This window comes from Dermacentor andersoni, chromosome 10, assembly GCF_023375885.2.
Source record: "Dermacentor andersoni chromosome 10, qqDerAnde1_hic_scaffold, whole genome shotgun sequence".
Classification (NCBI taxonomy): domain Eukaryota; kingdom Metazoa; phylum Arthropoda; class Arachnida; order Ixodida; family Ixodidae; genus Dermacentor; species Dermacentor andersoni.
The window spans coordinates 28,473,806-28,545,894 of NC_092823.1; the positions used below are offsets into that span (position 1 = coordinate 28,473,806).

Here is a 72,089-nt window from a genome sequence, read left to right on the forward strand (position 1 = left end):
GCACACCAAATATCACGAATAGCGGTGGTGGCCTGTGAATAAAAATTTGTTAGCTGCTCGCATCCTTGTCTGCTTTGTCTCTTGCTTGACTGTCCACGCCATTGCATTAAATTATCATTGTCAGTACGAGAAACATGACTAAGTTGGACAAATGCACACCGCGAAATGCCTCACTCAGTTTAAGCTTGTCTCACTCAAACAGCACAGACTTGGCTCTCCGAAACCGGCGTCTATCACAGACGCCGCGCAACAATCCAATCCAAACTATTCGTGATCGCATTTTTGTCTCAAACTATTTATTCGCACGCGTGCACGTACACGGTTCTAGTCTGTTGCGCTCTAATCACTGCGTATAGGTTCTGTCCCACACCGCCTTTACTAGCAAGTATACATCCACTTTCTGGGACATCCTTCACTGCGTAGCGACGCTGGTCTGCTCCGCGTTTCGGGAACAAGTACTCACCTCGCTTCCCGACACGATAGCGCAACGTCAGCAGCACGTAACAAGAAACTGAAGACCGCGTCAACGACAGTATCAAGGTGCAATATATTGGAGGCTCGCGCTACATAGAGGTACTAATATTTGGGCGTTTGGAAGCGGTTTAGTGCTTACTATGATACTTGGCAGTAGGCTTCTGTTTAATCAATAAAGCCAGCACCCGCAACGTTTGCGAAAGAGGCAAGAAAAGGAAAAGGTTAGCGATGGGTGTATATTGCAATGTTTCGTATAATAATAGAATATTGCCTTATTTTATTCGTCCCTCGATTTGAATAGTAGAACATTTCATTCGTTATTCAATGGTTTCTAATATTTCCTGAATATTCTCAAACTGAATAGTTTTCGGATACTTCACCTTATCAACTGCATACAGTCAGACATGCAAGTGAACGAAATTACAATAATCCTCTTTCGGGTTTACTGAAATTAGCGTATATTAGAATGTGCTAGGCCATACGCGGAATACTGTGTTGCAACACGTACATAATTTCTAACTGTTGCTCGATACGTGTCGTACTTTTGTGTGCACACACCTACCATAACTATTCTTCCTTTGACAAGCATCAGAAATCGCCTTCGTCGTGGTGACGTCGCTGCGTCCACGTCTGACACTGTGCACCCGCTTCATTTGGAATATGCGTTTTGGCATACCTTCTGAGCGATGTAATGCACAAACATAAAAACTGCGCGACAATAGAGTCGTCACCTATGGTGTGTACAAATGTAAGCATTACATTAGATTTCACTTTGCATAGGATGAAAGTGAGCAAAATTGTACTCATAGCCGTTAGCTTTATAGTATTGCTTACGCCATCTAGTGAAGTTTCGCATCGCCTGCATTCCAAAATGTGGGTTGAATTTTAATTATTTTCTTCATTTATTTGTTTTCAAATTCGTATTGACGCTTAGCATACCTCCAGTTCTATTTAGCTTTAAGGGGACTTCGCTCCTAACAGAAGAGGTGGGTTATACATGACCATATAATAGTACGTACATAGAGGTGTAAATGGAGCGCCTTTTTCTTTTAAAGATACGACAAGAAAAGGAGCGAATAAAAATTTATTGCGAGCTCGTTTCGTACAAATAGGCTCTTGGCTTTCTCTATTTCCCTAGTCATAGGGAGCCTTCGAAGTGAAGCACCAATGGCCATTATAAGCAACGCGCAACGCGGCACTTAGCTCTCGTCATCACTTAGCTATAAATTGGCGACTTTCAGGCTGGTGTCGTTGATGGGCTCAGGTTTTCGCGTGGAAAGTGTTGAACTCTTTCTTCCTGTGAAATGAGAGCCCACAGGCTCGTTCCCGCGTTCATTTGTGTCCAGCTCAGACTGGAACAGCGCGTCTGTTTCCGGAACGGTAGGCGTCGTCCGCTCAACGATGTCAGAGCGTCTGGAGACAAAAGAAAACGAAAGAATAAAAAAAAATTATGTATGCTCATCATCCAGCAACGTTTCTCTGTCATCGTCACCGTCATCATGGTCAGCCATTTATTTTACTACCGGTCGTCGCCACATTTAGCTAGGCGTGCACTTCGGCGCGTTCAATTATTAAGAATTAATATTAAGTCAAAATAATTATTAAGCCAAACGTTGCATCGAGGGAGGAATTTGGGTTTCACAGAGGGCGGCTTCACCCCCGCAGGTTCCAGTTCTTAGTTGCCCCGAGATGGGCTGGAGCCACTGCGGCCAACAGAATGGAGGTACTGTTGCGGCTAAGGAGCACAGTACCTAGGAGGCAGTGATCGCGACTGCCCTCACTGTGGAGCCGAAAGGTGATTTTGTCCTGCCGGGTATGCCTCAATTTCTTGAAGGCAGTCGTCATAGCTAGGGCTACGCGCATCTGAGTGAAAGCCACGGAGACCCAATTGCCGGAACGTACCGTCTTGGAAAAAGTGACGAGCTTTACTACAGTAGTAACATATTGGACTATTTTCAGCCGTGCGTCACGCATTTGCCTTCATCTGTCGAGGGTCACTCTATGTAGCCGTACTCTGAGTTGCAGCACTCAGAAACAGCGGTGCTGTCTGTCTCTTCGGGTACCAGATACCGACTGTAGTTGGCGATGGCGCACACACCGCTTCGGCACAAGCGACCAAGGTGGGTGCGAAAGGTTGTACTACTTGCCGGATCTCGTCAGCAACCACGTCTGTAATTGCCGTCACATTCGGTTGGAGCATTGTTGCTTGCAACTTTTGGAGTTTTTTCCTCACCACACGCCGTACGAGGTATGCGAGGCTTTCATTCTCGGTTCCTGTCGTGAGGGAGCAGGCAGTGGCTGTGAGACGCTCATATTGCGACGACCGCTGCCGAAGCACCCTTTCCATGGATGTTGCCTTGGGAAGGAGCTCTGCTACTGTAACAGGAGGATTACGCACAAGGCCGGCAAAGAGTTGCTCTTGGACTCCACACATAAAGAGCCGCAACTTATCCTCGGACATGGAGGGTCCAGTGAAAGAACCGAGGCATTTCATCGCGACCATAGCAACGCTCTCGTTTGACCTCTGCTATCGTGACACGTGGGCTTGCACGGCTAGTTCTTTCCTTTGAATGCTACCGTAGGTGTCGCGAAGCTACCACCGAAATTCCTGCCAACTCGTCAGAGAGGACTCCTGGCTCACGAACCGTTGCGCACTTAATCCTCGAGTGCAAAGTAAATTTGCGGGTCTTCTTAGTGTCATCCAAATCATTGAAGCGGGCGACTCATTCGAGGTCACCCAACCAATCTTCAACGTCCTCAACTCAGTCGCTGTGGAACGATCCTGCAGTTTGTGGCGCATGAACAATCAACAAGAAAGGAGCAGCTTAGGACTCTCGTGTCTGGCCTGCTGTAGTGGTGGACATTCTTCTCATTGGGCTTGCCAGCAGATTGAACTCAGGCGGCAGTCCTTGCAGGCGGCGGTTTCTTCGGGCTACTTGGGTTCAGAAAGCTAGTGGAGTCTCCAACTCCTCGCCCAGATGGCCTTAGATGTCAGGCTACTCCACACCTCCATCAATTTGTCGTGAGAGGAAAGACGAGAGAAGTCTACTGCCAGCGAACGGCTTTACTGAAGTGGCAACAACCACCAACGTCGTTCGCGTCGTCCTCTACATCTAGCCAATCCGCAAATTGGCACCCGGGCTGATGATGACGATTATATAATTAGACTGCGTAAGACGCGTGACAATAGGCAGCAAAAAAGTTGCAGTTGACTCAGGTTGAAGTAGACAGAAAATGGGTTATATACCGGGAGAACAAGTTTACGGTCCAAATACTGATTCAAGAAAGGATTAAAGGCGAAAATGAACGTTGGTAATCAAAAGTACAAGAAAAAAAGAAGGCCGCACTTAGCATATTTTGGAACCACATAGTCAGGCAGAATGTCTGAAACAATACAACGCCTTTACTTAGAAGATGGAAACAAACTGGAAGGGGAGGCAGCAATACATTATTAGCGAAAAATAACCGCCAAATCGCTTCAAGACACTGGCGAGGTCGAATAGGAGAAAGGAATACCATGAACTCGAACCAGATGCAAAAGGAGCCGGCACTGACAAATTTCGATTGGAAAAAAGCCGAGAAGAAAGTCGCTAAGCAGATAGTCACAGGGTTAGATGATGTTCCCTTTAGGCTGGTTAATGAACTGGGAACAAAAAGTATGAAAGTTGTCTTGCATGCAGTAGAAAAACGCGTATAAGATACGCGAATACTAGAAAATTGGCGACAAATTAAAATGAATTTATTATTGTAAAGGCAAGGGTGGAAAGTGCAATTAACTCATGTATACTGTTGACAATTACATCGATAATATACTAGTAATGTATGCAAATAAATTCAAACTCCAGGCATGGGTAGACAATACTGGTATATTGGGGAAACTTGAGAATATCTTCAGGACTTATAGTCGTCAGAATGGTAACCCGCTTTTTCTTATGTATTCAAGCATACAGAGAATAAAGGAGGCCATTCTGTGGGGTATATTTCTACATCACAGGAGCGTATGCCTACGTAGGCCCAATATATTGTGGGATGTTGTGGAAGGAGAAAGCTTAGGCAACAAATGTATAGAGCTTTCGAGGCAGATTTACCTATAAAATATCGTTTGAGTTGAATGGGAAGTGATGACAAAGGAGAAGAAGTTGATGTCACTAAGGGACCGAGACAAGGGTGTTGTTTACGGTAAACATTATAAGGATAGCAAGGGCACTAGAAGGAACCATTATCGGTTTTACCTTCTCATACAAACAAGCGGGTGCAATTGTAGAGGAGCAGTTTCCAGGTTTGATTTATGCGGACAACAATGCGCTGCTTGCCAAGAAGCTAACTGCTATGCAACGTCTCACTATATCTGTGGACAGAAAGGAGAGAAGTTGAGAATGAAATTTAGCGTAGGAAAATCAGGTTTTATGGAATTTAATGAAAAACAGTGAACAGTCAGTGTAAATAAAAAGCCAGGAAATGCATCGGGAAAGAACGCAAATACCTTGGTGAATGAATGAACTAAAGAATTATATATATATAGAAACAGGGAAAACAATAATAATAAAGGGGCAGAGAAAGTGGCCACAGTGAAACACTGTGTGCTGTGTGAATATAATAGGTGCGAGGTGCTCTGGGGCATGTGGAAAGGTATAATGGTTCCTGGACTGACATTTGGAAATACGTTGGTGGAAATACGGCGAAATAAAGCGCCAAAGGGTGATATGGGCTGGGCGAGTATTGATGGGAAAGAAGGTCGGAGTTAAATTAATTTCGAAAGACGGCTCTTAAGTATGAAAGATTGTAAGTGGGCTGCCATTGTGCTCAAATATTTTTACAGGCAAGATATTGACTCACATTGGAGGAAAATAACAAGGAAGATTACCAGCAATTATGTGACCAGTTCAGTAAGCAACATCGCAACGAAGAACGTTAAGCGCAGTCAGAGATCTCCTTGGTGACGGCAATAGAAAGAAAACCTGCTATGTAACTACCTAAACGTAAAGAGGAAATCAGCAAAGAAACAATTGATAATAACTCAAAGGCAATCGCTTTCCTTTTCGAAAAAATATAATGACGCCTTAGTACACATGGTTTTAAAGCGAAGTACACCAATGAATAAGCTTCTGCTTGCGGCGGAAAAGCAAGGGAAACGAATGAACATGTTTTAGGCTGTCGGTTTAGATTTAGCTAGCCTCCTTAAGGCCCTTAAGTTCGGAGATAGAAGGTGTAAACATATCCGCAATAGAGATTAGTAAAATGGAATTGGTGTTTGGTGGCAGAAAAGTAGAGACCACAAACAACAGAGGCGTAGAAAAACAGTATTCTAAGTAGTGGTTCATTAAGTTTGATAACCCGCCGTGGTTGCTTAGTGTCTATGGTGTTCAGTTGCCGAGCACAAAATAGCGGGATCGGGTCCCGGCGACGGCAGCAGTGTATCGGTGGGCGTGAAACGCGAAAACAGCCGTGGTACTTACATTAAGGTGCTCATTAAAGAATCCCTGGTGTCCAAATGATTGCAGCGTCCCACAGTACGGTGTGTCTCATTTTCAATTGTGGTTTTGGCACGTACTACAGCAGAATTTAAAATTTTATTAAGCTTTATACTGCGAATTCATCATGTTCCCAGTTAAAAAGATTAGTAGGACATTAAGCAAACTAAGTACATGAGGTTGGTGGCACAACGCACCATCCCGTTTCGAACGGAATGGTCATAGCATTCATCCATGCAGGGAAATCTCGCAGATGCAGCGAAGGTTTGTCCGCATCTTAACATTGTGCACATAGAGTCCAGCCACTGTAAGCTCATATGTATAAAATAGCATGTTATTTCGTCATATGACGCAAAGAAAAAGATATTTCTCCTCTTACTGGTATTTCTGGTACAGGAAGTACTTAAGAAATAGAAACCTATACATAATATAGTGTCAAACCGTGATACCTGTTACTAGATACCATGCTCCTGCTGCACCACTCTCTTTGTTTTGCCTAGACAAACATCCCCTACTTTATAGAGTGAAACTGTATTTTTGAAGGTGTCATTATAATCAAAGAAATCGCCACTAAAGACGACGTCAACGCAGTAACACGATCGTCGCAGTGATGCAGCACTTGGCAATGGAGTTGCTACTTTGTATAGCTCCCCAGATAATGAAACTGTGACTGCCTTTCACATCATATTGGCGGATAACGGTGCATTGATCATTAAGATCAGATGACGTTATTCACTTCCAAGCAAAAGAGCAAAGCGAATCACGCGTGCAACGACGCCTTTAGGCTTACTCGTCAGTGGATAAAGCCAGCCTTTCGTGGATGCCAGGAGGCGGCGCTTCAACCACCAGAAGCAAGCAAAAGGCGGCCACCAGGGAGGCGAGGAGCACCGCCAGCGCCAGGTATACGGCCATCGTATTCTGACTGGTGCGACCAGCTGAAGCACCGTTCTCGCCGTAGTCCGCCAACTTGCCGCTCTCTTGGTCTTTCGCTCCGTCTTTTGTTCTAACAGTACCACGTGAATCGGGTTCCGCAGCATGCTGTGCCGGAGCCAAGCCAGCCGTCGTAAAGGTCGCCAGAGCCCCTGGCAGCGTCACCCCACCAACATTAACGTTCCCTTCGTAGCCGGGGACTTCTTCTGCAGGCCCGCTCGAATTCACTTTTCCCAATACTGCCGCTCTTCCCGCGTTGTCAGTCCCAGCCGCAAACCCAGTGATGTCCTTTGCTAGGTTCATCTGCACCTTGATTTGGGTAGGTTTCGTCTCACCGCCACTGGCGGCGAAGTTTTCTTCGTTCGGTGTCCTGTGACTAGATGCAGTGCTTTGTCCAGGCTGGGCTCCACTTGCAGGGGCTCCATGTACTCTACAATGCTGAGGCTTTCCTGCGGCGACAACACACGGTTACTGGAAATCAGGTATTTGCTAAGTCAAGAAATACCTTACATATGATGCCGACTGTCAAAGAAAGACATCAAAAGTTATAAGCCAGAAGAGCCGCTTATTGAAAATTGATTCAAATTCAATTGTCATTGAGCACGAACATTAAAGCCAAATGCACTAACAGCGAAACTGCTCACAGAACTGACTAAAAAGCATTTTTTTTCTTTGTAGACCCACTGAGACTCTTCAGTTTATCAAAACGAAGATCGTACACGGCATGCGTGAACGCAAGCACCAATCTTTCTCTGGCATAGCGCTTCCGGTGAAATATCTCGCTGTATCAACTCAGTCATTCACGCTGATTGACACTAAGGTATGGTAGCCGTAATGCGAGCAATGTTGCGTTCTCTTATCAGTGATAATATGTAAAATAAATATCCGCGAGAAAGAAGTGTTGTTCCGACACCGAAGTCTTCGCATTTTGAAGCCAGAACCATTCTCCTTTCTACCTGGAATTTTCTCTTTATAACCAAAAGAAGGTACTGTTAGGAAAGCACTCGCCAGCAATATTTTGGGCAGGGCATCTATACTAGCAAATAGTTCGCTAATCGATCGGCTCAGCCTCAAGGCGCACACAGCATGTCAGGAAAAAAAACACAGTCGTTTGTGCCGGTACACAATGAGAACCTTTCGCTAGTTGCCGTCCGAAAAGATATGCAGAGAGCACACCACATATCTTAATACGTTTCAACAAGTTCCTGTGACTGCAGCTTCCCCAATTGGAAACGCGCACAATAATCGCACTCTTTGCAGTTTTTGTACAATAAGCCCTGAACAGTGTAGCTTATGTAATGTACCGATACGATATTACTACCCACACGCCCCCAAATCAACATTGCCAATTGTCGCCCTGTTAAAAACAGACACATTGCACAAATTTTGTTACAGTATTTAGTAGATGAAATTCATGCGCGGCGATAGTTCTGCCACCTTGGGAATGATGGCAAGTACATGGATTTGTCTGGTCTTCGTACTTCTGGATTCAGACGTTCTTGTGTCCTTGCTGTCTTATCTGTCTTAATTTTCCTAAATTTCAAGACGATCTATACATTTATATGTACAGAATAACCTGCTAACGCACACAATCGCTACTAGTTGCAGCGGTTCAACCTGTCGAGGTGGCCAAATTGAAACGCGCCAAGCGTCTCAACAGGCTGGCTTTCCCGCAAAAATATAAGGGCATTCTATGCCTGTTGTCGATCCATGTGTCAGTGGCATAGGTCTGCAGCACGCTTCTTTTGGGGCGGCAACTTTCTTCTCCTGTTTTTGTTTCTTCGGCGGAATAGCTTAACTGCTTCTGTTGACTATGATGAATTCGTCAAAAATGGCATTTGTGAAGTACTTCCTCTTTGCCTTCTATGCCAGATTTGTTCCCTGTGGCATTCCCTTGATAGCCGCCACTGCAATGCACAGCACTAAATCCACAGAAGCCTTTCCATGAGGGCTACCTGCGTGCACCCATGGCCATTGTGACCTTGGTGGCCTCCGTCTTTGTGCTTGCTTTCCTAGGATGCTGTGGTACCACCCGGGAGAACTACCATATGATCGTGGCGTTCAGATGTGCTGCTGACCATTATTTTGATCTGTGAACTGGGACCTTCCACATATGCCTGCCGATCAATAATTGAGCATTCCATAAGGAACGAAGCCACTAAGTCGACCGAAGAATACCACGACAACACTGATATGAAGCATCTCTGGGATGACACCCAGAACAGCTTGTTGCTGTGGTGCTAACAGCACTGCGGACTACGGAGATAAGCTCCCTCAGTCCTGCTGCCCGGACAAGCCTAAAAACTGCAACGTGTCGAAGGCATACAAAAGAAACTATTGATGCAAGTGCTTCTGGAGATGTTTAATAAGAAGATTATTTATGTCTGAGTGACTGCCATCATCATCTGCTTCATTGAGGTTGTCGGCATTGGTTTTCGGTGTTGCTTGGCCAAAGCTATTAGAAAATACGAGGTGGTGTAGGACGACATTCTCCAACCGCTCTGTTCTGGTGACGTCTTATTCTGCCAGTCTGTCGTTAGGTTCTGCGCTTTCCTTGTTAAGGTTATCTGCACGCTTCAAATTTTAAAATATGCTGTGGGAAGCTAGTGCCAAAATGAAGCGTAGTTGTCCACTAGTGCAGCGAAGATTAATTTATCAGTTCTAAAAAAAATAAGCTTGGATGCATTCAGTGCCTTACGATCAGGGGAGAAATATTAAAAAAAAAACCTGTGCAGAGCACACATAAAATCACTGTTGGCATATGGCCTGAATATAACCACCAGAGGCAAAGGTTAGCTTCATAGGTGCCTGTTAACTACGATCAATGTTCATTGCTAAAACTTTAGCAGCCACACTAAATTGGCAGGTTTGATCTTAGCATTTCCTTAATAGGCTTAATGTAGCTTTTTTTGGTTTCTTCTCTTGCGATAGTTAGAGTGTGATGCTTCTCTATGGATATTTATGCTTTCTACCTGGAATTTCAAGTGCCCCTCCATTGTTGTGTTCCACCCCTACCGGTGGCTGGATAGTTAGGTAGCATTTCAATTCCATCTACCGCTGTTTGTCAAGTGCTGTGTACTTATGACATATAATGCAATCTGTACAGAAAATGTTTACTTTAGTGAGCTACTTCACATTTTGTAAGAGAATATGTTCTCTTCATGTGGTTACCAGTATGATTTGATTTTCTTTTTTCAATATCGTGGTGGCTTTGGCATTTTTTCTGTGCAGTTGCCTTTCAAGTTACTTGTACCTAGCCGTAGTTGAATTATTATGTATTACTGCTGTACCACAGGTTATTTAATTGTGTCTAATAAAGCAGTGTAATAACTGATCTTTGCGCTTTCAAGTGGAGTAAAACCAATAAATGTTTGTGATAAAAAAAACCACCGCGTCGTAATGGTTTCAATATCAGGCTTCTGTCGTAGAGGTCCTGCGCTTGTATCTTGCCGTCGGACAATTTTAATAATGTTTGTTTATTTATTTAATGCACAGTGCTCAGTTCAAAATGACGAATTTAGAGTCAAGAAGCCTTTCAAAGCCGGAAGGACAATGTTTCGGCAAATTTATACACTTGCCATTATTACCATGCTGGTACAATAACCGCCCTGACTGCAGCTTTCGTAGACACTAGTGCCAGAGTCCCTCTTGCAGACATTGTACGAAACACTATGAAATTGCATGCCTGTTTAGCACGTATACGTCCTGTCAAGTGTTCTTTCTCATTTTCTGCTTCCAAAACTAAATATTACCTTTACAAAATGGAATCGCATGATACTTTTCACGTGTTCTCATCCACTTGACACTGGCGAAACTATCTGGGGGCCAAGGCCTTTCATCGTCCCACAACTCAAGGTACTTTCCCCAGTTTAGAAGGCTTCCTGTAGCTTCACGATAATGTTGCACTATACCAAACTGGTTCTTTTTCACTTTATCAATGCAAAGCAATATGACATCACCCGCCCAGAGTATTACACTTGAAACGTTTAATCTAAAGCCACGAAAACCTTCATTTTCCATAACTGGCACACTTACTGTCAGCGCACGGTTACGGGTATAGGTAATTGAGACACGGGAGCTGCGTGGCGAACTACGTTGCAGCGCTCTCTGGTAGCCCCGTGAGTATCGAACAATTGTATCACACCGGCGTGGTGTCGCTCTCATAGTGAGTTAACTCTGCTCTCTTTGTTTGCCCGGTGATCGGGCATCGTTCGCCGCTTCGGCGGCTGAACACTCGCTTGCGTGATGTCGCTGACATCACAGCTAGCTTGCCTTTGTCTCGAAGGCATGTCTATGGCGCGTGTGAAACACGGAGTTTCATACAATTACGAGTGGCAACTGCGGTGCTGTGCCGTAGGGAGCTTGCAAGCAGGGCAGTCCATCCAAGATGGGTATGATGGGTGGTAGATGGATTTGGCTAAACTTCGTCCTTCTGGATTTGAACTGTTTTGTGACTTTACGAAATATAATTTCTCATTAAGCATCGCGGTATAGAAATTTAAAGAAACATTATTCATATTGTCTGACTGCAGGATTCGAACATGGGACATCTAGCTCAGAAGCCCAATATGGCAACCATTAAGCCACGGAGGCTTTTTTTTTTTTTTTTTTGCTGTACTGCCTGTCTTTGACGAAGAAGAGCAATACACAAAATATAAATTGCGGAATACACTGAGCAAGCGATGTTGACATGATCAGCCTGGCGGGGGGCTGGACAAGGATTTGTGTGACGTTGTTCTGCCGGAGCCCATGTACAGAGCCTTGTACAGTGGAGGCCTTGGATGGGATGTGTTAAAGAGAGTAACGAAAATGCAAGTTGCGCCAGGGGTTAATACCTTTTTTTTCATTCACACACTGGAACGTTGCCAGTAAAACTAATTTTGCAGGAAAAGGGCTCATTTGTTCCATGGGGATCTCATTGCCTTATTTTCAAACAACTAGAAACGATAGATTCTGTTTTCCTTCATTGTTGGAGAGGGGTATTTTTTGTGACATACTGCAAAGAACCATAAAGAAACAATGTCCACTTGGCCCTCATGGAATACGGTATCTACCTAGTACTAACGAGGATGGGTTTCAACTTGATTTAATAATGTTCATAGGCCTCCGCAGTATTTGGCGCTCTCGAATGGCAGGATACTACTGTGATCCCGACGCACAACCTGCGCGAATATATTTCCACGAAACTGTGCATCTGTTTCATTAAAATCTTGAAGGCCGCTGGCGATACTCCCGAGTCGCTGTCAAGGCTATCAAACCTCTAAATGAATTTTAATGTGATTAAGCCACGAAGGCATGGAGAAGCGTAACGACTGGAATTAGCCGCGATTGTGCGTGCGTCCAGAGTCCTGTTACCTCCCAAATTGGACATAGTATAAATTTCTTTGAGATTTACGCCAATTCAGGCCCTAAAAAAGCTTAATAGACCAAATCACAAGAACGCCTCAAACCCAAAACACAAAGGTAAGACAAATACATGTTCTACTTATCATTCGTAGGGTGGCTGAACGATCGCAGCGCCAATATTTCCTCTAGTAATTGTACCAAATCCTATGGATGAACTACATACACAGCTTAGATTGTGTCAATCCACTCCTGTTCCCCACTAAGATGCGGGGAGCGAGGGAACACATTTAGGCACCCTAAATCTACTATGCTACGGCCGCCATCATTCCATAGCTGAGTGTTCAGGGACAGAAGCTGCGGACGACAATCCGATTCACGGGTAAAGGAACAGATCGAGATGTTTGAACTGCCTACGAGCGCAGGCCTACGCGCAAGCGGTATCTAATTTGTATCATCTCGACAAGGCCGCTGGGGGGGCAATGCAAGACAGGCACACAACTCCCGGGTTTGGAATTAATCATGTGCGCAATTGTATGTACAAAGGGATTGCGGCAGGTTGAGGGAGATGCCCCGACCCATACAGAAGTATTTGAGGGGAGGGATCGGGCAAGGCCGCCACAGCGCGCGAGAATGGTGCGTTTAAGTTACGGTCGGGCGAGGAGAGAATGCAGTTTTCACCGCAGCACGACAGCGGACGTCTCGGGCGCGTTAACATGATTTACATGTTCTATGGACGCTACGAACAAATATCGCGATATCGTCTCATATATTGTAATTTTTCCCAGACTTCGTTCGGTACCGTCGATAAACGGAAATGGGGGGGGGGAGGGCATGTTAGCAGTAGCTATTAATGTATACTGTCTTTGTTACATGCCGTACTGCGCTTTAAACAAGCTACTATATAAAAAAAAACCGCACGGGTAACTTTCTGTGGCGATGAAGGGAGAGCTAAGGGCGCGGAGCTTCTGCACAAGTTTTATCGCGCCAAGTAGTCCGTCAGTGTTCGAGAGTGCTTTCGGCTGCTCGGAACAGACGGCGAATTGACGCAGCTTCCAAGTGTGACGGTTAGCGTTTGCCGAGACGCAGAAGAGAAAAGCCGCCAAATAAGTAAACTTTTACATTGTATGGCGTGTTTTACTTTATCTGACCGTTGCTAATAAGGTATTATTGTTTTCTCTTCTCCAGCTGAAACTAACGTGGATGAAAAATCGCTACTCTGTTCAGAAGCGCTCTCACTTGTGCGCGCTTTGCATTTGTAAATTTCACTTTACAGCCACAGAAAGTTGTGCGCAAGTATAGCAGTAATTCGTGAGCAGAGGACGTCAGCCGACGACACCACAGTCCACTCGCTCGCATGTGGCGTGAGCGCATGCGTAGGTGACCCCGCGATGAAAAGCTCCTCATTTGGGCATGCAAGCTGTCGTGTTTCTTCGCGATCTGCAGGCTTTCCGTCTTTGTTAGAGGTCTCGCGGGCTTCCACATTGTGCAGGCGACGCTGGTTCTGAGACTTCGAGCACGCTTTCCACGTTGCGACAAAGGCGAGCGCTTTCCATGCGTGCTTTTTCTTAGAATGGGGCGGAAATGTGTCGTGCCAAACTGCAGCAGTGGCTACACGCCCTGCAGGGAAAAGGTAATTACCTTCAAAGTTCCGAGTGACATGGTGCGATTGAAACTGTGGGCTCGTGCAATTACGTGGAAGGATCGAGAACTGACGTCTCGTGAGTATGCTTGCGAGAACCACTTCTCGGAGAGCGACACAGAGAGTCGACGGTATTATGATGAACTTGATCGCGAAATCCTTCTACAGAACCTTAAACAGCCCGTCCTGTTGCCAGACGATGTGCCGTTAATTTTTTTCGCACTGTCCCAGCTACTACTTGTCTTGTGTTCGCAAAAAGACAAAGCCAACTGGACCTGTCGCGAAGTTCGCGAAGCATACCAAGACAGATTTCGGTTGCTGAAGATACGAACATGCATGCGGGTTGCGACGGTGAGAAAAATGAGACGGTGTGTCCTTTCGCGTCCTACGCTTGCCACGAGTCCGCGGTCAGTACTGCTAGTAGTAGTGCCAATTCATCGAACTGTGAGGAAACAAGCACCGCAATTCGCGTTGCTCAAAGCCATAACAAGCTCTGCGTCGGTAGTTCTGGTGACATTGACGTGCATACGTGAATGTAGATTTCGAAGTTTAGTTCACCTAAAATCTCCTTGTTGGATTAGTTAGTAAGGGAACAACAAATTTCATGCCCAGCACTGCTTGGAGCTGACAAGACGTCGTAGAAGAAGCAGTCACCATCCCCTTTGCCGAGGTGAGGAAGATATCACCGACACCACCGGTTTTTGTAAATAAAATACGTGAGTTCACAGTGTCCAAAGTGTGTATAACTGTGACGGAGTGCGTCCTAGAGCGTGAAGCCAGCAGCACGGCAGGGAAGTTCGTAAAGGTACCTAGCATGTTATTTAGGTTACGCAAATGCTCGCGGTTTTCCACAGGAACCCTGTATGTCGCGGCGGTCCAACACAGAAAAAATATTTCGGGATCAAAGTAGAACGCGGCTCCGCCAACGCGACCGAACTTTGGTGGCATAGAAGGTGTCCCATTCTCCTTGATTACCTCGGAAATCAGTGCAGTGCGTGCAAGACGTCGTCCAGCAGGCTACGGGTCCACAAAATTTCAAAGTAAGAGCGCAGGCCGCAGACACGCGTACGACATCCCTTGGCTCGGTCAAAAAAAAAAAAAAAGCCTGGCGAAGATGGTATTCCGCCTGATATCGCCCTAGGAAACGACTTTTGGCAAGAAGCACTGGAAGTTGACCATGTGAAATACAAATACCAGCTGAAGGAAGTGAACAAGAACAGCTTGGGCAAATTTATGCAAAAGGCCTGCTTTCCAGAGGCGCACTGTGTGCCCCTGAAGTACCGTGTAAAAGCTGCAAAAATTGTGTCGGAACGAGTGATTCGTTACCATCAAGACTGGTTGTTGCTGTGCCTTCTACACATTCGGACGTTATCAGGCTACAGAACATCCTGCCTCTACCCAGTGGGAAAACAATCAGAAAGTATCACGCCATGGTTGGAATGCAATGTAGTTTTGATGCCGACTTTTTTTTTCACGCGTTAAAAGAAAAACTGGGTTCGATAATTGAGTTCGAGAGACATGGCATGTTCCTGTTTCACGAAATCTTGGTGAGAGCGCGGAAGAATGACAACTCCACAACGCTAACGTACACGTGTATCGTGGACTACAGTGAGAGAAAAACAACGTTCCGAGCTTCCAAATAATACTATAGTCATGTTTTGCCCCTTCGGGGGCAGTTATGCGCAACGGATTGGGGTATTTGCATCAAAGGGAGCATAGAGTGACAGTACCAAGCCAGTTGGTTCTTCAAGAGATTTTTATGCTCGAAAATGCTCGTGCAGAAGTTGACGGGATTGCCTGCGACGGAGCAGCAACTAATATAAATATGTGGACGCACCTGGGTGTCATCGGAAAGCTCTATGGGACGAAGAATTGGTTTCGAGCACCTCGTAAATGAGGAGCGCAAGGTGTTTGCCTTTTCCGATGTACCGCATCTGTTAAAGTACGTCGGGAACAGACTGCTTAAGCCATGGCTTCTCAAGGTGAAGGGGTAATGGGTGAAATGGTCTCTGTACACGGCTGTGTTCAAGGAAGACTGCAAGAACGCGGATGGCATAAACGTTTGCCCAACGATAACGAAGGACCACATACACCCGTCGAAAATGGAGCTTATGCGCGTGCGGCCGGCAACGCAAATCTTAAGCTGGTCCATATGTTGGGTATCAAATACTACGCTGAACAAAAAGTGATAAATTCCCATGATGTCGCAGGAACGAACCTCATCATCATCATTATCGTCATCATCATCAGCCTGTTTCATGTCCACTGCAAGACAAAGGTCTCTCCCTGCGATCTCCAATTTCATGTGTCCTGTGCCAACCGATTCCCGCTAACGCCCGCGAATTTCCAAATTTCAGCAACGCTTTAGCGAGCTGCGCCATGAATTCGCTGGCTATTTGACACTCTTCAATGAACATCCCGCGAACTTGGGTCACTCAGTAGGCGCCACTGAATTTGCGGAAAGCGAGGGAATAATTTTCAGTGCTCGGTACCCGCGGCGCCCCACGCCTCTCGTTTCGGAGGCCAGGTGCTGACTTCTCGACAGCGCCACCAGATGACGCAACGTGTACAGGCAGCAGCTCAATGCCTGAGAGACCGAAAATTAGGACAAAAAGTTTTACTTGAAAAAGCAGAAGAAAATGTCTTTAAGAATACGGCCGCAGGACACGACGAAATCCCAATACAGCTAACCAAAAACTTCAGTCGGATGAGCAATGCCCTTCTAACTAATGTCATAGAGCAAGTTATTATAAGGAAAAAATATTCCGGTCGGATATCGCGAAAGCGCCATGAACCGCATCTACAAAGGCAGGGGTCACAAGACGAGCTCGTACATGCCAGTTACAGCAACGTCGGGGATATATAGAACGACAATTCAAGCCGTAAAATTAGAACGATTTATGTGAGTGGAGACAACTGTGTACTGGGGAAGCTGCAAAATAGGATCCGGCCAGGATTAGAGGACGGTATGTTTGTACTAACTCAGTGCATAGAGATTTCAGTAGCCTAGAACACGCCTTGAAGAATAGCATTTCTAAATAATAAAGATGCCTTAAAAACCGTAGTCAGAGAATCGGTGAGGGATATTCTGGAGCACGACGGCAGAGCGGTCAATTGCGTGGAGGTTCTGGGGTAACCAGATATAGATAACTCATTGCGAATTGTCTATGGGCCGCAAATGCAATGAAATGGCGGAAATTCGCCAAGGATTGAAGCAAGAATGTCTCGCCTTCCATTGCTGTTCGCGCTTTTTGTTAAAGACGGAAAGATGAGTAGGAAACAGTAAATGAGGGTTTGATTTCTCCTACATCCGCAATGGGCAGATGCTGCAAGAGAAAATCACCGGACTGGTGTATACGGACGACATAGTGCTACTAGCGGACAATGCAAGAAATTTACGCACACTTCCGAATATATGCGGCAACGCAGCAACGAATCTAGGCTTACTTTTAGCGCAGACCGATCAGGAATTATCATCTCTAATGAAAAGACAAGTAATTACGCGCAGTCAATTAAACGTCAAATCAATTAAATTCATTAGTCGAGTATTATAAATAGGTCAACTTATATATAAACGAAGGAAATACTTAATCGAGCAACCACGAAAATAACATGAAAATAATAAGGAGAGCGGCATGCAACAATAATAAAGCTAGAGCACTTTGGCGCCACAATAACTATGAGGTGGTTCGTGGAAGCTGGAAATGAGCATAATGGTGCCAGCGCTAACGTCTAACGTTTGCAAATGTCATTCTGTGCTTAAAATCGGATAAGTTCCCGCGGTTGGCAGTGAGCCGAGGATGGGTAGGCCAGTTGTCCTTCGCGAGCCTGTGTTAAAACCATAAATGAGGCAGTGCAGTCTGAAATGCGTTGGGCCTCCTTTGAAATAAGGAACTTTCTGAACAGGAAAAGTGCGGACACGGAAGGGAGGAAGTGACCTAGAAAGTTGGAAACCAAATTGAGAGCAATGCAAGCGTATATAGACAAGCAGTGGCCGTCAAAAAGGAAGTGAGAGAAACAGAGACAGGGAATTCGATGAAAAGAATGGAAACAAACACACTGTGCAGATTCGCAAAAAAAAGGGAACAATATACTTAGAACACAATATATTCAGTTTAACACAAAGGGCAGAGCCTCATAATCTGAGATTCGAACTGGTTGGCCAAAAATAAAAGCATACCGGAACAAATATTGGCAGCGAGATAAGGCGTGTGTAGACTGCAGAAAAACTCAGGCGACAAATCAGCACATCCTTGTGGCACCCAGTGATACCCGTAGGTAACGCACACGCTTCAGAAGCGGTTGCATTTAACATGAATGGAAACATCAACCTGACAGCAGCCGAATTAAGGAACAGACGTTTACAGCATTATTATATAAAAAGCATCATCAGCCCTTCCACTTTGAAGAACGAGGAGCGAAGCTGTGGCGCGTTTTACCTCAGTTCACTCATCTATGTATGTTGTTGTTGTTGTTGTTATGGCCGCGATACCTTCGGCCAGCAGTGACGCCTTATTTTTTTTTAACAGATTACAGATGCGCCGTAGGAACATGTTGGGGCTGCACTGCTATTGGTTGGTCGTTTCTTTAAGCCTGTGCCCCCGCTGCTGCTCTTGCATTCCAGGATTCTTGCAAAGCGTCGCCGGACCGGTCCATCATTTTTCTGCACCAGGACTCGCTCGCTAGTTGTTGAATTCGGCGGCAATCGTCTGCTCACCTGGAAACTCCGGCAGAGCAGCACCTATATAATTTCAATGGGCACCCACAATTCCTTGCAGTTGGTGGCGATACTTTCGCCCAGCGCTGACACCTTGTTTTTTAGCAGGTAGAGTGTTGCAATATTATTTATTTCGTTAGCTGTGTCGCCGCCGACTGCAGTCTTGTTACTGAGTGCAGTTTTGTTGCTAAATAGCAAATTCACAATGTCTGGCGATGATGAAAATTCCGTTGTGTGTCTCAAACAGCTGCCCACTGGCGGAAAGTTAATGAAGTGTCCGAGGTGTCGCCATTCCTATCACTTAGGCCGATCTTGCTCTCGTATTGCCCAAAATACGTTCACCAAAATGGGGCTGTCTAAAAGACAAGCTTGCTTTGCAAAACCTGTACAACTACAAAGAGCCATGCTGGTTATACTTAAGCCTGATGCTACTCATGTCGCGAAAAACGTGATGCCGAATGGGTCACTGACTGGCTGAGTTGAAGGACATAAAAGACATTCTTCTCTGCTTATCGTTCCTGACTCAAAGAAGAATTCTGGAAATTACCTCAGTCCGTGGACAACCTAGAGCAAGCGGTGACATTTATGTCGAATAAATACGACTTGGTTATTACCCAGCTAAGCAAATCCAAGACTCAATATGCAAAATACGAATCTGAGATAGCCGTTCTATCATCTACAGTGGCAATACAGGCGGAGCAGCTTCAGTGTCTGCACGAAGGCAAAAATGACAGTGAGCAATGCAGCCGGAACGCTAACTTGGAAATTCATGGCCTTGCGCAAGAAGAACACGAACACTTGAAGCAGACGTTGGGGCAGTTCGCAGAAAAACTGGGATTGGCGGATTTCATCCAATCAGAGGGGGTAGCTGTGCATTGCTTACAAGGAAAACGCGACTCCATTCCCACAGTCCTGGTGCGTTTCACCTCCGTTACCGCTAAGGAAAGATGGTTCGAGACTGGCGGCAAGTCGCGGGAGCTCTATCCCCCTGTTAAGCTGCAACAGTTATCTTTCAATGAAAATCTAACCAAGTAAAACCGAGAATTGCTCTTACGAGCAAGAGCAGTAGCTAAAGAAAGGGGATACAAGTTCGCCTGCGTCAAAGCAGGAGCAAATTTCACAAAGAAAGATAAATCCTCGGCTCTCATTCAGATCGACACGCTAGCATACTTTGAAAAGATTATCTAATATAATAGCAAGCACCTGAGAGGAGCTTCGGGATATTCAAGTCGTTCTGTGAGAGCTTCAGTCCCAAGTCAAAATGTAGCTTCATGAGTATTTTATCTTATCATTAGAAGCCTTAAGAAATATTGGGACGAATTTAACATGATTGTAACTTCAACACCACTTTTTTAGGATACCTTTGTAATTATAGAAATTAATGTCCCAGTCTGTATACGGTTGTTCTGCACGGCTATCAATCATACTTTGTGACACGATCACGTCGGCGAGGAAGATGGTTTGCTATTTTTGATAAAAACGTGTATGACATGTCCCACATTGATGTATTATTCCCTTTTGCGGAATGTCAACGTGGCTCAGGGGCGGTTCCTGCTATTCGTATTCGCATTTTATCGTCCTCCATCAAATATTGTCAGCCGCTTTTTAATCGAATTGGAAGCCTTCGTCAACGATTCAGCCCGCTGGATGAAATATGCCTAGTTGGAGACTTTAACATAAACGCTCTTGGTCACACAGAGGGTGTGTTATCGGACTACTTATCACTTTTGGCTTCCCACGCGATTCAAAATACTACAAACATTTCAACCAGAGAAGAGTTGGTAAATGCGCATGTAGTCAGTTCATGCATAGATGACATTTCGGTTCGTACTTCCAATTGTTATTTCGATTCAAGTGTCATAACTCAACGTTTGGCAGATCATTATTTTCCGGCTTGCCACTTTGCGTCGTCAATCCCAATGGCAGCTCGTGCTTGCGCAGATGATTCACCTGACAACGATGTTAAAATTTGTTTAATAGACCAGCGTAAGCTGTATGACCTATTTAGAGTGCGTTCGATTGGTCTGCGTTAACGAACTCAAAGGCTACAGATGTCTACAACCGCTTTTATGAAGAAGTACAAATATGTGAAAACTTGCAAAAGAACATGTAACAAGGAAACGCCGAAAAAATCATAACTGGATAAATGCTAACGTAATTTGCGCTATATCGGAAAGGGATGTGTTATGGAAATGTGAGAGACGCTCCCCCCAAAATGTAAGGCTTCCTGCAGAGTACACAGCAGCTAGAGGCAAGATGGTTGCCCTTGTTAGATTAGCAAAGCGGCAGTATTTTTCACAACAATTTATTATATCCCTGAGAAATCCGGCAATGACCTGGTCTTTAATAAATCACCTTCGAGGTAAAGCAAACTTAAGTTCGGCTACTCATTCCTTTCGTTAACAACCGCGCAACAACCGCTGATAAATTTAACCATCAATTTGCTCGTTCATCTGATAAAGCAGCTTACGGGCATGCGTTGGACTGCATGCCCCAACAATCTGCATCTGCCTCGGCCTTCCGGCCGAAACTTTCGGAACATGATCTACGTAGGATCATTTTCAGCTTCGGACTGAACAAACCACCAGGTCAGGATTGCCTTTCAGCGCGCATGCTCCAAAGAAATTTTGAGGCGCTGTCAGGCACTCCTTTTTTTTTTATGCTCAACGGTTTTTTCGACGATGCTTCCAAGCCCGAAGGGCTAAAACTGCTTTAAGTCAAGCCGCTTCACAACGGAGGAAAAAAGGATGTGATTGAAAACTATAGGCCTATATCTATTTTGCCTGTACTGTCCCAAGTGTTAAAGTTTCTCTTGCAATAAAGCTTCCCTTCAATTACAAGTTCTCGATTTTGTCCTTTCACCAGTTTTGTTTTGTCGCTGGTAAAGGTAATATACTAATTTTAGAACCATTTCTCGATGAAATTTGTTCCGCGTTCGACCAGAATTTGTTTAACAATGCTTTATTCCTGGATATCAGTAAAGCCTTTGAGACCGTTAATCACGATATTCTGTTGTACCAATTAAATTTATAGGGCTTTCGGGGACCATTTTACGACATGCCTAAACGTTATATGTCGAATAGATCGCAAACCGTAGTGTTAGGCACTCTAGCTCTATTTTGCCTATCAACGCTATAGTCCATCAAGGGTGTATTATTTCCCCGTTACTTTTTAACATTTTCATGAATGACCTTGCGTCCACATTTTAAAAAATGCACATTTTTTTTTAATATGGCGACGACACTGTTCTACTAGAAAAGTATTTGCGCTCTAAATCGGCAATCAATAGGCTACAAAAAGGTGCCCACACCGTTATTGATTGGTTTTCTAAAAAATTTCTTCTAATCAATAATTCAAAAACAAAGTCGATTTGTTTCGGAAATCCTTCGAAGATGACAACGATAGATTGAACATATGCACTTGCACAGTTAGATTAGTTCGCCATGTTGCTCTACTCCAGCTGAGTACGTGCAGTCAATAAAGTACATGGGTGTAATTTTTTACTCGCACCTGTCCTGGGAAACATAATTAGCGCATCTATGTAGTAAACGCCGAAGTGCTGCCTGGGTACTTGAGCACTGTAAAAGTATAGTTCGTTTTTCAATAAAAAAAATAAAACCATTGTGATGCTCTTGCGTGTGGAAGATGGCATCACAATTTTCGTGTTCTCTTCTTCGCGTCGAGAGCGGCGGGTTGACGCGCTTTTAGAAGAAAAAAAAGCATGCTCCAAAGCGTCGCGCATAACGCGCCTCTACTTCCTTCTGGAAATAAATTTGGGACCGCAGGTTTTCCTTCGTTCCGCTTGTAGTTCGTTCAAACGGCTGTGTTACGTCATCTTTGGAACTCAGGGGTGCGATCTTGTACGCGTTCCAAAATAGAACGGAGGCGGTTCGTTCCACCGAGCCAAATACGATTCGTCAATTTGAACCGTGCCGAGCGCCACGACGTCAATTGTGACGTGATATCTGCTGTCAATCATTCCGTGTCGTCTGCTATCGGACGAACAGAACGGAACATACCGCCTATTTCGTGACGTAAAGAACGAACCGCCTCCGTACTATTTTGGAACGCGTACAAGATCGCACACCAGATTTCAAAGTGAACCATAAACATGCGCGACTGCTCCGTTCCACTCTGCGTTTCACTCTGCCTCGTTCCTCAACGAGATACGGTAAGGCAGGACAATGTGTCTACGTTCCCAGCCTATTTAGAAATCTACCAGAGGATATTTTCTGAGCGACGTCAAAAATTGTGTTGAAAAATATATACCATGCCCGGTAGGGTATACCTGTTTCATATTAATATTAGCTTTGTCTTCTTACCTCGTGTAACATTTATGTGGCAAATGTTTCAAACATATGAATCTTGCATTTTGCGTGTCTGTTCGTTTTAGGTTTTGTTATGGGTAAGTTTGAAATCTATGAACTGTTGTAATAAATGTACGCAGCCAAATGTAATGTCGCACGCATTTTACGTAAAAGCGTCAATTCTCGTTGATATCTGAATGTTCGCCTATTTTAATGAAGTGCCTTGCGAAATCTGCAGGCCCATGTCCCACAAGCCCTTGTTGGCTTGAACAAGTTTGGTGATAACACTGTACATCTGTTATGGCCGTAAAGATTATTATTATTATTATTATTATTATTATTATTATTATTATTATTATTATTATTATTATTATTATTATTAATACTATAAAAGGATACAGAAAACGAACACATCTTTTCATTGTACAGCGATTTATTCGGTTATGGAATAGTGACGTGTGCCAGTGCCGCAGTGTGGAAGACGGGACTTTTAATATATTTACAATTTCACTATGAACTACGTAATCATGAAAAGTAGATGAAACTCGGCGTAACGTTATGGTTATCTTAGCGACAAATTGTCATATAATTTGTTTCGGGATAGTTTTGATAAAGCAAGAGTTAGAACTGTTTACTTTAACCATACTCCTCCCTTCGCAAACGGCCATGTACTGACTGCAGAAGGGAATTCTGTGGCGTTTACAATTTCACCGTGAACTAACTAATGAAGATAAGTAAATCAAACTCGACGTAATGATAGAATCGTCGTACACGCCGATTTCAGCATAATTTTTCTAAGATACCCACATTAGATTCAGAGCCACAGAGCATTCGCGACAAACTGGAGACGAAATTTTTTTCGTGTTGACACGTCGCGTACATGGACGGACACCGACCACGGCCCGGAGGGTAGCTATATACATATTCGCTGTAAAAGCATGTAAGAGATCGATACGACCGGATCCCCTACAAGCGTAAGTAGTGGTACAAGGTTGATAGACAGGTTTCCAGGAAAAAAGAATAGATCAAGAAGATGCATACTATAATTCTAGATGGAAAAACAGAGTTACTATAGCGGATTAAATCAAGCAGGCTAGGTGACAATTTGTCACCAGCCTGTTTCAAAGGGAATGCCAATTAGTCTTCACAAGAAGCGCGAGAGAAGATCCTGGTTGGCGCATTGCGCGTTTCTCAGGGTCCGCACGAACCGGATTGCCATGCATCTCGGAGGCCACGCACAGGCTTTACGGCGGCTCCGCTAGATGGCGCATAGTTTTCTTGAGAAAATTAAATTAAATTATGGGGTTTTACGTGCCAAAACCACTTTCTGATTATGAGGCACGCCGTAGTGGAGGACTCCGGAAATTTCAACCACCTGGGGTTCTTTAACGTGCACCTAAATCTAAGTGCAAGGGTGTTTTCGCATTTCGGCCTCATCGGAATGCGGCCGCTGTTTGCGGGATTCGATCCGGCGACCTCGTGCTCAGCAGCCCAACACCATTGCCACTGAGCAACCACGGCGGGTTTTTCTTGAGGAAGTGCAATAAAGGAGTCCTGCTGCAGTACACTTTGTCACACATAACTTGTTTCAACGGTGGCGATAAGTTGTGTCGCAATATTGATTCAATGCTAAACGCATTACTTTCGACAGTCATCGTGAGATGGGACCTGCTGATTATTAATATTGAGAGATATTAACCGCATTGTGCAGTTCATCTAGATCAAGTCGTTCCGCCCCTGACGAAGGATTCATTATTTATATAATCAGAGCGGCTAAAAAACACGGGTGACATAGTCAATGAATTTCTGAAAATTCAGATGTGGAGTTATGCCTGTCGATGGATTACCGTGCTTGTCACGCTGCCACCTGGTATTTCAGCTCTATAGGTGGGACTTGGACGTAGTAAGCAAAGGTTTGACGTCATCGTTGTTAGACAGGCTGAAAGGCACACGCACGAAGCCTAGCGTGTTTACCTCGCTAGGCATACGCCTAATTTTACTCATCTTGAAACACTGCATGCGCCTCTCCGGCGCCACACGCGAGGGTAGGCACTAACGTGTCATCTGCCAAGTGCGCCAGATGTGAGCCTATCAACGGTAAGAGACTAGCAGTGCGTCAACATCACGTTGCAAGTAAATAAAGGATTAGATAGGGAGCTATAACGCCAGTAGTATCTTCCGCCGCTCCTAGCTCCATCGCAATAAAAACAGCATAGGCGGCCCCTAAAGAAAAATCAGAAAGCTTAATTCTAGCGCAGCAAATTACAACTGTTCCTGCTGCCGGTGAAGGAACTCCGCTGCTTAAGGTAACTTTCTCTGTCCACCTCATCGGCAGCAAAATCTACGCATCTACAATTAAGTCGCTAACAATACGCCTTGAAAAGTTGCATCCAGTGTCGACGACATAACGTGATACTAAGCAGATAATGCAAGCCCTAAAACAGCCACCAGCCACGGCTGCTGAGCATTACATGGTATGCAACGCAGAGCATTCGCCTGAGCCAGCATGCGGGCAAAACTGTTAACTTGTTGATGTTCCTGCGTATGTAATATGTAAACTCATTAGATCAAATGCTATATTCTGACTCGTGGTTATTTTGGGCAGTATTTATTTTTTGTACAGGCCACTAATCACGGAGAACGCACGAAAGTCATCGGCTTGACTTTTTGTCGACGCCGTGTATAAGTACCTTCTTCCTGTTTTTGAAGGTCCTCAAGCGCAGAGGTCTGCTGGCTCAGAGCGGGCCGTTCCGTTGTTCTTGCCGCCTCGCCTACTTCGAATGCTGCCGCGCCTTCCTGAAAGATATGCACGGGTTGAAATCACCGCATCGCCTACAGCGTTATAGAAAACGATGCATCTCAATTCTGCAAAAAATTCACAACGCATAGGTATTGGTGTTTTGTGTTCAACTCAACGTGCAATGTAACTGACCGTTACGTTCGGAATTTTCGAATATGAAGCTAAAACATATTTTTCTCAGTGTAGGAAACAAATAAAGCCGGAATGCACGCCAGCAAGTTTAATCGATGTGCTTACATTACATACTTGTGAATAAGGACAAGAAGACATCATATCCTGTGCTAGGCGACTCCTACGCAGTAAGGCAAACAGATGTTAGAGAACCTGAGGTTGAAGGTACAAAGCTTCTCGTTTTTAACCGTTCTTTAATATTGGCCGGCTACATTCGTCAACAGTATTTCCAACATCACATTCACCGGAAACCAGCTCTTGCGAACTGTTTTAGCGCAATAAAATTTCCTGCCCCTCGGTTTCAAACGAAGTCGGAGCATGGCGCCGACTACCATTACATGCATTAACATACACGCAAAATGCAAAAATCTTTTATGAGACTACCACTGGAATAACTTGAATAAAACTCTTTGCATTTCAGAGACAAAGTTATGTTATACCAACACTAGCAAGCAGGTTTTCGATTTAGTCATTGGTAAGTTGGAAAGTTATACAAAATGGGAGCTCGAAGCTTACAAATACATACTCTGCACCGAAAACAGATATCGCAGCTCTCTATATATGGCAGCCGTTATTGCAACTAAAACCGACTAACTTGATATATAAATTTGCTTAGTAGTGTCATTTTTGAAATTAGACAATCTTCAACATTTATCAAAAACGTATTGGCCCCAATAAATCATTTCCTACATATAGTCACTACAGTTGATCTCTTTTTTTTAAGTGTGGGGAACTTGATCCAATTCATCGCTGTGTTTGCAGCGAACGCATATTTCTTTGTGCCCGTGTATTTAGCTAGGGTTCCTCGAGCTTAAGCTTCCTTTTAAGAGTTGGCATCTTGGTTTTCTCCTGCGGTCCATAACTTTGTGATGATTGTTTTAATGGTTTGTGTCCCTTGCGATATCAGTCTGTTACCCCAGAAAATTAGTTGAAAACCACTGAATCGATGTGCACTGCGCATTTTTAATGTAATTTCTTACTCTGCCGACGAAGCCACATCTACGGTCAGCAGTATTGTACCCAGACACTCAAAAGGGGGCGGGTCATGCAAATTAACAGCCATCCCTTCACCCCATACCTTGGATGACCCTAGTTTTCGTACAGTGCAGGGTTGCTATCGTGATGGTCCACCATAGTACTACTGCGACGCTCATTTCCCTCCCTCTACTCTCAACCACAGCCTTTTAAAAAGCCTTTAAAGACAAACTTGTTCACCACGTGTCCTGTAACGCCACAGTACCAAAGATCAATGGCGAACCTGATATGCTAAATCAGACACAAGTGTCACGCTATTGATCAGCGGCTGTTTCTCATGTAAGGATGACACGCTTTCCGGGCACGAATCTCCAGTGAATAGGTATGACATCTTGGACTGAGCCGGTTACACGTACTGTCTTGAACGCAGTGAGTGCACCTAGCGCATGAGTTAGACAATCTACATAATTGGCGACAAATGCATACGAACTGTATCTACGTTTCCCCGATTGCTGTAGCGTGAAGGCAATAAATGGTCTCCATGATGTCAAGCACCAAGACAGGAACACCTTCACAGGTGACCTGTACAAGGCACTGTATGTATATGGCGCGGTTTGGCTGTGACTATTCAAGCGCCAGTTATTGAGTGTGGCCATATTGTAGTAGAGACTAGTCACGTGTCAAATCAATAATACAATGAGTAGACGAGAAAAATGCAGTATAACACGCTATAGGCTTATTTATGTCGAATGGCGACTTAGCATCATTACATAGACAGTCGCTAAGCACCTAAACGTCCCAGAACATCATATATGGAAATAAATCACACATAGATCCAAAACAAAGTAAAGACTAGCGCTACAAGCAGTGCCCTTCTTGTCAACTATGTTTCATATGGGTACTAGTCTGAGCCTCTAAAACTGCTGTACATGTGGACATCACGAAGTTTTCAATCAGCTCCAGGACCAAAGGCGAAGAATGGCTCTCTTGGCCTTGCGCCTTTGGAACCCGTCTGGTAGCCATTATACAAACCAATAGGCTCGCAGCGTTTCATGTATATCGAGAGGTATGTGACACGTGATCTGTGCTTTAAAAGTTACAGTAGCCCTGCGCGCAAGGACCACAAACGAAATAAATAACAAAAAAGTAATTGTGGGGCTTTACGTGTCCAAACGACAATTAGAATACGAAGCACGCCGTAGATGGGGACTCCCGAAAAATTTTGACCAGCTGGGCATCTTTAAAGTGCAACCAATGCATGGCACATGAGTGGTTTTCTATTTAGCTACCATCGAAATGCGGCCGCCGTGACCAGCATTTGTCCCCGCGGCCGCATGCTTAGCAGTGCAACCCAACAGCCGCTAAGCCACCACGGCGGGGGAAAGAAATAGTCTGAAAAATAAGTTCTTCCTGGTATTTAAACACAATAACAGAGATTGAGCGCAGACATAAACGAAACCACTTTATGTGTCGGAAACTGCAAAGCATTTGTCCTGCACCTTTCGCTCGCAGCGCATTTTTTTTTTGTGCGCCTCAATACTATCAATATCTACCACATAGCCCACCTGTCCGTCCTCTTGCAAATAGAAGCTCGCATTAATTCCGCATGCATGCTACATGCCTGCTATAGTAACCGTAGGAAATTTTAGGTGTCGCATCATGTTGTAGTTCAATAGGTAATAAATTGTAAATGTCTTACATAACAAAGAATACGCTTAAAAAGATGACGGTAATGTAGTCAGATCGAATTTCTTTAGAAACAAAGACACATAGGTTTAAACAGGGTCATGTAGCTTTTATCGCTAAGGCGCCATACTCTTAGTTATCCTAAGCTAAGTATTTCTGCTCTAGTAAAATATGGTAATGGGCGTTTACATCTGCGTAAACAAAATATTTCGCGGGTAGTCCGGTTTTCTAGTGTGAACAGAGGAATAAGACTACTTCGGGAACATACCTACAGGAAAGTACAATATTGAACTCGAGAGGCTAAACAATTGAAGATTAATTAATATATAAAAGATAAAACCTCCTAAGGACAAAAACCTGCCTTCAAGTAGCTTGAAGGGGGTCGGGACCCGTTACAAACTAGCAGCAGGATATAAAAAAATTTTTGTGCAATTTTCACTTACACCATCACTAAGTAAGCAGCACCCACTGCAATATTTTAACCAAACAGAACTGCGGGAGAAAAGTAAAAAATCAAAATGTACAACACACTGAGAAATAACTGGCGTGCTTTAGAGTACTGTATTGTAATATAATAATAAGAGGCGCAGAAAATTGTTATCTTTATTATGCTTTCTGTTGCACTTTTGTGATCGCATTTTTGTGCTTCGACGTTTGTAATAATCGCCTTGTGCGCTAGGTTTTTCAGATTGTACTTCTGCGATATTGACACGTATACTTGTTTATCTTCATCGCGCTCCACCACCTAACAAATTTTATCGCACGGTGCTACTGTGTTCGTCACAGTCACTACCACGTGACAACATTAACTGTGTGGGCCAGGCCTAAGTCAATCTTTTGAATTCTGTCGTGCTGACTGAAGCCGAAGTGGCATTCAGTCAGCCCACCCGCCATGTGTTTACACTGCCCCGACTACCACACTTTAGCTCGCAACAAGATGGCTGCCTGCTGCAAAGTCTTTCCTGGAATACTTGGACCAAGCTCAAAGTAAAATAAATATTGCGTATCGTAACTTTTGTTTAAGCTGGTTGGTCAGAGATAGAGCTACATGTTGTGATGGGAAAAAGCAAAGATGACCGTCTGTTTTTTTGTCTTCTTTTTCTATCGCCATAATACTTGTACAAGTATGTCCTACTAACTAGATCAAAGAAAGAAAAAAGCTATAAATGCACTCTGGTCCGAATTTCTAAGGCTTCGGGAAGACATTCAAGTACGCTGATCCCAGAATCTCCAGCACTAATTCAAAAATCATCAGAAATTGAGAGTGAGACACCACCGTACCATTTGTGCCGTTGGTGGATGGGGCACGTCAACAGGGATCCAGATGACTGGCCGAGAATGCAGCTGCGACGGCGAAAGGCCAACCATGCGCAGGGCGAGCAGCACCGCCGCCATGGATGACAAGCCCGGGTCTTGGGAGGTTGCCTGTGGCATAATCGACGGCATTGTAAACTGCGGCGTGATCTGCGACACGCTTGGACCACCGCTGTAGGCATCGAAGCCATGTTGCGGAGACGGGTTGCCGGGCTCGGTCGTGACGGCACCGCTAAACGCTAGACTTGCGGCATCCACTGTCGGTGCTTCTCTCTGGGTTTTGTCTTTCTTCTCGGTTGAGGCACTCGCTGCGCGTCGGCTATGACTGCCCTCAACGGGATTTGAGCCTTTCATTAGCTGGATGAAAAGCAACAGTTCATGCATATGAGCAAAATAAAATTATCGCCAAGTATTCGTAACTCGAACAACGGTACAACTATTCTGTCCGAAAGCCTTCTGCGTGTTCCGCTTCGGAATAACCAATTTTCAGCATTTGCGCGATGACTTCGTCTGCGAATTCAACTTCGCTGCCTCCGACGTAGCTTCGTATTAGAGCGACATATTCACGTAATCACTGTGAAAGCATGTTCGTATATTTGTATTTTACTTCCAAAGAAATGTATCCCGGAAGGCAATTCCTTCGTATCCTATGATATCTGGCAAATATAAGAACAGAATAATAAGTTTATATACCCCATAAGTATACTGATGTATACAAAGCGGTGAGAATGGCAGATAAAAGCTTCATAACGGCAGCTTGACTAGTCCCACCTCCCCGTGAACTATATAAACTGACAATGTCGGCAGCCTCTTAAACACTGCAATATTGAACCTGATTACCGTTCCAAGGAAGCACTCGTCTCTGTCAATACGTATAACTTAATTGTCTCGGAGTTCTTCGCTCACCTATTAGACATCAATCGCCAGAGCTGGCGACCCACGTAGACTCAGACAACTTCGTTTGCCTCTTCTTTCGCAGAGCTTGAGATAGGTTGTTCTGTGTGATGCTCGATCAGAATTTGCAGGTAATAACTTGAGATTGCAATGGTTTATCAGAAAACACAGGAACAAGGAATTTTCCTCAGTGCATGTAAAAAATAAAAAAGTGCGTGGACCAAAAAAACGCAATAATATAAACAACACCCAGGCCATATGATAAAAGGGAACGCTGTTGCTTACTGCAGTTCATTCGAATGATTGCTATGTTACAAACAATTTTCACTGCTATTCCCGTATTATTGCCAAATTTCACAATATGAAAATTACGTAATGCGTTTAGAGTGCTCGGTCGTCATCTCTTTTCTGGATTTTCTTAGTGTTGTTTTATACAGATCAGTTCATTGAACCTACTAATTTGTAATCAAGGCTACAATGTATTTTCTGTTTCGTTCAAGCTCCAGAGGGCGGCACTCGAAATGAGAAAATACGGTGACATGACCATTCTCTCAATATAGACACCGCAAGATGCTGAATAAATTTATTGCCATCAAGACAATTTCGTTCTCCTCCGCTAAGTGTTGCCTATTCTTGCAGCCTAAATTTATGCGCAACCTGCCGTGGTTGCTCAGTGGCCATGGTATTCGGCTACTGAGCACGAGGTCGCGGGATCGAATCCCGGCCATGGCGGCCGCATTTCGATGGGGGCTAGATGTGAAAACGCCCGTGTACTTAGATTTAGGTGCACGTTAAAGAACCTCAGGTGGTTGAAATTTCCAGAGCCCTCCACTACGGCGTGCTTAATAATCAGAAAGTTGTTTTGGCACGTTAAACCCCATAATTTAATTATTTTTTTATTTATGCGCAGATGCCACCGCCCTCTGCGCTGGACGCAAAACGGTTCATCAATTCGGAAGCGTGAGTTTCGCAGTTGCTCAGTCTGCCTGCATTTATTTTGTGAGTCAATGCGGCTTATAGCTTTTCCCCGCCGGAATGTTATCTTGTAGGACTGATGCACTTACAAAGTTGTGAAATATTTGTTGCATTGAAGGGGCTTTGGGAGGCGAGTGATAGGCCAGAGATGTTAGTCACTAGATCTGAAATGTGTTACTAGCCCATAGTAGTCTGGGGTGGAATGCAATAATCTGCGCTGTTCGTACGCATTTTCTTAGCCAAAAAGCTCTAACACTAAAATGAGCGTGCATCCGAAGTGGCAGAGCATTTAACTTACGGCATCGTATGAAAGCTAAGCGGAATCAAAAGTCCGATTAACTGAGCAGAAATGAAATAAGAAGGGTGAACTGATAGCATGATCGCACATCACGCATCAGTAGTTAAGTCTATATTTGTACGGCCCCCCAAATCACTACGCACCATTTTTCGACAGCCTCATTTTCCGGGCGTCTGCTGGTGAGTCGATGTGCGCAAACACGCTCGCCTGTTCACCGCACAGCCGTGAAAAGAATGGCAGTGTAAGTGTCATGAATTCTTCCCACATTCTTGTGAGACACGGAACTGATCGTGGCATACTTGGCGCAGAAAAAAACGCTCAGCGCAGCACTTACCGGTGAAGTCTTCAAGGCTAATCCCGCCAGTAGCAGCATCACCGCCACCATCACCACCATTGTACAAAATGACAAATATGTATTTATTTCGAGTGTAACTACGGAAAGGGTCAATAAAGAGCTGCATATAGTTCATATGGTCTCAACGCAAGGTGACCAGCACCCGTATGCTCGTCGGCATGGTATGTGACTGCGCTGCGCACGGTTACACGTGCGGTCTGAAATCGTCAACCTTCGAAGATTCATTGCAGCTGCCCCGACTGGTGGTTAGATATATTTCCTTAAATAATTTGCGCAAGCGCAAAATATGCTACAAATACCGGATTCCCAGAACAATCGAAATAAACACAGGAAATTTGACGTCTGTCGAATCCTACGGAAAAACCACGCGCTCACCTACGGATGCAGCATCATGCCATCTGCTTCACCTGTCCACTATTCCCCCTTCGTTGCTGAGGACTCCATGAGTCGAAGGCTCATCCTTCTGGCTGTTCCCCGTTGCTCAAGCCTCTCTGGATTGAAGGTTCATCCTTATCGCTGTTGGCAGTAGCTCAGTACTCCCTGTATCGAAGGCTCATCCTTCTGGCGGTTCCCAGTTGCTCAATACTCCTTGTATTGAAGGCTCATCCGTATCGCTGTTTCCGCTAGCTCAGCACTCCCTGTATCGAAGGCTCATCATTATGACTGTTCCCGTTACCTCGGGACTCTTGGGTCGAAGGCTCATCCTTGTCGCTGTTGGCCGTAGCTCAGGGCTCCCTGGGTGGAAGGTTCATTCTTCTCATAGTTCCCAGTTGTTCAAGCCTCCCTAGGTTATCGGTTAATCCTTGCAGTTGTTGCCACTTGCTCAAGACTCCATAGGTCGAAGGCCCATCGTTATCATTGTTCACAGTTTCTCCGGACTGTGAACTGCCACCAGTTATTTGATCCTGGCGTTGTGTGCTGGAGTAGGGCTACGTTGAAGTGGACTTAGAGAAGTGAAGGTTTATTTACATTAAGTATAGGAATAGAATAAAGGAAAATAAAAGCAACGAAATAATTTTTACAACCGGCAGAATCGGACGCAGCAGCCCGCGGCAAGAAGAATGGCTCTCTTCCCGATGATTCACGTGTTTACAACGCCTTCAGGCCGTCAGGGTCACGTCATTTTAGCCAGTCGTCGAGCCCGTGCAAGGGTGATCATATTCATCCGATCGTCGGGCCCGTGCAAGTGGCGTCATGTGCGACCACTGGAGACACTCCCTGCGATCAATCTCTCCGATGGCTGCCGCAGAGCGGCGTTGCCTCCTCCTCTGGAAGGCGCCGTTTCGTTCACGTGTGCAACGAACAGACTGGACAGCTGGGTTGTCAAGAAGCAAATCCCCCTCGCCTTTATTCTGCGTAGTTATTTATAGTCGAAGGTGTAAAGTGTTAGTAAAAGTGAGGGGCAGGCCAGGGCACGTGGCAATCGTGTATGTAGATAGCGCATGCGCCTTCATCAGATATGATACATCCGCCTTCCAAACAGTCATTACATGACGAAATTAATACCGCCGGCTCGTCTGCTTGAACTGCTGGTCATAAACCAGACGCTCTGGCGTCTGTGTCTGTCGTTGGGTACGTCGCAATGGTTGAGGCAATGGCTGTTGAGCTACAATTTGAGCTACCTGTTGAGCTACATTTGAGCTACCTGTTGAGCTACCTGTTGAGCTACCTGTTGAGCTGCAGTAGTAGTTGACGCCACACCTTGAAATGGGGTTTGGTTGTTGGTCATATCTTTGTCGTATGAATAACCAACCTCATAGGATTCCTTCGTCGCCGTAAGATGCCGACGGTTGCGCCTAAGCACAGTATTGTTCTCTGTGCGCACATAGAAGAATCGTGGACCGGACGATCCGACTACCTTGGCTTTCCCAGCCCATGATATTCCATTCAAGCGTACCGCGTCATTGTTGCTCAGGCCTGATAAGGTGCGCCTATGATGACTTTTCTGCCGGTGTTTCTTGACGAGAGTCGCCCACATTGGATTGAAGTCCGGCAATTGTGTGCCTAGCCGCCTTCCTTGCAGTAGTTCCCCAGGAGACGGGCCATCTTCAATAGGACACGCCCTGTAATTTAACAAGCCCAGCCAAAAACACTCTCCTGCAGGTTTTGTTTTATTTAGAATACGTTTCACCGCCTGTAGACCCTTCTCTGCGAGCCCATTTGATTGAGGATATTGCGGGCTTGATGTCACATATTTGAAGTCGTAACACTTTGCAAAAATAATAAACTCTTGGCTGCTAAACTGTGGGCCGTTCTCTGTACAAACCTCGGCTGGGATGCCGTACCCTAAAAATATTTCACTCAGTCTATCGATAACAGCACTGGCTGTTGTCTTGGGCAGTAGCGCTACCTCAGGGAAATTGGATATCGAGTCGTATGCGCAAAAATAATCCCTTCTCGATTAGTGAAAAAGACCCACACCAATTCGGTACCATGGCTGCGTGGCATTGGTTGCATGATTAAAGGCTCTGATAGCTGCTTATAAGCATATGTCTTGCAGGTTGGACATCTTTCAATCAAGGACTAAATGTCTGAGTTTATGTTCGGCCAATAGGCCATTTGCCTTCCTCTAGCTTTGCACTTTACCTGGCTCAGATGGCCTGCGTGGATCCGTTTCAAGATGTCGCCGCGCATGCTTGCCGGTATGACTACTTTCGTCCCTTTCAATAATATGCCGTTTTCTACGGATATCTCGGCGGCCACTGGTTTCAGGGGACCGTCGACAGGTTCTCCCTTCGCAAGCGTTCTTAACACAGTGCCAAGATGTGTATCGAGAGCCGTTTCCTGTGCAAGTTTTCCAGCTGTCGTTTCACTTACGAGTGCTGATACGACCGTGACGGCATGGATCTCGATGTCACTCGTTTCTGAAGCTGCCTTCAGTCCTGGAACAGGTGATCGGGACAGCATATCAGCAAGGGCCATTTGTTTGCCAGGAATAAATGTTAGCGTCTAGTCATATTGCATCAATCTCAAGAAAAGTCGTTGCACTCTGGGTGGCATATCACTTATGCCTTTCTTTGAAATGTTTATCAGTGGACTGTGGTCACTCTCGAGGATGAGGGGGCGGCCATAGACAAAATGATTGAACTTTTCGCAACTGAAAGCCAAATCCAACGCCTCTTTTTCAATCTGCGAATATCTTTGCTCCGATTCTGTCAAAGCTCTTGACGCGTAGGCGACCGGCTGCCAGCAGTCCCCATGACGTTGCAGGAGCGCCGCACCAACACCACTCTGAGGGGCATCCGCAGTTACTTTTGTCTCCAGACTCGGATCAAATATAGCAAACAATGGTGCATTACTTAAATCCCCACATATAGCCTGCCATTCCTTTTCATGGGTTGGTGTCCAATCAAAGATGGCGCCTTGTTTGACGAGGGAACGCAAAGTAGACGTACGCTGCAAGAGTGAGGGTAGGTACTTGCTGAAGTTGTTAACGACTCCCAGTTGACTTTGTACCGCCTATTTGTCCGGAGGTTCTGGCATTCTTAAAGGACCGTCAACGAGATCAGGATTCGGCCTAATGCCCTTGTCGCTAATGATGTCACCCAGAAACAGAACTTCTTGCGGGCCCAAGCGACACTTGGATGCATTGAAGGTAAAACCTGCTTTTTCAGCAGCTTCTAATGCTCTGCGCATCCTCTCATCGTGTTCGGCCCTGGTCCCTCCCCAGATTAACACATCATCTACTTACACGCGTACACCGGGCAGGGCATCATAAAACCTCGTTAAGGGCTTTTTGAAACACTTCGCTAGCCGAAGCTATACCGAACGGTAGTCGAAGAAAGCGATAGCGGCCGAAGGGCGTCGCGAATGTGCATATCTTCGATGATTGTTCGTCTAATGCGATTTGATGATATCCCGCATTTGCTTCGAGACGCGAAAAAACTTCGCGCCTGCTAACTCTGCCTTAATATCCTCTCTGCGTGGCATTTGGTAGTTCTCCCTCTTGATGTTTTCGTTGATGCGCCCTGGATCCATGCAGACTCGCAATTTGCCGTATTTCTTTAGTAATATGACAAGGGGCTTACCCAATCTGCGGGGCTGCTGACCTTCTGGATGATGCTTTCCTTTTCCTTTCTGTCTAGTTCAATTACGGAGAGGCTCTCGCAGGGACAGGGGCACTCTTCTATCTGGCTGGACGACTGGCACGGCATCCTTGTGAAGCGCAATCTTGTATTCACGCGGGGCGCGCCCTGTTCCATGTAAAAGACGTGGAAACTCCTTCACAATTGCTTCGGTGTTGCTCGTCGTCACGCACTCAACCGCGCGCTGTACGATTCCTAGCTTCTCGCTGGTTTCCAAGCCTAAGATAGCGCTGTGGTCCTTCTTTACCACAAAAAAAAAAAAAAAAAAAAAACATGCGCACGCCTCGCGGTCGCCAATCTTGGCGGGCGCTGAAAACTTTCCGACATGCTTGATCATGTTGGCGCCGTAGGATCTCAGAACGGCGCAACTGGGCATCAGACTGATCATCTTGAACTTGCGAAATACTGAAACTGGCAAAACGTTTGCCTGCGATCCTGCGTCCACCTTAAAGGTGACGTACTTGCCGTCAATGCATGCGTTGACACGCCAGTCTCGTTCTCTGCTTGCGCTGCTGCTGGCGACATTCAGTACTTCGAAGTCGCCGCTCTGATGCTGCACTTCGTATATGCGCTCTTTCTCGCTGCAACAAGACGCGAAGTGGTTTCGCCCATTACACGAGTAACAGACTTTGCCGTAAGCTGGGCACCGACTCACCGCATGCCATCGGTTGCAGCGGTTGCATTTTAGGTCGTGCCTGAACCCTCTAGGAGTGCTCTTGCCGGCTGTGACAGCGTTCATATCGAATTCTTTGTTTTCTGCCAGAATTCGTTTTGACGAGTGGGTCTTTCAGCCGCCTTGCATAGGATGACAACCTTTTCTAAGGTCAGATTTTTGTCCCTGAGCATCTTTTCTCGAAGCATTGGCCAGTTTGTTCCAAAGACAATTTGGTCTCGTACCATATCGTCCGCGATGGTCCCAAAGTTGCAGTACTGTGATTGTTTTTTTCAACTCGCGTAGAAACTGCTCAGAAGGCTCCGCCTCACCTTGACTACGAGAACGAAAAATGTATCGCTCGTGGATTTCATTCTGTTGCTCCGTGCAGTATTCTTCGAACTTGGCAATCAGAATGTTGTAGGCTTCCTTGTTCTCTTCTCCGCTGAACGCAAAATTGTTGAAAATGTCCAAGGCTTCCTCCCCCACCACGCTGAGCAGCAGCGCCGTCTTCGCCGCTTCCGACCTTGGATTGGCTTTCCATACCATCGCTTGCAGAAAAAACTCGACCTGTTGACGAAACCGCTTCCAGTTCCTTCCCTCATCCGCTGTCAGACGTAACGGTTCAGGTTGCCTCAGGTGCTCCATGTCGTTGCTTGTCACGTTCACGTATCCCAGGTACCATTCGCTTGAGCTAGTAGCCTTGTGTCCCACTTCTGACACCATGTTTCGTTCCCGCGTGCAACTAACAGACTGGACAGCTGGGTTATCAAGAAGCAAATCCCTCCCCTCCTTTATTCTGTGTCGTTATTTATTGTCGAAGGTAGAAAAGGTTAGTTACAGTGAAGGGCAACTATATGCACGTGGCAATCGTGCACGTAGATAGTGCATGCGCTTTCATCAGATATGATACAGGCGCTAGCTGGAGGGGACAGTTCGTCCTCGAACAACCTTCCAATGCTACAAAGCGGCTTTTCTTGGCACGATGATGAACGACCTGGAACCGGGCTGTGTTCCAGTTGCAACTTCAGGCAGTGTCGCGCAGGGGGAGACAAAAGCGCCACGCGCGGTAAACGTGGACGGGATAGCCAGCCTGTTTATCGGTTCCGATTGAATGGTCGACACGCATCTTCGGACCAAAATTGCTGTGACACGGCGAGTGGTTGTGTTCGAAAAACTTGACCCATGCTAGTTAATGGTCCGTACATAATTGGTGTGGTATGGTATGAAGAACTTTATGTAGGTCCTGAGGGATCAGTCTGGGACTGATGAAAGGACAGTTATCTACAGTGGAGTAGTAAAACTCGCGAAACAGGCAAAGTCTCGCCGCGAGATGGCAAGGTGACGATGTTGAAATGAGATTTCGAGTTACGCTACAGTTACAGTATTAGCTTATATATATATATATATATATATATATATATATATATATATATATATATATATATATATATATATATATATATATCATGGCACAGTTCTGAACAGATTCCTGCACGCTAGGAACTGTGATAATACTGCCGCCACACGGGCAAACGACAGTGCACTTTGAGCAAGTGCACTTCAGCACGCTGAGTACCATTTTGGTGGCGTGCTGCTACACAAGAAAGGAAAATGTCCTTTCAAATTGGTGGCGATGGCGACCGGAAGTCAAACGGCAAAGCATATGTTTGTTAACTTAAAAATGTGTTCATATACATAGCTTGTTATTTTTAGAAACAGAATTTACCGACAACCTAACTGCAGAAAATTAATGCAAATCCGCCTTAGCAAATATCTCACAAAGCTTTATATACTCTTAATTCTCAGTTTCATTTTCGTGAGGGGCTTTCTACGGATATAGCTACTGAAGACTTCACTGACATAATTCAAAGATTTATTGCTAATGGAACTTATGCTGCAAGTATTCTCGTCGACTTTGCAATTGCCTTTTGACTATATTGACCAAAACACACTTCCTATAAAAGTGGAGCGTTATGGCATAGCTGGACCACCCTCAAACCTTTTATGGAGTTTTCTGAAGAATAGGACACAGCGCATCTCTATTTATCGTGTTAACTCGGATCCAACTACTATAAAATGTGGTGTTCCTCAAGGCTTTATCTTGGCCACATACTCTTAACCTTCATTATTGACCTTCCCCAGGGTTTAGCTTCTTCGCAGTGCATATTATATGCGGAAAATACCACAATTTTTTCTTCCCATGCGAGCCTTGAACTTCTAATGTTCAAGCTTCAAACATTTATACTCTTCAGAATTGGTCCACTATAAATAAGCTAAAAAATTAACGTAAAGAAACGCACTCTAGGATTTTTACGTCTTTCCAGAACAAAAATTCCTCGTTTTTAATATATTGAAGGTAAAGGAATCAAAACTAACAGTAGCACTAACAGTTAGGTGTTGGTATTGACTCCAAGCTAAATTTCTGTCACCATATTTTGTCGCTTATTAGGAACATCGCACGAAGTCTTGGGGCACTCATTCGCACTAGAGTTTTCTTTTTAACATCACAACATTTGTCACTATATATTACGCCTTTATTCAGTGTCATCAAAAACGGTATTGAATCCTGGGGCAGCACCTGTAATATCCATCTTTCGCCTCTCCTAACCTTTCAAAAACAGGATGTTCGCACCATTTCTTTTGCTCAATAATTGCACTCACTCCCGTTCCTTATTAACAATGGCGTACTACCATTATCCCTATCTTCTTACTATATTCTTGGTCTATTATATTTCAAAGTCCTTCATCGCTCTCTCTCACTCGATATAATTCGATCATACATATTGGATAACGCTAACTGCGCCCGTTTTCTTGTTAAAGGCAATCTTCTTTTGCCTAAGGTAGAAACTAACTACGGAAAAAAACCTGCTCCTTTTTCTGCTTTATGACTATGGTTTCTGCTTTATCACTTCCTGCTTTATCACTATCGCCTATCGACATAAAACCACGTAACTCCCTTTCGGTCTTTAAATTCCAATGAAAAGAATACCTGTTTCAATAAAAAAATGACTGTACAAATTGATTTGACGTATTGTTTGACATTATGCGCCAACTTGTTTAAATTTATCCTGAAGACATGCCATAAAAAGGTATTACTTTTTTATTTTTTATTTGTTTTCTTTTGTATTTTCTGCACTCCTTTTATTTTTGTAACTTCTTTTCATTAAAATATTACGGGGTTAAATGTAGTCAGAAGAATATTTACAGGATGGGCCGTATAATGCAAAACTATTCCGATATGTTTTTATTCCAATCTTCTGGCGTCAAATTTGCGTAACTGCCGACGCAAGCATCGGGCGGTCACCCGCAGGGTTGCCTGAACATACTAATCAAATGCTGCCCTCGTTCATAGGCGGTCACTTTTGTTTGCTTAAAAACGAATAACATTGCCTGCACTGAGCGGCTTGTGTTATCTAATTGGCTCACAAGAGGCGAGGAGAAGGCTCACGTGGAGAGGGATTCGATGGGGCCAAGCCACTGCAGAGAATATCGATAACCGGATCAAGAGGGTGGTGCCAGCGTCTGCAATTGTTGCACTTTCTCTTACTTAGCTTGCGGTCGCTCGTCGAAAATAGCGGTGGCATGAAACGGAAGCTTAAGAAAGACGCTAAAACGGATCTTCAGCAAAGAAGGGTTGGCAGAACGAGATCGTAAACCTGTCGAACGTTCTCAAAAACGTTACACGGCCACGCAGAAAGTATTATTACACGCAACTAAACCCATGCTCTCCAGCAGGGGCGAGTAGCCAATGCCGGAGCGATCGGCGGCAGCCATCTTTTATTCCTTTAGCAACGGGGCAGCCAGCGGTTATTCAGAAGAAAATTCACTTTTGTTCGGCATATTAATGGATCTTTAACGCGTACACTCACTTGGACGCGGTAAATTTTTGCGGTTTTGTGACGTCGCGTGAGAGGCAGGTGCAGTGGGTGCAGCCCGAAAAGTTTTGACCAATAGCCGAGGGATAATGGGGAAAAGGCGTCGAATCAGAAATAACTATTCTTGTTTTCTTCGGTCAAATTATCTATAATCAGTGTGTACACGTCATATCAGATAGGGAGCTATCGCGGTTTTCGTGACGTCGCGTGACAGACAGGTGAAGTGGAGGTGGTTCAAAAATGGTTTTGACAAATCGCGGTGGGCTGATTGCAGAATTCGAATAGAAAAGTTTGGAATAGTTTTACGCTATAGCACCCAATATTTACAATAATTGCTGCAGCTGACAAGATGGTGGACAGCGGGCGAAGTCCAGAGCGTCGTCTTCTTCCGACCACGCTTAAAACGTCTTCTTCGTCAGCGTGTCACATGAGCCCCGGCGGCTGAAGCACCGGCTCGGTGCTGGTTAGGAGGCGGGCGAATGATACGACTTCAGACGCGCAACGAGGACCACGTCGGAGCGATGCTGAGCCACGGTTGGCTCAAGAGGGGCAATTTGTACGTGATTTCAGTTGCCTGACGCAAGACACGGTAAGGGCCAGAGCAGCGTAAAAGTAACTTTTCCGAGAGGCCAACGCGTCGCGACGGTGACCAAAGGAGAACCAGGGCGCCCGACGTGTAATAGACGTCGCGATGGCGCGCGTCGTATCATCATCATCATCAACCTGGTTACGCCCACTGCAGGGCAAAGGCCTCTCCCATACTTCGCCAACTACCCCGGTGATGTACTTATTATGAACATATTGTCCCTGCAAACTTCTTAATCTCATGCGCCCATCAAACTTTCTGCCGCCCCCTGCTACGCTTCCCTTTCATTGGAATGCAGTCCGTAACCCTTAATGACCATCGCTTATCTTCCCTCCTCATTAGATGTCCTGCCGATGCCCATTTCTTTTTCTTGATTCCAACTAAGATGTCATTAACTAGCGTTTGTTCCCTCACCCAATCTGCTGTTTTCTTATCCGTTAACGTCACACCCATCATTCTTCTTTCCATAGCTCGTTGCGTCGCCCTCAATTTAAGTAGAACCCTTTTCGTAAGCCTCCAGCTCTCTGCCCCGTACGTCAGTTCTGGTAAGACGCAGCTGTTATACACTTTTCTCTTGAGGGATAATGGGAACCTGCTGCTCATGATCTGAGAATGCGTGCCAAACGCACCCCAGCCCATTCCTATTCTGATTATTTCGGTCTCATGATCCGGATCCGGGGTCACTACCTGCCCTAAGTAGACGTATTCCCTTACCACTTCCAGTGCCTCGCTACTTATCGTAAACTGCTGTTCTCTTCCGAGACTGTTAAACATTACTTTAGTTTTCTGCAGATTAATTTTTAGGCCCACCCTTCTGCTTTGCCTCTCCAGGTCCGTGAGCATGAATTGCAGCCCCTGAGTTACTAAGCAAGGCAATATCATCAGCGAATCGCAAGTTTCTAAGGTATTCTCCATTAACTCTTATCCCCAATTCTCCCTAATCCAGGTCTCTGACTACCTCCCGCTAGCACGCTGTGAATACCGTTGGAGAGATCGTATCTCCCTGCCTGACACCTTTCTTTATTAGGATTCTGTTGCTTTTTTTATGGAGGACTACGGTGGCTGTGGAGCCGCTATAAATACCTTTCAGTATTTTTACATACGGCTCGTCTACACCCTGATTCCGTAATGCCTCCATGACGGCTGATGTTTCGACTGAATCAAACGCTTTCTCGTAATCAATGAAAGCTATATATAAGGGTTGATTATATATTCCGCAGATTTCTCTATCGCCTGATTGATAGTGTGAATATGCTCTATTGTTGAGTAGCCTTTACGGAATCCTGCCTGGTCCTTTGGTTGGCGGAAGTCTAAGGTGTTCCTGATTCTATTTGCAATTACCTTAGTAAATACTTCGTAGGCAACGGACAGTAAGCTGATCGGTCTATAATTTTTCAAGTCCTTGGCGTCCCCTTTCTTATGGATTAGGATTATGTTAGCGTTCTTCCGAGATTCCGATACGCTCGAAGTCAGGAGGCATTGCGTATAACGGGTGGCCACTTTTTCTAGAATAATCTGCCCACCATCCTACAACAAATCTGCTGTTACCTGATCCTCCCCAGCTGACTTCCCCCTTTGTATAGCTCTCAAGGCTTTCTTTACTTCTTCCGGCGTTACTTGTGGGATTTCAAGTTCCTCTGGACTATTCTTTCTTCCATTATCGTCGTGGGTGCCACCGGTACTGTATAAATCTCTATAGAACTCCTCAGTAACTTGAACGCTCTCATCCATATTAGTAATGATATTGCCGGCTTCGTCTCTTAACGCAAACACCTGATTCTTGCCTATTCCTTACGGGTCGTATAAACACCGCTGATTGTCCGGCGACTCCACAAGTCGACATCGGGCAATGTGGCGCGCTTCCTGTGCTTTGAGTATGACTTCACGGTTGTACTCAGATGTGAAATTTAGGCTAGCGGGTAGAACGGTGTCGAAAGGTAGCGTAGGGCCGCGGCGAAACAAGACGAATAATGGAAAGAAGCCTGCGGTGTCATGGCGAGAGGAATTATAGGCGAAAGTAACGAACGCAATGCAACGTCCCAGTCGCGATGGTCAGCGGGGACATATATTGACAGCATGTCGATAAGGGTCCGATTAAGACGCTTGGTTAGACTATTCGTTGGCGAATAATAAGCAGTAGGAAGTTTATGTTTAGTCCCGCACGAGTGTAGAATGTCATTGACAACTGTAGAAAGAAAGTAGCGGCCTCAGTCGGTGAAGAGCTGTCGAGGGGCACCGTGGTGTAGGATGATGTTCTCTAGGAGGAAGTCAGCGACGTCGGTTGCATAGGTAGTCGGAAGAGCCCGTCTGATTGCATATCGTCGAGCGTAGTCTGTTGCTACAACAATCAACTTGTTCCCCGAAGGAGATGTAGGAAAAGGACCTAAACGATCGACACCTAAACGGAAGAATGGTTCGTATGGTGCATCAAGTAGATGAAGGCGACAAGCAGTGAGTGTGGTCAGCTTTTTCCGTCGTTGACAAAGGTCACAAGCAGCGATATAACGGCAGAGGTCACAGTATAGACCAGGCCAAAAGAAGCGCTGACAAACGTGGTCACCAATTCGTGACACGCCAAGGTGACCAGCAGTCGGTACATCATGAATCTGGGCGAGAACAGTCTGACGCAGATGCTCAGGCACCACGAAGAGTCGGTAAGGGCCATCCGGGCGCATGTTAGAGCGGTACAATATGCCATCGTGAAGTACAAACATGCGAAGGGAAGGATCCGGCGTCGTTGTAGTGAGCCGTTGATTATGGTCTTGTAAGGAGGCGTCCCGGCGTTGTTCCGCTCCAATATCGCGAAAAGCAGCCAGAGAGAGAACGTTGACAGGGATGCCGGTCGCACAAACGTTAGGTGGGTTGACAGGATGGCGCGACAAGCAGTCCGCATCTTGATGTAACCAGCCGGTCTTGTATACAACTGAACAGTTGTATTCTTGAAGGCACAGGGCCCAGCGGACAAGGCGCCCTGAAGGATCTTTCAGGGACGAAAGCCAGCACAGAGCGTGGTGATCAGTGATGACTGTGAATTGCCGGCAGTACAAATAGGGGCGGAATTAGCCCACTGCCCAAACGAGAGCCAGACACTCGAATTCGGTGATAGAATACATGCGCTCAGCAGGGGAAAGAAGGCGGCTGGCGTAGGCAATAACACGCTCTCGTCCGTGCTGTTTCTGTGCAAAGGTAGCTCCAATATAGTGGCCGTGGCATCGGCACAGACTTTTGTTGGAGCTGACGCACCAAAGTGAGCGAAAATTGGCGGGGAAGCAAGCAGCCCACTCAGCTAAGGGAAAGCACGAGCTGGCTCAGGGCCCCAAATGAAGGCAGCGTCATTCTCGAGGAGCTGATTAAGAGGGCGCGCAACGTCCGCAAAATTTCGGACAAACCGAAGGAAGTAGGAGCAAAGGCGCAACAACCTGCGAGCGTCCTTGGCCCATGTTGGTAGGGGAAAGTCCTTCAATGCCCGTATTTTACCGTGATCAGGGCGCACACCAGAAGAGTCGTAGAGCTTCCCGAGCACAGAAATTTCACGACGACCGAAGTGGCACTTGGACGAATTTAGTTGTAGCCCCGCCGGGCGGAAAATAGGCAGGATCGTCAATAGGCGCTCGAGGTTCGTCGCAAATGTCGGAAAAACACGATCACGTCAGTCCAGCTAACAGAGGCAGATGGACCACTTGAAACTTTGTAGGAGGGCGTCCATCATTCGTTCAAATGTGGCCGGGGCATTACATAAACCGAACGGCATCACTTTGAACTGATAAAGGCCATCACGAGTAATAAAATCCGCCTTCTTGCGGCCCATGCCATCGACGGCAATTTGCCATTAGCCGGAGCGAAGGTCGATGGACGAAAAATATTCTGCTCCACGCAGGCAATCCAGGGCATCATCAATGCGTAGTAGCGGGTACACTTCCCTCTTTGTTACCTTTTTGAAGTGCCACTAATCCACGCAAAATCACCAATTGCTGTCCTCCTTTTTAACTAGTACAACAGGGGATGTCCATGGGCTGCAAGAAGGTTCAATGTTACGAGAAAGCATCTTGCCAACTTCATGCTGGATGATGTGTCGCTCAGCAGGCGAGACGCGGTAGGGTCGCCAAAAGATCGGGCTAGCATCACCCATGTTTATTCGATATTTGACGACAGATGTTTTATTTATTCTTTATTCTTTATTCAGTGAGTGCCCCGCTTCGCCAGAAAGGCGTTACAGCAGGGGGGTTACAGACTTAAATAGAACACTTCTTCATCTATACAGCACACTTGCGTCTCTTGCAGCCGGTTCCAATCTCTGATGGTCATCACAAAGAAGGAATTGTAAAACATAGTTGTCCTTGCACGGTACTCTTTCACTTTGTGTCGGTGATCATTTCTACTAGATATGTAATTGGGTTGATAAAAGTAGTTATTATGAGCAATTCCAGTGTTACCATGAAAAATACGAAAGAAAGACTTCAAGCGCAGTTTTTTTCTGCGTAAAGAAAGCGATTCCCAACCCAATTCCGTTTTCATAGCGGTACAGCTATCTGTCCGCTTGTACCGCCCTAAAACTAGAGGGGGCTCCACAAGAGGGGGCTCCACAAGGTCGAATATGTCCCAGTACGAGGAAAGGAGGCAACGTAGTCCTTGAGCGCGCTGGGGCGGAAGGTCGGGAGCAGTCATTTTCGTTAGGGCATTCAAACCTGAAAGGGCAGAAGGCGAAGCAAGAGCTGCCACAAGCTAAAGCCGAAATGTGGTAGTCTAGGGCCGGCGTGATTTGCGCCAGGGATATTCCGCGTGGGAGTACTTATGTACAAAGTTCAAAGTTCACAAGCGGCAGGCAGGACGTGTTGTTCGAAACGGTAATAACGGTGTAAGGAGAAGCGACGTTACGCGAGAGCAGGACATCCGAATTAGGGGTTACGAGGTAGTCACCGCCTGGTACAGGTGGAACGAGTGAAACACCTATGTAAGTAACCGACGGTGAGGGAGGCGAATATGCTCTTTGGACCGTAGCCGTATCGGAGCACTATCGGGAGGGTCAATAGCAGCAGGTAGAGCGAGTTGCACAACACCAGCAGAGCAGTCTATCAAAGCGGAATGTGTAGACAGAAAGTCAAGTCCCAGGATTAGGTTGTGAGCCCCCCCCCCCCGGTCAGTGTTCTAGAACATAAAATAAAACAGAAGTATGATGTCCGGCGACACTCACGCGAGCCGGACACATGCCAATAACGGCTGGTGTTCCACCATCGGCAACTCGGACCACAGGTGACGGGGCAGGAATGAGGACTTTCTTGAGACGATTCCAAAGCTTAACATTCACCACAGATACGTCCGCGCCAGTGTCAATCAGAGCTGTAACAGGTACACCATCCACGTTCACTTTAATGAGGTTCCGATGTGTGGGCAAGGTACGAAGAGGATTTTTGCATCGGATTGGTTTGGCAGCATTACTTCCTTGCTTCGCACCCGTTAGTTTTCCGGAAGGGTGCGATGCAAGGAGCTAGGGGACGGCGATCGACGAGATGGGGGCTATAGGGAGAGGCGGAAACGCGAAGGAGAGCGGCCAGAGAGAGTAAGCAGGAAAGTGTAGCCTGCAGAATTTACTGGCTGGGTTTGCGGAGGGAACCGAGGAGCAGCACGACTGCCGTGGGATGGGAGGTAGGGCCAGGGGGTCGAATTCCACGAAGAGCGGCAGTGACGTGAAATATTGCCGACACGGCCATAAGTGAAGCATGTAGGCCTGTCGTCTGGAGTGCGCCATTCGGCCGGGACACGCGAAGCGAGGTCTTCTTGGGTGGCATGCTGACGTCCAACAGGCTTGCCAAACAAATCTTTGAGCTTCTGTTCACAAATGTCCCAGGTAGTAAGTTCCGCCTCGTGGGTCTGACACCAGACGCGTGCCGTGCCCGCAAGGTAAAATATCAAATTAGCGAGCATGATGGTCTGGTCCCGGTGGCCGGCCTCGGAAACTCCGGTGCATCCTTGGCAGAGGTAATTGGCGCCATCCATCGGGAGGGCGGGAAAGCAACTCCGCTTCCCTTGACGGCGTCTTAGATCGGCGCGCGCAGGAGGCTGTGCCCTTTCGCCCCTCCTCTCATCTCCTCTCCCCTAGCCCTCCCACGTAACTCCCTCATTTTCGACTGTCTTCGCGCGCGCGCGCCGGCCCGGCGCCAGCTTAGCCCGCTGCATGACGTTTCATGTTTTGTTATCTGCTGTTATGGGGCAGCGTGCGCTGCTGTCCGTTGACAGGCGTGGGCAGTTTCGTCAGTTTCATTGTCCTCGATTGCTGTGTGCTTGTGCTCCGCGACGTTTCACCCGTTTCACCACTGCCACCGCTCGTGCATCGTGCAGTGGTACCCGAACGCCTCAAATACAAGCCCTGCAAGGTTCTTCCAGGTGCATAAAGACAACAGGTGAGCGCGCAGACCTAAGGACATAAGAAGACGCATGTACACGAACACGGCCTTCTGCATGTGTGTGCTCTATGTGTCTCCGGACGTCGCTGCGCCTGGATTGTGCTACACGTCCCTCTTACCGGTGGATAAAGCTCACAAAAATTTTCCTCCTCATTGTCACCTGTTCTATGACCTGGTTTTCTGTGCCAAGTCTGATTCTGCAAATTCACCAACTCGCCCAGCTTTCCTTTCACTGCTCAGTGCTTTTTCTGTGTGTCACCGTTCTACAAGCGAACTAACAGCTGAAAGATTACCGTTCGCGTTTATGTATTATCTCAGTAATTGGCGAAGAGAAAACCGCGCGAACAGCATTCATGTGTAGGCATGATGCGCTTTTTTTTCTTTCTGGGAAGCATGAGCATTGCAAGTATCCTATATGCGTATTTTTGCAATTGCTGTTTATTACACAAAGAGTGCGCAGTAGGTATGACTTAGTGCCTTAAGTGACGTAATATTACTGTTAAGCATTGCGTTCGTGGTGAAAGAAAAGTCGGGTTGCTGGCTTATTTCACCTGGTCTTTGAAGAATAGGCCTTTCTGTGAATATTTTTTATGTGCTTCTGCAAAAGCTGACTACCTTCTGCTCCCCCTTGCCACCATTACTAAATTCGTGGCCAAGTGCAAAATAATGTGATACTGTGTATTTCCGTTTTCAATGCAATGTTATTTTTGCTCTGCCATGTCTTTTCATCTTGTTCAGTAGTAATGAACATGTCAAGCATTTCATATACATTTCCGCAGGTTTATAAGTAAGTTCTTTTGTTTTTCTTGGTATGGCTTTCAATAAAACAATCTTAGAATTTTATACTATTTCTTAGGTATTTTTCAATTCAATGTTTTTGCCATTACCAGTGAATGTTCCCCTTTCTTTAGTTGTCATGACTATGTCATACACGTCGTCCACTTTTGTGCAATATCTTCGTGAGTATATCAGAAGCTCTCATGCGCATATCAGACCCTCTTCTACACTTTCGTCTTAAGGGCATTATATAAAAATGTTATATGTGTGTACATGAAAACACCTTGGCGTTTTCTCAAGTTTTATTTATTCATTTTTTGTTATTTCAGTGTCTTCAACTTTCCTGTTGTTTAGTAGTCATGTACATGTCGTAACTTTTTCACTTTTGTTTATTTTCTGAGCGTGTATTATACCTAATCGTGCAAAATTATTTGTTTTCGGAAACGGAAGTCAATAAAACGAGACCAAAGAACTGTTGTGTTAGAAGTGGAATTTATATACGTTCTGGCTTATGCTGGCAAACTCAAACTACGGACAAGACTGCGTGCGTGCTAACCATAAAGAACCGACCGTGCACCACTCGCCAGTTCACAAACAATGCCTGGAGTAGCGCACACGCGCGAAAAAAAAAAAAAAATACGCGCCGTGAGAGGCAAAAAGAAAGGCGCGCCAGGCATGGGGGAGGGGGAGAGGGAGCAGTGCGGGTCGGCATAATAAACACAAAAAAAAACGCTAGAGAGAGGAGGCGCCGCGCGGTTTCTATTCCTGTTGCCATGACAACGTAAACAATCATGTGTACCGCCATTTTGCTGAAGCATCCCCTCCTGTTAGGGCCGTAACTGAAGGGGACGTTGGCGCTAGCGGCATAAGAGCGTCTGCTTCAAAACAACCTGTCGCAGCCTTGCGTAGATTCACCCCAGGGTCAGTGGTTGCCGGCGCTCACCCGCTCACATAGTTGAAGCCAGTCTTCAAGATCAGTGTCGTCGGTGTCGGAAAGGGTTCCTGGGTTGCGAGGTTGTGCTACAAGGACGGTGGGCGTGGGTGCCGACGAGCTCGAAGCACCCTCGCCTTGAGCTGGCATTGCAGATGCAGCGAAGGAGATCCCGCTGCGTAAATACGTCTTGATAATGATCCCGCAACCTCCACCAAAAATGTTACGAGGTTAAAAGTAGTCAGAAGCATATTTACAGGATATTTCAATAATGGTAGCAGCTGACAAGGTGATAAGCTGCTGACAAGCGTCTTCTTCCAACGAAACTTAGAATGTCTTCTTCGTCAGCGTGTCACAATGTCATTATGCATGAATTCAGTGTAGCTATTTCGTTTTTCATCTGTTTAATAATTTTTCACCTATGCGTTGCCACCTTCGCTCTTTTTCTCTATGTACAATTCATCGCAAACCTGCAGTTTTTACATTGGGACCCCTGCCTGCATAAACTCTATTTGTAATAATTTACTTATCAATAAAGTTTAATTGAATTCAACATAAGTGTAGGTGAAGTATTCCATTGCAACCTCAATAACAAGATTTATTATCACGAGCCAAGGCGATACAAGCCTAGACCAGTACCAGTCCAAACGACGCGTTCCACGAAACTGCGCGGCTTACCCGGCGTGGTCTCGAATAGCCTCAAAGCGAGAGTAGTTTCTTGCTGTCTTTCTCATTTTTTTTATTGCAGTGTGACCCATTTTATTACTTTGTAACGTTAGCAATTAAAAAAATAGGCTATTAAAAATTACTTCTCACTCTGCTTTCCATATTACTACTCGTTCAATATTTTCTACTCGTTCCTAAGGGGGCTACACGCTTCACGGCCGCGAAATGTGTTCGCCGAACACGTTCTCCGACTAAAAAGCTAGAAAGCTATTCCAAACTTTTCTATTGCAGTTTTTCAATCAGCTCTCCGCGATTGGTCAAAAGACATTTTGAACCACCCCCACTTCACCTGACGTCACGAAAACCGCGATAGCTCCCCATCTGCTACGGCGCGTACAAACGGATCATGCACGACTGGACCGAACAAAAAAACATTATGATTTCTGATTCGACGCCTTTTAACCCATAACCTTCGGCTATTGGTCAAAAGCTTTTGGGCTGCACCCACTTCACCTGCCTGTCACGCGACGTCACAAAACCACGAAAACTCGCCGAGTCAAAGTGACATGTACGCGTTAAAGGTGCATTAATGTGCCGAGCAAAACTGAATTTTTTTTTTCTGAATAGCCGCAGTCCACCCCTTTCGAAAACAATAAAACATGGCTGCTGCCGATCGTTTAGGCACTGGCTACTCGAACCTGCTGGAGAGTATGGGTTTATTGCGCCAATAAACATTTTTGCGTGGCCTTGCGTGGCCGTGTAACATTTTCGAGCACTTTTGGCCTGTTTACGACCTAACTCTGTCAACTCTTCATTGCTGTGGATCCGTTTTAGCGTCTTCTTGGCAGAACACTTGTTTCTGTGCTCTGTGAATTTTTGGTAAAATCTTCGGCTTTCGAGGTGCCTCGCCTCCCCGTCTTGCAGCCATGGACGCGGAGCATGCTAGAGGCCCGCCTGGCCAGACGTCATCACAGCCGTCAACCGCAAGGAAGCGAGTTGGCTCCCCCAGTGACACCGAAGACACCGAGCTGTACTCCATGTCGGACGACTCATCCGACGACGGCTTCATACCCGTCCGGAGTAAGAGGGCGAGAAGAAAAATCGTCAACACAGCGCCGTCAACTCCTGCGAGCACAACGACTATGAAGTCAAGGCCTGCGCGCTGGCCACACGTCATCATCTATATGCCGGAAGAGCCATCAAGCAACCTACGATTGCTGAACAGGCAAGCCCTATCCATTTTTCTGGAACGTGCGGTGCCGGATCAAATTAAAGATATAAGAATAAATCCACGCAAGAATATACTCGCCATAGATGTGTACAACGCGACTGCGCTTGGAAAACTTCAAGCGATCACGGAGCTAGGCGGAATCAAAATGCGCCCCTTTATCCCGATCGGCGACACATCCATAGCCGGTGTGATTTACGACATCGACATAGCCATTCCTAATGATGACTTACCTAGCCTCATCAAGCCGGCATACGAAGGCACGATCATTACGCAAGTGCGCCGCCTTGGGAATACGCGCTGCGTAAAAGTAATATTCAAGGGGGATTGTATCCCATCCCACGTTAAAGTCGGACATTTTCGACATCCGGTTCGACCATTCATCCAGAAGCCGCTTCAATGCCATCAGTGTTTCAGGCTAGGACACGTCAAGGGCGTGTGTCCCAACTCGCTACTGTGTCCCCGTTGCGCTGAACCTCATGCAGAACAGACCTGCGGTGCCACGGTCCTGAAGTGTGCCAACTGTAGCGGCCCTCACGCGGCCTCGTCGAAAGACTGTCCCCGCATCAAGAGGGAACGCGCGGTTCTCAAGCAAATGGCCAGAGACAATTCGGCCCACAGGGAGGCAGCCAAAGTAGTCCGGCGTCGGCGTCGACGTCGGCACCATCGTACGTCTTCGAAGAAGACGCATGCGCGAAGTGACAGTACCCACTCCTCTGCGGTGCCAGTTAGCCGCGCCGCGAAAGGGCCCACCACTTCCACGAAGGAAGCAGAAAAGACTCTATCTTTAGAGGAATGGCCTACGCTACCGAGCCGCTCCCTTGCGAAAGAACCTCAGAAGGTCGGGGCCCCACCTGATCCTTCTCCGGCCATGGATGATTCACCCAAAACAGACCGTCAAGTCATCTCGGTGCTACGTTCTCTCATGGAGGCCATTCGAGCGCTTTTAGTGGACATGAGGACACCATCTGCTCGAAGCGCACTTAAAGTGTTGGACGCCTTAAGCCCAGTGCTTGCATCCCTCAACTAGAAAGATGGCTACTCATACCCCATCCTTCCGGAAAGAAGTCAAAGCAGCGTCCGTCATCCAGTGGAACGCCAGAGGGCTAAAATCACGAATTTCAGATTTTCGTCAGTTTGTCTACACCAATGGGTTTCCACTCATCGTCATTTGTGAGCCCAACTTGTCGAAACCAATAAGACTGTCAGGATACGAGTTTATCATGTCATCAACAAACGGTGCATGCAGCAAAATCGTCGTTTTTGTTCGTCGTGAACTCACCTATGTTTTGCAACCAATTGCGCCCCACGACGACAATCAATATATATGCATCACAGTTAAAAAGAACAAACTCTTGTTTACTCTCATAGGCGTGTATATATCGCCTTCCAGCAATTTCGATACCAAAAGATTTGAGGATATCTTGAGTGTTTGTCCCGCCCCATGGGTCATCATAGGAGATTTCAATGCGCACCATCCAGCATGGGGAAGTACAAGGACAAATGCAAGAGGACGAAGATTGGCAAGTATCGCCCACAACTATGGCCTTACTCTCCTGAACGATGGTAGCCCCAGCTTTCTTCGAGGCGTGACATACGGCAGCTGCCTCGACCTTGCTTTCGTCTCCAACTCTCTCGCCAGATGTGTGAAGTGGTTTCCAGACATTGAGACACATGGGAGTGACCACATTCCCACCTATCTGAACATCAAAGGCTTGTCGTCTACATCAGGCTCACGGAATACCATTCGGACGATTCAATGGGCCAACTTCAAATCTGAGATGAAAGATGCCTGCCGCGAGGGCCTACCCTCTGGGTTAGAGCAAACGATTAAAATGACGATGCAAAACGCCACTCGCATGATGACGATCTCTTCCACGCGAAATGACTTCGACATAGAATTAGAGCGACTTCGAGCGCTTCGTCGCCGGGCGGAACGTCGATATCGACGTACAAAATCAATCCATGACCTTAGGGCAGCCAGGAGGATGCAAAAGAAGATTCAGCGTCGTATGGATAGATTAGCGTCGGAACGGTGGGCAACGTTTTGCCAGACACTCGACCCTCGCAAGCCACTGTCTCACATTTGGAAAACGGTGCAAGGTCTGCGTTGCCTTCCGGAACGGCGTTTTCCATTCAAGGCGCTAGCGCTTTTCCAAGGGCGGCAAGACATCGATGTCGCAGAAGACTTTTGTGCGCGGATCGCAGACCAAGCGACTCGTCCAGATCCTCCAGCCCGAGCTGACGTCCCCCATTCCCGTGATTGCCGCATGGACCTTCCTTTTACAATGGAGGAGCTCGAAGCGGCACTAGCTCTCTGCAGGCGCTCATCATCTCCGGGTCCAGATGGTATATCATACCGGGCCTTGTGCTATCTCGGAGAGTCCGCACGGATAGAATTGTTGAGCCTTTACAACTCCTCATGGCAGGAGGGAAATGTTCCTGACGAATGGAATGTAAGCCGCCTGGTGCCACTCTTAAAGCAGGGCAAATCCCCATTAGAACTCACCTCTTACCGCCCAATAGCACTGGCCAGCTGTGTAGGAAAGATAATGGAACGGATGATCCTTGGCCGCCTGGAATGGTACCTTGAATTTTACAATATTTATCCGCTTTCCATGGCTGGTTTCCGACGTGACCGCTCTTCCATCGACAGTGTAGTTGATCTCGTTTCATATGTCCAGCACGAAAGGTCCCGTAAGCGTTTATCTGCAGCTTTATTCTTAGATGTGAAAGGGGCATATGATAACGTATTACATGAGGCCATTCTCGACGCTCTTGCGACGGTTGGCCTAGGTGGTCGAGTTTTCTTGTGGATTGCAAGTTACCTGTCTGCAAGATCATTCTATGTGTTAACTGACGATGGCCCAACTACGCGACGCTATACCAGCAGGGGCGTTCCTCAAGGCGGTGCTCTCAGCCCGACGCTATTCAACCTCGCTCTTGTTGGACTTGCTGAATGCTTGCCAACTACCATCAAGATTTCAACATACGCTGACGACATCTGTGTCTGGACTTCGGCAGTCACACGTCCTCAGATACGTGCGCGACTTCAAAGAGCGGCCACTTTGACAGCGAACTACTTGTGTAAACAGAGTCTCAGCATTTCACCTGAAAAATGCGCACTAGTCGCATTTACTCGGAAACCGATGACGCCTTATGTCATCTCAATCAATGGGCGGACCATTTCCTATGTCCGAAACCACAGATTCCTTGGCGTCATTATTGACCGAGACCTCTGTTGGAGCCCACACGTGGCCTACATGAAACGGCGCCTGACAGCTACTTCCCAGTTGTTCAAATACTTGACAGGGAAGACGTGGGGGATGTCAGTAGACGCAATGCTTAAACTCTACAGAGCTCTCTTTCTCGGTTTTTTAAGATACAGTCTACCTGTACTGAACAATACCTGCAAGACAAATATTCGTGTTCTGCAGGCAGTACAAGCTCAAGCACTCAGAGTCTGCCTTGGTTTGCCCAGATGTACGTCAACAGAGGCGACTCTTGCGATTGCTCGGGACCATCCAATGCGAACTCACATTACGGTGGAAGCCCTGAGAACGCACATCAGACATTTTGCACGTGCCCCCTATCACCACCTTGCAGCACTACCTTCAGACAGGCACCAATCATCATTCTCTAAAACTATCAACAAGTACAACGACAAACTTCCCTCGGGCTTCACCGCTGCATCTAAACCATCGATACCCCCTTGGTGTCTTATCAGCCCCACAGTACATCTCAGTGTACCAGGAATCGGAAAAAAGTCTGAACTGTCGTCGCCTGTCCTCAAACAACTGTCTCTGCTTCTTCTGCACGAGAGGTACGCGGACAGTGAACACATTTATACTGATGGTTCCACAAACACCCAGTGTTCGTCCGGTGCTGTGGTTGTCCCAGCAAAAGCTATTACCATCAGCTTCAGGACTGACCACCCGACAACGTCGACATCTGCTGAACTAGCTGCTCTTCGCGCTGCACTCCGTTTCGTCAGTCGGGAGCCACCTCGACAATGGTCCATCTTCAGCGACTCAAAGGCAGCCCTACAATCTGTACTATCAGCTCTGCGTCGCGGGCCATTCGAACAGCTCGTATTCGATATTAGATGCCTACTCCATACATCACAGGAGAAAGGACACCACGTGACGTTTCAGTGGCTGCCAAGTCACTGCGGCGTCACTGGAAACGAAGACGCCGATAATGCCGCTCGGGCAGCTCTTGAAGACGCACAAGAAGAGGCCATACCGCTTTCACGATCCGACGCAGCTAGCAGACTTCGAGTGCTTGCACAGGAGATGACGCTCTCTTCATGGTGCACACCAAACAGCCAGACCAACCAGAGCAACCGTCAATACCACCTGCCCTCTTTGATGCATCTCTATATGCCAACTGGACTCCGCCGAAGCGAGGCGACTCTGCTTTATCGCTTATGGTTAGGGGTGGCTTTCACGAAATCTTACTCATTCCGCATTGGAATGGCCGACAACGCTCTCTGCAATGCCTGTCTTTGCGAGGAGACGCTGCAACACATTCTGTGCGACTGTCCTGAATATAATGTTCAGCGACAGTCCCTGGCATCCGTTCTCGCGCACCTTGACACTAGACCATTGTCCCTCGACACGATTTTCACATGCCGCCGACAGAAGACATCGCAGGTGAAGGCGACGAAGGGACTACTTCAGTTTTTGAAAGAGACGGGATTGGACAAGCGGCTCTGACAGTGTTATCACGTACAATGCCAGATTGATGGACTCTACCGGACGATGTTTGTGTGCTGTGCTATGTGCTCTCTCTCTCTCTCTCCCCCTTCCCCATCTTTCATCGCCCCCATCCCTCTCCCATGTGTAGGGTAGCAAGCCGGTTACGCTAAACTGGTTAACCTCCCTGCCTTTCCTTCTCTACTTTTTCCTTCCTTCCTTCCTTTTTTTGACAAGGCATCTCAAGCCAAGTAAGGGAATGCGGACCAATTGCAGATGCCGTCACCACCCTCTTAATCCGGTTATCGATTTTCAGTGCACTGGCTCGGCCTCATCGAATCCCTCTCCACTTGAGCGTGCTCCTCGCTTCTTGTCAGCCAATTAGATAACTCAAGACACTCAGACTAGGCAATGTTATTTGCTTTTAAATCAAAGAAAACTGACCTCCTATGAACGAGGAGAGCGTTTGATTGGTCGGTTCAGACAACCCAGTGGATCACCGCCCAATGCTTGTCTCGGCGGTTACGCAAATTAGACGCCAGCAGATTGAAATAAAGACATATTGGAATAGTTTTACGTTATTGGGCTTTTGGCCAATCCCCCGCCATCGCTATGCGCCACTACTGAAGAAAAAGAAAACAAAACGCACGAAGCAATCAGGGCACCAAACTGATCAAAACCAGAACCCGAAAACCCGAGCCGAACCATTATTTTCTGCTGAACCGCAACCGAACCACTGAACCGCAATTTATTACAGGAACCTTCGAAGCTTCTTCAACAAATGGTTCAGAGACCCTTTGGATGCTCCGCTAGGCGATAACAGAGTGCTAGACTAACGTTCAAAGATTTCCTTACTCAGCAAACAATTTCCATGGTTATACTCAAATAAAATGAGATAACCTCAACCCAGTCCTGCCATTTGGCTGTCAATTTTCTTCAACCAAGACTTCGTTTTATGCGATGAACAACGTGGGTGCTTCGTGCATATTGTCCAAAGGTACAATAACAATTCTATCAAGTTGTGCTTCTGTTTTAATGCTCTAAACAATTGTAATCAAAGTATACGCATGTGAAAAATCTATAGCTTTGGAAATCCTGACGTTCATTGCAGTTCTGTTTGGCGACACGTGTGGCGGCAATGCTTCTTGAGGCAGTGGTGGTAAAATAAACAGAGGTGTTAAATCCTGCATTTAGTCAACAGACAAAATACGTACGTGACGGCAAAATAACATATTTCTTTAGAACTCCAAGGAATTTTCAATGTGGTTCAAGATTGCTCCACTCGGTATAGGTTTACGTTGAGTGATACCGGCTCATCAGTGTAGCCTGGTGTAACATTGCTAAGTAAGACAACTGAACTGGGAGAAACACGACTTCAATAGCTACCCCTTGGTGCAGTCCTGCATGGTTGTGAAATAATCAATGAAAATCAAATTGTGGCGTTTTGCATGGCAAAAACCACGATCTGATTATGAGGGACGCCGTAGCGGGAGAGGGCCTCCGGAATAATTTGGACCACCTGGCGTTCTTTAACGTGCACTCTACCGAAATGCAGCAGCCGTGGCCGGGATTTCATCGTGTGACCTCGTTCTTAGCAGCCCAACACCTGTAACAGGATAGGCACGTTAATGGAAACACTTACGCAAATACACCTAGGCATGTGCGACCTTGCAAAATCACAATTGAATTTCCTGTGAGCCTCTTTTATTCGAGCAGGTAAATGACGAATTTCAGTTGGCTGTCATTACACCACATACATTGACACGTCGCCGGCAGATGACTCGCCCGCTTGACATTTTGCTCGTAATAATGCTTTTGAGCGATTGTTAAGGAATTTACAACGGCATTAATTTATCCACACAAATTTTATTCCGCGAACATTGACTATACCGTTTGTTTTTATTTTCACTAAATTCGATCTCGGCGACCTACACTGCTCTCCTGCAGCCGCTAGTTAAATCGTGCGACGTTATTAAAGCACCCATATCACGTATTACCCGGAACGCTTGAACATCTTATCCAGATTTTCAGGATACATGCAAACCAGGGATACAAGTGGCCGCGCAGCGAAGTTAGTGCGCTTTCAATGAAACGAGCGCGTTTTTCGCGAATAATGAAAAGTGCAGGTCGATTATTGAAAAAGACAGAGGACAGACATGTTCTGGAATACAAGCCACACACGACAAATGCAGTGTTTATGCCGCGGAAAGCCAGAATTGAAGCTTATGCAAAGGACGATTTTCTAGTGAGAAACAGTAACAGGGACCAAACTACGGCGCCTATTACAATAGCCGGTGAATTGTGTCCAAAGGCAGCGTTCGAGTAATACCTGCCTCGAGTCCCCAAACATGTCGCAATAGTGTTCCCAAAGGCGAGTTCTCAAGCACAATCGTGCAAATGCGTGTGACATTTTGATACACCCAAGCGAATCATTGCGGAATCTTCAGAAGCCATTGTCGAGTGGTTTAATCGCACGCACCTATCGTTGTGTCGTGCTGGAGCGGTTCTATTCTGTTATATATATTTTTTAAAGTCACGTAGGACTTAGCCTCGCAATCTCCCACCAAAATGCAGAAACAAAAAAGTGAAGCTCTGCTTTCGGTTTTGGCTTTGATTTTTCAGTGTTGCTTCTTAAATATTATGTAAGGTGTTTTATAGCTTCCCCTTATTTTAAAATAAATCACATGCGGCAAATTGGATAATTTCAGCCCTTGAACTGAATTACTCGAAGAATCAGGTTTTCTTACACGAGCAATCAAGTTCTCGATTGACAAATTAACAAAAATGTATCTAATTAGGTTCATTACTCATTATTTTCAGCACATATTGTAATTTAGAAATTTCAGCTTGTGAGCGTGCAAGGCATATCATATTGCAATTAACTCTAAGGATGACACCGTTTTCGACATATGCGCCGTCTAATCTGCAGTAAAAGTGCACTGTTGTTCCATTTCATCTTTCTTTCAAGGAACGCTGTTTTATGCACCGCAGCACGAAACTAACAGGAATGCCCATGTATTTTATCACATACTTTAAAAATTATCTCGGATCTGGTGCCATCGTGAGAATTCATTACAAATGGATACGTCTTCCGAACTCACCGCCTACAATGGCCAAATCCTAATCTGAGCTGTAAAGTAATTAACTAAGCAGATAATTAGTGATATTATATTGGTTATTCAATCGAGTATTCTGATTTCATATAGAAGTATAATGCCCACCTCATCAAGTAACTTAGCTCAAGGTTTATAATTGTGCTATCTTCCGCAGGCATTTTTTTTATTTGCTGCCGCTAACAGAAATGCACCTAGTATTTAGCATTTCTATTTCTCAAAACGTAGCAATGTGTAGCTTATTTGTGAAGTCACATTTATAATAAGATTTTATTTCGTGGAATCGAATAACATGTATACAGTCATGCACGTGCATTTGTGCTACGTAAATAAATTTGTGCCGTCTAGAATCGAATGCACATAAAACGCACAGTTTTGGCAGGTCACTAAAAGCAAACAACATATAGTGATCTAACCCTGCTTATATAGGCCTCTATAATTGCGGCAGATAAGTAAAATAACCAACATAGGTTTTTTTTTTTGTTTAGGAGAGGGCGAATGGCACGAAGTCAAGTAACTTGAAACATTGACAGATTAGTGGTATGCTTTCCATTCACTGCAGAATTGGTTGAAATTCAAGCAGGGATCGCTGTCTTACAGACGAACAATGCATTCAACTCTACCGCCTAAGTTATTTCCCATTTCGCTTGAAGACCAACTGCATCATAATCTTGGGCAGCTAATGTGGCATGGTTTCATAACGCGTAGGCAACAACATTCCTGCAATATCTTACACTTGAAACACACGGGGCCGTCTTATGATAAGCTACAAAAATACACGTTATCGACACGACAACTGACAACAACGCCACTCGCTCGGTGAAATGATCGGAATTCAAACCGTGTGAATCAGCTAGCTCTAAAATAGTGCGAATCAGGTTTGGGATTGGCATCATATCCGCTAACTACGGTGTACACGCGCCGCCTCCTTAAGTGATACTTGAAACTGTGATAAAAACAAAAATCAGACAACTACTATTCCCACATCTACGCCAATACTGCTATGATAGCACATACGCTACTCATTTGCGACCAAGTTATCGCAGTGAAATTTTATTGCAGCTGGACTTTAAATGGAATACGAAATTCCGTTTCGTTTCGAATACCTTGAAGCGACCTCGAGGCCACAAGCAGGACGAAGCGGTAGGCACATCTGTCTAAAGCCACGTACGCACCTGCGGAAATCTTCCGAAGGCATCCATATGTAGATATACTTAGGTGGGCACTGAACATTGAGCTGTTTTTTTTTTTTTTTCTGGTAACTTTCACGACTAACGAGCCTGACAATCGCCTGCATAAATTTTAGTATTCCGCCTACGGGAAAAACGGCTATTCCTCTTGCGCACTTCTGGATGGCGCGTTTTCTTCGACTTTCGCTTCTCCTCAAAGCGCACACAGGATGCCCTGTACTCAGAGCTATTGACATCACGAAAGATAGCTGAATACGGAGTTACCGAATGAGCATGGCAGTCAGAAGTGAACCATTTAGTCCAAATTAAAAATGGCGATCACCAACAGAAACGGGCACGAACAGTATCTGGGCGACAATTTTGTAGCACTACCCATCCCGGTCATACCGCTTTTCGCGTAGGAGGGACGTTCCGCCCGCGTTATCAACCGAATCAGTCGGCCGGGAACATCCTTTGCTCCTTTGCAGTACACTAATGTACGTAGGTTCTCGACTCGCCTGGTTTGGTACCTTTTCGATAAAAAAAGAAAACTTTTGCAGAGGTGAGATTAGAACCAGCATCTTTTAGCCCATAGCCGGATATTCAACCGCTGCAGTCGCATACGCAGGCGTACATACAGACAATGTATCTAAATGTTATGCTTTGTGCAGCCCTGATGCTCTCTTTGAGTGGAATCTGCACAGTTTTAACTCTCGGTTTAACAGTAACGTCTATTATTTAATTTGTAGCAACTGTGATAAAATGAAGGACTGACTAAACGCTTCCTCTCGGCCCCTTTGATATTCTCAAGCCTATATTGTTTCAGTTATTACGAGCACTATTGGCGTTAATTGCTCGTATACAACAAGTTCGGCAGCATCCGAGACATTCCAGCGAAACATTCCTACGCGTGTGCCGTGAAAATTTACCTAGGCTTGATGCCGTTGCTCAGACAAGTGAGACGAAGAAGATTGGCCCTGAAGGGAAATCTAATATTCGCACTCACAATATCATTGTTTGAGTCTTTTCCATTGCACTTTCATTACAGTTTTACGCATCCGTGCGTTTATTAGAGCTACTAGCTTATTCGACGCAGTTCATGTTGGGAACAATCTTCGTTTATTTAGACGCCCCTTCCATTTTCGTTATTGATCACATACCACCACATAGCAAAACACCGAGAAGTTAAATTAAAGCAATCAGGTGTTGAAACTACCCCGCCTGTATTGTTCCCAGGACCACATCGTATTTCTCCGGAAACACCTTGACCGATGTCATTTTCCGAATTACTTCTGTCATCCAGCTGACACGAAGGAGAAATGTGTACGTCTCTCTTGAAAAAAAATGTGTTACTAGTGCTAGTATTTTACTTATTCTATGTTATCATAGTTTATCAGTGCAATGTAAAACGCTGTGTATGGTTATCAAAGCACCACTTGTGGTCAGAACTAGTAACGTCTGCTTGTGTGTCAAAAGCAGTGACGTATCGGGGCAGAAAGATTTACCTTTGAATGAGTGTGCCTACTCATTGGCTGAGGCTGCCCTGAGTGGTCCTGTAATTTCTAACGCTCACCCGACCACCTATAGCACTGCGGCTAGGTTTAGGATTTGTAAGGATCGAGTTGTGTAAATCTATCCTGGCCTTATATTGCGACTGACACGACCTTCAAATCCGCAGGAGCCAAGCATACTGCCCAAAATGCAGATTAGAGATCACTTTGACGAGGTTATGATGCGTCACCCCGATACAAATTTTCTTTATACACGGGGCTAGTTCGGCGGCATCTAGTGTATACATTGCGGTAAACCTGAAAGAACTGACCACTTTCTTATTTCTTGTTCACGATATATTCCTCAGTACGAAGAAGGCTGCTTGAGGTTCCTATAAGCAAGCTTGGCTCCGGAATGAACTTCCCCGCCTTGCTTTTCCTTGGTGTTTCCACGTTACGGTACAGGTACCAGAATGCTTGCAATGCGATGAATGGCTTCGTTCTTGACACGCATTAACTGCCTTCCATAAAAAGTAAATTTCGGATGCCGATTTTTCTACTTTTCCATTCACTCTGTAGTATGATAATAGTACCGCTTTGAACACAGAGCGGTATTATGCCTTTCCCCAATGAAACTTTTTTTTTTCCTGGCAATTTATTTTACTCATTTTCTGCAAACCATACAACAGTTTCGATCCGCCACGGTGGGTATGTGCCATTTCGGCAGATGAACAACAACAGTGAACACTTGCTCTTTAAGCGCACGTGCTTGAGCCTAGTCGCATTTGCCTTTTTCTGTGGTGCTATTTAAACCAGGTGACAACAGAAATATCAACACGAGACTCCGGTATCTAACAGCCTTTATTATCCCAAGAGCGTCAGTGTTGCTCTCAACCGAGTCCAGCGCCAATGTTGAGCTGCAGGCCACCGTGACCAAATGGAGTGAGGACAGGCCTGCGCATGCCCAATCCCTGATTAACGTATGGGAGGACCGGGTATCCAACACCACCGTATCCGGCGCCGCCAAGATGTCCGCCGAAAGCTCCAACGCCCATCCCTGCCCTCAGGCAGCAGGTTCCCACCGTGGCGCAGCATTGTCTGCGAAATTCATTAGCAAAAACTGAATAAATTAGCATATAAAAGACGGAGTGCAAGGCATGAGTTATGAATTTCATCGATATGTGTATTGAAACCCTGCGCTGAAACGATAATCGAAATGCAAATTGTAGATCAGTGCAACGCTAAATAAAAATTCCTGCGCGAGGTTGGTGCGGTGCTTGATTTTTTTGGCAATAAACAACGTGAACGTGATCATAACGACAGCGCTCCGCAAACTGCGAGACTCGTACGCGTTCTTTCGTTGCGCTAACCTCAAGTGAAAGCTAATGTTCACTGCAGGACACGTAAACGAAGTTCATGGGAAGGCGATGGCGGGCGGCTACAAAATCACCGGGACATGCGTTTCCCAAACTATAATCGGCCCAGCGGCAAACCAAAATTTAACTCATGTGCACCTGCATGCACGTCGCGTCCTGGGTTTCAGGTTGGCAACAAACAAAGAATTTAGGCGATTGCAGTGTGTGTTTATGGCTATGTGCACGTACAGCAACACTTCCGTCATAGAAAGTATATCAGGCTTCGCATAACTCACAAGCCTAAAGCAAACTTTAGTCAAGCCGGAACAGCATGGTGAGCAGCCAGCTTTAAAAGAAAACTAGTGTTCTATGTGGTGTGGCAGCCAGGTGCATAGGTTTGCGGAACAGCGAATGCCAGTTAGTTCTAGAAACGAACGAAACTTCAAAATAACTCATTTTACCTAATGGTGTCGACGATGAGAAAGTTCACCTCTGGGAATCCTAAGGTATGCTGGCGTCGCCGGAGATGTGCCCTTGTCAGGGCTGGAGTTAAATCTGACGGGCTGACTGCAGTCATGTTCACACGACCAAGACGCAGCTCGTGCGTTTTGATCGAGCGGCCGGAGTATCGTGCCGGTCTTCACGTTCACAATACAGACACGATACCAAATTCACAAAGCTGCTGATTTGCACATGTGTGACATAATTGGCATAGCACAATTATCTTCGTAAAGAGACGTGGTGATTTCATATGCGGAATCACTGTGTCCTTTTTTGTTCTTTTTTTGTATTACCGGCGACAGTCAATAAAATCTGCGATGGGTGAACACGTGATTTTGTGCACTACAGAGGGGTCACAGGGCAGAATTCGGAATGAGCAAAATAGGAGACAGTGACCAAGCTCTCACAAGAGGGATAAGGGAAAACTAGTGCGTATGCGCGAACGAGTGAGACTAAGGGAGAATGAAAAGGGGACGCTGAACTCATCTTACATTGGTCGTGCTTTCAGCTGCAAGTTGGAGCCGCTCGAATTTCGTGACACGAGAAAGCGCGCTATCCTTGCACAATTTACTTTCTTCATTTTTGAGCGAGAAAGGCAGGTCTCGTAATGATAAGTACAGGTAAAATTATGGAAATCCGATGCACAGTGAGAATCGGGGAAAGCAAAGCTGTGATGTGCTACCAAAGCAAGTTGGCGCATTACGACAAGAGATGCGGTGGTTGTGGGCCTCGCGGATCAGGCGGAACTTCTATTTAGCATTAGAACGCGTTCAATCACACGAAACTACGTGCTTAACCTTGTAGAAGAGTGCCGCAGCGTCACAGTACGACCTAAGACGCGCAGCGAATTTCTGCGAGGAACACCTCACGTAACATATTCTTTAATGGCGCGGGACCGAAGCTCGGCCGTGGCGCCCGTGTTTAGATGGGGGGCAAAATGCAAATACGCCCCTGTATCATGCATTAAGCGCATGTTAAAAGGTTGTCAGAAATATTCTAGAGCACCCAGTATGCCGTGCCTCATAATCATTTCTGGTTTTTGTTCTGTAAGTGACCTGAACATAAAAACAATTCCTCGCATCGCCAACTGTACAACGTGCGCTTGCTTGCTTTTTATTGTGGTAAGGGAACTGTACGATTGTAAGGGTTGGGATATTATACGATCAGAAAGAAATTGTATATATGCGCTGCAGCTCAGGCGTCAACCGTCTCAAAGTGCTCGCTCGGACGAGGGAAATTTGTAAGAGTCCTTTTTCAGCAAATTTTGGATAAATTCCCCCTCTTTAGGCATGCGTCCGTCACCTACTGGTAAGAGCATCCGGCTGCTGTGCGGGGTAACCAGGTTCTGCACCAATAATCGGAAATGTAAATTCTTTATATCTGAATGGTGATGGTACAACAGAGGTACCGTTGTAAATTAATATAATTATGCCAACAGTCTGAGAATAGAACTGGCGCTTGGGCGAGCCACGTTAAAACTTTCAGCCCGCGCTGACAACGAGTGTTCCACTCTCGAAATTGGCAGCACAATGCATTTTAGTTCTGTGCAACGTCTTCATTGTGCTATCAGCTTTTCTTTTTCTTCAAATAACAACCGGCCTATAAATACGTTCGTTATTGTTAAATTTTAAAGGTATATCTTAAGGCATACGTCGCACTTAAGCATTTCTAAAGCGTGCTCAGAAGCATCCAATGTAGTTGCTTCCATCTCGGTATGTCATAAGTTAGCCTCTTTTTCGAATTCAGTAAAAAGCCCGCGATATATGAACAATGACGCCATTAGTGATGCGCTTTTGCGACAGGATTCAAGCGCTCTTAATCGTATATCTTAAGAACAATGTCGAGTGAAAGCCAACGACTGTGTTTGCATCGCCGTTCAGAGCCGGCCCATCTATTGTCGTGTATGCCCGATGGCCCATTTTGATATCCACAATGCAGGTGCTGACGAACGCTAGTCACCTTTATCTATAATGTCTTTTTATTTTGCTTGCATGCGGATTTCGTTTTCTAAAAACCCGATTGGTAGCGCTGCAGTGCAAGCGTACAAGCTCACCGTGACATCAATTTTGTTTACTTTGCGAGCTTTGTTCACAGCTCACAAACAACACTAACGAAAAAGATAACGACATCCAAACAACTTCACTGGGTGTTTGTAAGCAAGCTCCGCAAATCTCACTTCCGAATTATGTCTTAAAATTATTATTTCAAATTTTGCTTTGTACAACGTTACTATTTTACTAGTCGATTGTGTTTGAAAAAACAACTGGAATAACTCAAGGTGACTGTGAAAAATATGCGGTTGGGCTCACTTTTATTAGGTGCGCCACCTTATTTTTTAATCTTTGCTTCTATTTATGTCCGCAGCTGCTTAGGGGCTAATAATTGTTCATTCTCGAGGCAATCATTCCAACATGGAGCTTTAAATTCACCCGGCCGAAATGTTGTGCCAGGCTACAGCGGTCTTCTTTCCAAATCACTGAAGGTTATGGTTGCAACGAATTCGCTGCGCAGAGAGCATCGGGCAACTGGGGCACGTACCTTGCGGCCACCACGTTCAGCATGGGGCAGTTGCATCCGTAGGATCCACCGCCGACGAGGACTGTGGGATGCGCTTGGCCGATGGTCATCACGACGCCACACAGCAATGTGGCACAGAAAACGGCTGCGGCACTGGGCTTCATAATGGATGCTTAAACTGCAAATAGAAAAAAAGATTATTGATGAGTGTACATGTGATGTGTACATATGAAATAGGGTGTGAGGCAGGCAGCTTTGCAAGCACAGAAGCATAAAAACGCGTTAAATGCAGCTGATGGGCGCTACCTGAGTGAATATTCACACGCTTAAATTGATTAAGTTCTTCCTGGTGATGGCAGTTTCACCTGCTAACAACTGTTAAACTAATGGCTCGGCATAAGCTGTGGCTACACTGTAAAAACGTTCACACCTTTAAGGGAGTTCTCTTGTCGCACTGGTAACACAACACGCTCACCCCCCCCCGTTAGGGCCTTACAGAAATCTACAGAGGCCGACAATGGAGCCCTAACTAGGCGTGCAACGATAGAAGACCTAGTCGAAAACTGTGCAGTGATTCTAACAGACTTGGACGCACAGAAATATCCGACAGGAGCGTTTCATATCTCTCCCTATGAGATTCTCTTGTGAAACGTACGATTCCATGTGCAGCTATAGCAAATCTTCTCTCGCTCCATTAGGAACTTGAGAGGATATATCCTTCTGTGCGACTTCAGCAGATGCGTGGAAATTATTGAGCACCTATTGTGCACCTATCCTGGTTACGACGCCCAGCAACTCTCTCTGGGCAACTTTAGCCTGGAGCCGAGGCCATTTTTTAGCCTTTCGCAGTGTGGTCACATCCGTCGCTCGCACACGAACCTATTCATGCACTGTAATAGCAGTTATTCAAGTATACGCTGGCCTGAGTGCAGCCGCTTGTATATAGTGAATTTGCCTCATTCCTTGTGCACGCTGTCTCAGCTCTCTCCCTCTCTTCTCTTTCTAACCTGCTTTTTCATAAGCTCCGGAAAGTATAGCAAACCGGACGTTGGTTCTGGTTCACCTCTCTGCTTTCCTCTCCTTGCAATTACTCTCCTTATATCGCTAAGCCTAAAGCGCATAAAAATCGAGTGCACATCTCGGAAACAACGCCCCATGGAGATTAGTGCAGTCCCCTGCACTAATTTGCTGAAATATCATGAAAGGAATTTAAAGCCAATACAAGCATTAGTTAAGAACGCACGTGCCTAACACGACGACTTACCTGCTGTGGTTTCTCTGTGGCTAGGGTGTTGGGCTGTTAAGCACGAGGTCGCGGGATCGAATCCCGGCCACGACTGCCGCATTTCGATGAGGGCGAAATGCGAAAACAGCCGCGTACTTATACTTAGGTGCACGTTAAAGAACTCCAGGCAGTCGAAATTTCCGGAGTCCTCCACTACGGCGTGCCTCATAATCAGAAAGTGGTTTTGGAACGTAAAATTCCATAATTTAATTTTTTAAATGCGACCACTTGGTACGTTCGGTACGGACGCCAAGCGACTTCGAATTCTGGGGTTTTACGTGCCAAAAGCACAATTTCATTATGAGGGAGGCCGTTGCGGAGGACGCCGGATAAGCTTTGACCAACGCGGGATCTTTAACGTGCACAGGAAACGGGCACTTTCCCATTTCGCCCCCATCGAAATACCGCCGCCGCGGCTTGGACAGGCCACTTGACGGGCGCTGCGTTATGGCCGTATACGCAAGGCCATTCTTTCGCGTGCTATCCTTGAACGGTAAATCTCGGTAATGAAGTAGCACCCAAGAGCTCTAGTGTCGATTACTAACCGGGCATGCACAGTGATTATCACGCGATGCTCATGCTATCGCGAAATCATTCTGCTTGCTGCAATATGATGTACTAAAATATCCTAATATCTATGGGTGCAGCGGGAAATAGACAAGATGGGCCGAATTAAACACACACTGTGCTGCTGTCTGTTTGGACTACTTCGAGCTGTGCTCGCAGCCCTTTTTAACCAACAAGCCCAAATTCATATCCTAATTTGCACTAGTTCTTCTGGGTGGCGTGGTGGTAGCGGAAGGGTGAATGTTTTGGTAGGGGTGACAAGCATGAAAGCTGGGCTATGTGGTACACGACTGCAGGTTAAAAATTAAGCGAAGCGCACCACATACAAAAAACTAGAAGGCGACGGAACAAGGCTTGAAAGAATTAGGACCCGCCACCTTGGGCCGTCGAGGGAAGCTTTATCAAGCTGAATAATTGTGGTCTACTAAGTAAATGATGACACTAGTAAATTATTTTGCAAATGCATATGTGCTACACTTAACACAAAAAACTAAAAAATCTGTTTTTTTTTTGTGTGTGTGTCGATTGAGGCCAGTGAAAGATGTCCGCTTTTCCAAGCTTATAATTACAGGCACACACTTTCCCAGTTTAAGTGCTCTAAGAGGATAGCAAAAACTTCCCGCAATATTTTTTCCACTATTTTTTGTGCAGCCGTTCGTTGCATTTACCTTTCAAATGCGGAGCGAAAGTTTTTCACTTGCCTTAAAAGTCCGGAAAACTTGACGTTGGGCCTTTCTCCGTAGCCTTTGACTGCGTCTGCTTGTAGAATGGTTTTGAAATATTCCCGAGACATCCACTGGTTATATATGCGCACGACCATTTTGTGCCAGCCGGAAAGTGGTCGCTATCAGGAGCTAACCGCGTTAACGCAGATAACGCCGGTCTTCATGGAAAGAAATGCTTTTGTGAAGCGGATGACACACCAGTAACGATATTCATCTCCTAATAGCCCAGAATAACCTGCAAAGATGCAGAATATCTGCAGCGCTCCTAGGCATGATAGCCGCTAACGGATTTTACAGAATACAAATAGCACACCAAGCTTATATCGGAGATACGCCGGAGAGAAATATATATGGTTTCTTTTGTACTCTAAAGAAATGCTACAGGACGCGTTCTGATAGGGGAAACGCTATCACAATAAAACTGCCTTTTCGCGCACGCCTTGTGAAAAGAGTTCACAATTTAGCACTCTGCTCTGACAAAGAACTTAAGATGCCGAGCGTTGATGCATGAGCTTTCTGGAGTTACAAAGGCATGATTACTCATAGCATTGACTATATTTTTTTTATTTAGATAGCGCATTTATGACTGTACTAGCCTACAAGTGTTGAATACAGCAACAAAACTCAAAAACAGAGCTAGGAGGGATTCCTTTATCAACTAGAACTGTCGACTGGCATCGTAATCTCCTGGTATTCACATAGGCGACCAAGATTGATAATTTCCTCCCTAGATTACTGCGGCATTTCCTTGCAACACTCCGATACTCTGAACTACACATATCAAATGTCGGGAGAAGAATTTCACGGCGCTTAAATAGAGTATCTGAATTTCCACGCCTAATCAATGCCCCAACCCGCGCATCTTATAATGCCTGGGGATATCTGCACAACCGGATATTTCTAACGATGAGTAAGTTATAGCGATGTCCCGCGAGCCTGAACGTAAACATATGTTTCGACATTTTCGAATGCGCGGCACTGCTAATAAATGAGCACAGAAGCAGTAAACAGTATTTTTTAGGGATCTTATGTTCAAGAATACTTTTCGGTGTAACAAATAGTACTTGTTGTTATTACAAGATATCCCGTAACAATCGGACTCTACAAAATAATTCACGAAATGCCGTGTCGCCCCCATTTCACATATCTTCCTGCCTGTATGTTTCCCCATTCGCTGATGAAATTCACACCACACCTGAACTCGCAGCTAAACGCCAGAGAACTAGCTTCCCTATGCCGCTCTATAAGAATGTTTATGATTTTGTAGTTTACACGTCACCATTTGTTAGTACCAGTATTATTCTCAAAGAAGATGAAGAAAATAAAGCTTTAATAAAAATAATGGTCCCGCAGTTTTGGTTGTGGTGGCCTCAGGAGGCGGCCTGAATTTCATGGACTCCGGCAGCATCTTCAACTTGCCGGACGGCTCAGAGCTGGCCTTCCAGCTCCGAACTTTTGAGAGCTTGTTTACGACGAAGGCGCCAAATAAAACGACGGACGAAGGAAGACAACACGGAACAACCACGTAGAAGCACCAAGTGTGATAACTTCCTCGCTGTATTACTGAGGCAGTTCCTTTAAACACTCCGGTACTCTGAACTAAACAGATCAAGAAGCTAGGAGAAGAATTTCACGGCGCTTAAATAGAACATCTGAATTGCCACGCCTGATCAATGCCCCAACCTATGCATCCTATTATGCCTGGAAATATCTCCACAACCGGATATTGCTACCGATGAGTTGGTTATAGCGAACGTGGTTGTGCCTACGTGGTTGTCCCGTGACGTCTTCTATCGTACGTCGTTTTGTTTGGTGCTTTCATCGTACACATGTCTAACCGCATCACCCTCCAGCATGTGGTTTTTGAGCCGCAGCGGCGATGATACCGAGAAAGAAGCTCCCCCGCTGCCGGGGCAGCGTCGGGAAGGAGCGAGCTGGAGGTTTCTTGACACTGGTAACGGCCGCGGCCATGGACGCGTCCGTAACGTAAATACATAAACATTATGTAAATAAATAAACATTAGTTATTTACTGGTATAGCGTGCACGACTCTAAGCGGTGGTACACACTGGTCTTGCAGTTCAATGTCATCTGGATGCCTTAATATTTCGGAGAAATGGCAAAATGCTACAGGTCTCAAACGTAAGAAAGTGTATGAATACACGGCGCTTTCCGTGAAATTGTGCCTTGTGACGGCAAGCGCTCGTCTTCATATGTATTTCGTTTATTCATTAGTTCAAGGCTGTGAAACCAATTTTGCAAGACGATTCAATCGCTTCTTAATATCTATATACGTCAATGTCTTCCTTGGCGAAGTACGGGTGAGAATGAGGTGCACGAAGCATATGAGTTATTGTGAGAGCCACCCGGGGACGACAACGTCCGATCAACGCCAGTTGAATCGCCCATTAATTTTTTTGTCATAAATTGTTAATATCACCATTATCGTCGTTATTGTGATCCTCAAAACCATCTGCATTGACGCAATCACCCCCATCACCACAGTCATCATCAGTGTAGCTCTTGGAAAATGTTTTATGGTTCATAATCATCAGTATTCTTCGTGAGCTTACCCGCCGAGCTTGCTTAGTGGCTATGGTGTTGGGCTGCTAAGCACGTGGTTGCGGGTTCGAATCCCGGCCACAGCGGTCGCATTTCGGTGGGGGAAAATGCAAAAACACCAGTGTACTCAGATTTAGGTGCACGTTAAAGGGCCCCTCATCAGGTCTGGCCATTTTAAGCTGAGAGCGCAGAGCATACAATGCACGCTAACGATCTTGTTTGCAAAGAATTACACCGCTACGCGCCGCGTCAAGGTCTGAAATTTGGTGCACAGCCTGAAAAGTAGTCTGCGATGCTATCATAGACCTCTCCCTTGGAGTAAATGTGGTCACTGTCACTGTCTTTGGGCGAGCCAGCTTCATAAGTTCACTCCAGCATTCCGGACTCCATAAGTTCAAGCAGGCGAGCTTGCTGCCAATGGTGCGCTTCCAAGTTCCAAGTTCAGTGGATCCTAATATGCTAAATGATTGATATGGGTGTTCTGGTTTAAAGATTGATTTATGTGGTGATCGTGATTTCTACGCAGCGTGTGATTGTGTTCTGCGCTTGCAG

At 45.8% G+C, this 72,089-nt stretch overlaps 1 protein-coding gene and 1 pseudogene across 1 annotated transcript; one reads left to right on the forward strand and one right to left on the reverse strand.

The window, feature by feature from the left end:
- Nucleotides 1-1,546: 1,546 nt before the first annotated feature.
- On the reverse strand, nucleotides 1,547-30,178 carry LOC126519199 (uncharacterized). The gene is made up of 4 exons (XM_050168816.2): nucleotides 29,798-30,178; nucleotides 25,575-25,680; nucleotides 6,736-7,324; nucleotides 1,547-1,887 (listed from the first exon to the last, which is right to left on the reverse strand). The coding sequence occupies exons 1-4, from the start codon at nucleotides 29,960-29,962 to the stop codon at nucleotides 1,695-1,697; spliced, it is 1,053 nt and encodes a 350-aa protein (XP_050024773.2). The 5' UTR covers nucleotides 29,963-30,178; the 3' UTR covers nucleotides 1,547-1,694.
- On the forward strand, nucleotides 8,689-9,356 carry LOC126519265 (CD63 antigen-like; annotated as a pseudogene).
- Nucleotides 30,179-72,089: the final 41,911 nt, after the last annotated feature.

Excerpts from the sequence above, each read along its gene's own strand:
- LOC126519199 (XM_050168816.2), bottom strand. The coding sequence starts at position 29,962 with ATGCCGTCGATTATGCCACAGGCAACCTCCCAAGACCCGGGCTTGTCA. Across the intron at positions 7,325-25,574 it reads CCTTCAAAAACAGGAAGAAG|GAAAGCCTCAGCATTGTAGA; the intron begins GTACTTATACAC and ends TTGTCGCCGCAG. Across the intron at positions 1,888-6,735 it reads CTGGCTTTATCCACTGACGA|ACGCTCTGACATCGTTGAGC; the intron begins GTAAGCCTAAAG and ends TTTTGTCTCCAG.